At 39.6% G+C, this 72089-nt stretch overlaps 3 protein-coding genes across 5 annotated transcripts; 2 read left to right on the forward strand and 1 right to left on the reverse strand.

Annotated features, from left to right (window-relative positions):
* Positions 1-7835: 7835 nt before the first annotated feature.
* LOC148850742 (transcription factor bHLH93-like) lies at positions 7836-9990 on the reverse strand. Of its 2 annotated transcripts, none has more exons than XM_088942646.1 (4): positions 9083-9990; positions 8679-8846; positions 8414-8581; positions 7836-8223 (listed from the first exon to the last, which is right to left on the reverse strand). In XM_088942646.1, the coding sequence occupies exons 1-4, from the start codon at positions 9686-9688 to the stop codon at positions 8137-8139; spliced, it is 1029 nt and encodes a 342-aa protein (XP_088798772.1). In that variant the 5' UTR covers positions 9689-9990; the 3' UTR covers positions 7836-8136. The 2 variants fall into 2 exon arrangements, with proteins under 2 accessions (XP_088798772.1, XP_088798773.1); XM_088942647.1 differs by having other exon boundaries at positions 7836-8252.
* Positions 9991-46809: 36819 nt separating this feature from the next.
* Positions 46810-56436, forward strand: LOC148850743 (phosphoglycerate mutase-like protein 1). 2 transcript variants are annotated; one of them, XM_088942958.1, is made up of 10 exons: positions 46810-47401; positions 49247-49308; positions 49454-49561; positions 49742-49821; positions 51015-51177; positions 54038-54112; positions 54259-54347; positions 55260-55379; positions 55843-55887; positions 55968-56436. In XM_088942958.1, the coding sequence occupies exons 1-10, from the start codon at positions 47236-47238 to the stop codon at positions 56089-56091; spliced, it is 1032 nt and encodes a 343-aa protein (XP_088799084.1). In that variant the 5' UTR covers positions 46810-47235; the 3' UTR covers positions 56092-56436. The 2 variants fall into 2 exon arrangements, with proteins under 2 accessions (XP_088799084.1, XP_088799083.1); XM_088942957.1 differs by lacking the exons at positions 55260-55379; positions 55843-55887; positions 55968-56436 and having other exon boundaries at positions 47106-47488; positions 54038-54348.
* An 8225-nt stretch (positions 56437-64661) lies between these two features.
* Positions 64662-68025, forward strand: LOC148850744 (Glycosyl hydrolase family protein). The gene is made up of 6 exons (XM_088942959.1): positions 64662-65759; positions 65860-66026; positions 66116-66213; positions 66301-66651; positions 66741-67157; positions 67279-68025. Exons 1-6 carry the CDS (start codon positions 64998-65000, stop codon positions 67872-67874), a joined length of 2391 nt encoding a protein of 796 aa, XP_088799085.1. The 5' UTR covers positions 64662-64997; the 3' UTR covers positions 67875-68025.
* The last annotated feature ends 4064 nt before the right edge of the window (positions 68026-72089 follow it).

Genomic DNA, 72089 nt, shown 5'->3' on the forward strand with positions numbered 1-72089 from the left:
ATCCCGTTCACAAGGAGGACGAGAAAGATAAACGATTAGTACCCTATACTTTAGGAAGGAGAGGGAGGACGTAGTTGAAGATGAAACAAATGAACCCCCATACTTTGGGCCTAGTGCCCCATTGGTTCCTAAGCTTTAAAAAGCTACAATTCAGTATCCAAACTTTCAAAATATGACAATTCAGTACTTGCTGTTAAGTATCTTTTAACCAATTGTTAAGTGACATTTGAAAAGATACAAATACCCTTCAAGTGTCATGTAATTTTCTTTATCAGCCATCCAATCATTGATAAGAAGTTAACGTCTCAAATCCTTGCCTCTTTTATTCAAAAAAGTTAGGATCATTAGAATGCCCACTCAAACGTGACCTCAATTTTCTTGAATGGGAAAGGCAAAGATTTAAGATTATTAATTTTTGTTCAACGGTTAGATGGTTAATAAAGAAAATTAAATAACAATTGAAGGGCATTTGTAATTTTTTCAAATGTTACTTAACAGTTGATTAACAACTAGTTAATGGCATGTACTGGATTGTCACATTCTCAAAGTTTCATTTTAAAATTCCGGAATCAAACTGACAGTGGGCCCAAAGTGCAGGGCACTAATTGGGAATTTTCCCGTGGAGAGCAAGGGGGTTCATTTGTTTCATTTTGTTAACATGTGGAGCTACTAAGGCTTTTTAATCAAGATCCTATGCTTGTTAACTTACTATTATTCTTGGGGACATGTCAAGTGTTCGTAAAAATGACTCCATGAACAAGTGTAATCCACAACACGCCTGTGCAAGTCATGGAACAACGTGAGGTGGAATACACAACAGGTATTTGACAAAATGTCATTAAGGACACAGAAGGAACAAAAAGATATGATGGAAATAGGTCAAACAAATGAAAAAATAAAGCAATGATATAGAAAGTGGTATTTTTCTTGGCCAATGGAAAATCAATGGAGTCGGACCCAAGAGATTGGAATCCATGACAATGTGAACCTTCTTTTTAGTAGAGGCCATCACTATAGAGTTGAGGGTACTCCTAATAATGTAGGCAGGATGACTTCTGCTCCTATAGCCACCCTGTAAAGAAAGGTGATCCTTTAGGTGAAAAACTGATTAATACTACTATACTCACAGAGACAAAATGGCTTTGGGTGATAGTGGAAAGTAAGAAGAAGAAAAAGAATGCTAAATCCAAGAAGATCCAGGAGGAATCTTACTCAGGAAATGTTTGCAGATCTTTTAGAATAAACAAAGGCTGTCACCCCATTATTCTTAAATTAATTTTATTCTTTTGTTTTATTTTGTATTGAGCTTCCACTCTTATTTCTTTATTTCATGGGTAATGTCTCGTGCCCCCCCACCTTTACATATCAATAAATTCTTCTTTTTCTTAAAAAAACAATTGAGTTTGAGCTATTTCAGCATATTAAAGGGAAAATTAAAAATACCCACGATAAGCTTCTCCGATCCATTTCATGAACACAATCATTCTTAAAAGCGAGTAAGGAGCTAGCAAACGACATGAACACACCCCTTTCACTTAGCATCTGTTTGGCATCGTTGTCGTTGCTCCAGAAAATGATGGTACATCAGTGCCACATCGAAAAAAAGTGGTGCTCCAGGAAATAAGAATTTGTTTGGAACCGTTTTTTTATAAAAAACAGTGCTCCAATCCATGCCTTAGAAATTGAGAAGGCATGGCTTGGAGTAACGTCGAATTTGACATTTTTTAGAGCTGCATCTTGTTGCTGCCGATAGAGATGTGAGGTGGCAATGATGTGACACTGGATAATGGGTACCAGTGCTGAAAATGTTTCCTGGAGCATTGGTATGAAACAAAAAAAATTGTTGCCCCAATAACATCCTACCTGACAGCAACGATTTCAAATAAAAAAGACACCATTTTCTCGGAAAATGGGACTTCAAACCGACACATCAACAGCACCATTTTCTGAAATAGCATGATGCAAGCATATACAAAGCATCCTTGTAAGGGAGATGTTGAAATTATGACATTCCCTTTTTATGAATGTGTGTTACAGTAGACACCATTGTTCACTCTTCAGTGATTGTCTGGATGAAGTGAATAAAATGAATCGATCACCTGAGTAATTTGTTAAATCTTCATTCCAATAAAGTTTAAAGCCTTGTTTTAAGTTACAGTATTAATTCCATCTGGGACAATTAAAGGAAGTGTGTCTGCAATCTGCATATTTATTTATTTGAAACATGAAAGGAGGTTTTTACAGCAGAAGTAAGAGTACGGGGGTTAAATATTTGTCAGAGAACACGGTGAGGTTTAAGTATTTCTTTTTTTTTTTTTTATCCCCGTTTGAAATCCTCTGAAGCTGCAGGATTGGCGCCTTCACTTCCGCAAACTTCCAGATTTCCATGTGTCGTTTTTATATATGCAGACAAATGACTGAATCCCTGACCTTGCGGAATTGGGGTGGTGCTACTTCTCTCCAGCAATTCCATGCATCTCCACCTCAATCCAAACATTGCCCCAGAGAATTCTTAATTTCATGTTTATTCTTTGGTCCACGGTGAATACTGAATAGTCAGCAAATTGAAACAACCCTGTTTCTATTCTCTTTAAATCTCTGATTTTTGCTGCCTCCTGATCAGAGATTCAATTGCATTCTTTTCAAAGCGACGTACCCATGAATCAGAATCTCTGCCTGACAGCAAATTCACCTAATTTCCTTTTACAATGACTTCTCTTCACTAATCAAACCCTCCGTTTTCACTTTTCATGTTCTCACCACTCACCATGTCTTTACTCTTTACTGTGGGGCGGGGATAACACAGTAATGCAGATCATTGTTTACTAGTATTCCTCCAGATTATTCTTTTTAGGATATTTCTCTTTTTGGGATTTTCTTTTCTTTCTTCTGGGTATTTGAATACTACTCTTCGTTGTACACTTACTTTTTACATGTTTTAGAATGGATGGTCATCACGTAATGGGATTCTCTGAATCATTTGCAATGCTTAATTAAGCAATTAATGGCTTTGTGTGCTCTGCTCACGGGTACTGATGAAAACCAGTAGCCACGCACATCATCTTCAACGTCAAGTGGGACAGTCTTGAGATTGAGAAATTAAGGCTCAACTTTCTGCATGCCGTGGATGACAAGATCTAGAACCAGTCACGGCGTCATGGGGATTGTTGTAGAATACAGAATAGGCCGGTATATGATATTCCATTGAACCAGGGACAGGGGATACATTCACATGCATGTAGCTAGCTTTGATTCAGGCAATTTTATGGCCGACACCCAGAAAGAGAGATCCATCCTTTTGTTGTCACATGTCAGGCCTGAGGGAGAATCTCGCAATCGGAGACCCAGACCCCACCCGGGCCATGACAAGAGCCCATGAGAGCGGCGGAGCTTGACTGCTAACAGAAGAAAACAAATTACATATATTGTTTCCTGAAGAGAAGGGGTTATGAGGATTGTTGGCATTTGAGAATGTTATGAGGCTAGCTCTTGATAGCTAGCTAATAGGGGAGGGTTGAGGACATTGATTTGAGATTGAGACAATCATATAAGATTAAAAGTAATAATACGGATCCATCGAATATACAAAGTGTTTTTAACACTGCACAGAATAATGTATTTGTCTTTATAGCCTCAAAACCGGATCTATGCAAGAAAGAAGAACACAGATGGAGCAAGGACTACATACTAGTTGATACTGGTCGTGCTTTCCTTCTCAACTAAAAAAGTAAACAGTGACGGCTTATCTTCCGAGGCCTTTTGTCTCAAGCTGTGAAAGGGAAACCATATATATACATGGCAGTTCTGTCGGGTGAGAATACGCGCGTACAACCATCACCATGGAAGGGTAGCTTATCCCTATTCCCTTTCAGAGCTTACATACATTTACATGGCGACAATGGAACATCTCTACCGCCTTATGGGACAACAGCAAGAGCTGGTCTCAACTTTCGGGCATCGTCAATGATTTTGGCTAACTAGATCTGCTTCCAATACCTTAATTATTAAACTGCTGCTTTCCTTCAAATTTCTACACGTGAACTCTCACCCTGGCCTCCCCCAGTCACAAAAATATCGGGCGGTAGGGCCTAAGCTTGCTGAAAAGGTTTTGTCTCAAGTCTTTATTTAATGTCCATCGATCGTCATCAACCTTAACCCCATTAATTAGCTTTAGTTTCTCTTGGTAAAAGCGGAATACATAGTCAAAGTCGTCCAATTTATATATATATATATATATTCCCAAGTATAAAAAACTTTCATCTTTTAAGCACATTCTAATGACGGCTCTGTATGGGTGTCTTTCTTTCAGCTTCGTCTTTTATCAAAAGAAGGAAGATATATACCATTCCAAAAGACATCAACATCACGACAGATGTATCAGTGGAGCTACAGAGCCAAAGCCAAAGAACACAGGTTCAATTGCTAACATGCAGTTCGATCGGATGCATACAATCCACAAATGGAAGAAAATAAGTAACCCAGTGAAAAGCACAGACTTTGCTGATCAAGTATATATATCATCCACTTTGTTTGCCTCATTGTAGAGTGAAGACACGAGTAAGGTGGAGAGTCAAACTGCCCCCAAACAAGTATGGTGGTGGTAATCTCCGGTTTCAATACTGATCAAGTATGAATCTGAAACAATGAGGCGATCGAGTTTTAAAAGAGTTTGGAAGAAAATGTTTACGTCGTCAGTTGTCACCCGTGAGCTCTAGAGGATCAGAAAGTAAGAGATTTCTATGGTCCACGTCATGAAAAGCTAGCTGGTTCTTGAATATTATTGAAGAGTCACCTTACTCATGAATAACTCATTATCCATGAAAATGAAACTAGGCATTACAAAATTTGTTTTTTCTTATTTTATAACCATTGTGGTTAGGGCAATTACATTTGGCACTTACCTCGAATTTAGATGAGCTGAAAATGTATGAAGAGCTAGAGATAAAAACCTGCACAAATACACAAACATTGTTGTTACATTATTAATTCCCCCTTCAGTCCTTGCTAGACTCCTAGTTGTCAAAAATGGAAGAACCCCAGTTTCTATCCTGGATCTATTTGGTTCCAAAGAAAATGTGACAAACTAGTAGGAAATTTGGTAAGCTTTTTTGAAGGAAATTGAAATGAGGTGTGTTTGCTTAGCATGAAAAAGGAAAATGGCAAGATTTTCAAGACCGATCAAAAACTTGTATGATGATTTACTTTTAATTACAAGAAAAGGTTGCTGCAATAAGCATGGTAGAACAGTAAGTAGGCGTGGGACCAGAATGTCAGAAACAGTATTTTTCAAAAATTGATTTGCTGTATTTTCTCTCTCCAACAATTCACCTTGTTGAAGAATCAAGAATCTATGATTTTCCCTATCAACCAAACGGAACACAAAGCTAAATTTCTGTTGACTTTGCTTCCTCAGAGACTAGACACTTCACAAGTTCCTTTCAAAGTGACTTGTCCTCAGGAATCAAAGCCTCTATCAGGACCATTCCTGAGAGGCAACAAATTTCACCTAGTTGGTAGTTCCATCTAAAAGTGACATCTCTTCACTAATCAAGACCTGCTTTGTCAGGCCAAGCATTCACTGATAGATCTGCTCTCTCTCTCTCTGAGAATCTTTTTTTCCCATCTCACGACATTCCACAAATGAAATTTTGCTCCAACTTCCTGGCCGACGACTCATTGCACACTGGTTTTTCTTTTTATACCTGATATGATTAGAGGGCTCGCAACTCAATGGCCAGACTCTGGTACGCAGGTTGAACAGTAGCTACTTATGCATCACATCGATGTAAAGGATGGAGCCAAACTCCACTAGCTACTTCACGCTGAGTTTGCAACGGAACGGTGGTGTGAGCAATCCCATGATAAAACCCTAACGTATTCGCCGGGGAAAATAACTTTTGTATTTTATTCAGTTTCAACTTTCAACCTCTCCTTGTCACAAGTTTACTTGTTGGTCCCCTTTCAATTGTAACTCCATCAAATGAGCAAGCAAACACAAAAGCTTGCTTTTGAGAAGCTTCCATTTGTCACAGGCTGGAGAACCTTGTTTGTTTAACTACCCACGACCAACAAAGGCTTACAGAAGAAATTATCGATGGCAAATTTGGATATACTATGGGCAATGGTGATAATTAATTTATCCTTCATTGCATTAATTTGTCTCACTCATGTTTAATTGGGGGGGGCAAAGAAAAAAGATTGAATGAGGTTTGCTCTTTTGAACCAGATTAGGTGGAGCCGGACTACCCAGAACTGGGCCAATCTTTTTGATAGTTCCAAGCTAAAGATTTGTATGGGACAGAATCAGCTTTTTAAGGCCAAATCTGCCATCTTCCTGATAAAAAAAAAAAAAAAAAAAAGAATATCATCTAAGCTTTCAGAGGTGCTTACTAGTTACTACTCGTGAACTCTTTCCCCTCACACTGCCTGGTACATCTACCAGTGGCACCGACTAATTAGACTCTACTGGAATTGGATCAGATTTTGAAGTACTATGAAATTCAAGTAACTAAGAAACTTTTTTCAATGCAGATCCCATGAGGCTTCAGCCTATAGTTCCAAGTTCAATTCCAACTCTATTGATGAGAATAACTTCGATTTTATTAATTTTGTCCTATTGCTCGGTTTCAAGTTTCAAATTTGAATTAATGTAGAAGGCTTATGAAAAGTTTTCATTCTGAAATGTGTCAGTTTGAAACATTTTAACTATTATTATATATTATATAGTTCCTTCTACGGTAAAGCTTTAGTTCATTTTGATCGATATAAACGCTATAAAAAAAAAAAAAAAACAAGGTTTTACATTGCAAGAAGGGGTAAATATATAGCTCAAATATTTGAATTTGGAAATTTTTCACACATTACACATTGAAACAGATGGAGCCTATGTCTTTTATTTTTCATTTTATTTCAACAACTTTGTTTCCCACCACTTTCCAGTTATGAAGGGATCTTGCGTTTGAAAACCCTGTTTTATATCATAAAGTGTGTCAACTTTTTTTTGAGCTTGCTTATTGAACTGTATTTTTAAGCTCAAATAGATTTTCAATTTCCGATGTTACTCTGTTCATCTTACACTTAGTCACAAGGCTGAAAACAATTACATAATAAACTCAACTGAGCATTATTGCAACCAGCCAACCATTCAATGTTATCTATTCATATTTACTTGAATTTGGAACAATGTTTTTGTATGTGTTAGTTGCAGCCAACAGCCTTTATATATGAAACCCCCTTCTTTTTTCTGGCTTGTAGACAAAAGCTCTGCACTGGCGAAATTAATAAGAGATTAGCATCTTTGACTGTGGACTGCTTTCTACTAAAATGTTAATAAAATTTATAAAATGTGATAAATGTTCAGCTTAAAAGCCGCCTCAACCCTCAATGTGATATATATTATTCACAAAATAAATAAATAAGTAAACCAATGTCGTTACTGAAAACAAAAATCTTATTTTCTCTACGAGCTTGTTTGGAAACCATATTAAATGAAAAATAATCGAAAATCCATGTACTAACTAAATCATAAAATGCTGTTCAACAACATACTTGCATATCCATCCATGAACATTTTTATTTTTATTTTATAGGAGACAATCAGCCGAATGAAATCACCGTGGGTCAACCTTCTGTTTTTTTTTTTTTTTTTCCACCAAGAGGCAAGTCAGAACAAATTTAGTTGGTTGGTTACTGAAGAGAGGTTTGAAGCCTTTGAGTGGATGTTGCAGGAGGATAGGTTTAAGCACTATTTCCTTAGGCTAGGCTTCTAGAAGGGCACATTTGTCAGTTCATAAATATGTGTCCCACAGGATTCCAAAACATTCCGACCAAAGCAATCAAACTAAAAACACTTTTTTTTTTTTAGTTGGGTCTCTTGGGTGTGTGGAAGAAAAGCACCCCTTACATAATAAACATCCCCAATGGAAGGAAGCACAAGAAACATAAAAATGGGTGATGAGATGGTCCCCGATGAATAGCAACCACTTATTCGAAAGACAAAAAATTACAGCACCATCTCTTACTTAAAAAAAGGGTAAAAAAATACAGAGATTCAGCAATCCATCAAGCTCTTATGGCTGGCTTCAGTCTTCTCGGAATAGCCATTTTCTTTTCTGCCTTGTTTTGTTTCCTGCATTTCTACAGACACCGCCCTCCATAACCTGCATTTCTGAACAATGCTTGCTTTATGTCTTCGGAACTAACTACTGGTCTCTGCTCCATTTCCTATAACCATGCCAAGGGATCATGTAACTCTAATCGGTGGTAGCCATGAAAGAAAAAAAAAAAAAAAAAAAAGAAGAGCAAAAGAATAATATAACTTCCATTAAGTAGACTAAAGACTAAGACAGGACTACAAGGCCAAAAAAACGAAAAAGAAGAAGAAAAGAAGGAAACTGTGTTGATCGAATCGTACCTCCGAGCAAGAAGCTTGCATTGCAAAATCATTGAAGCAACTTATAACACACTGTTGGATCTCAAGGCCTAGTGCTTCCAGTGTGGTAACGGTTGATAGCAGCAATCCCGGTTTTCCGGCACAGCAAATCTCGATCCGGGTATCTAGGTTCCTTCTTTCCACATCAAACTGCAAAAGAAAATTTTGACTCGGTAATTCGCTTAAAATCAGATTAATTAGGAGTTTTTTCATCTGAGGATCTCATCTCATTCGCAGAAAACCATACCTTGGGTGTGTTTCTTACGAGGATTTCGTTTGGTTTTAGCTCCTTGAAAATGCTCATCAGGTTCAACTGATTGGAACCCACTTCGATCTCATCCTGCAAGTTCTTGATTCTCTCTAGCAGCTCCTTCATGTAGTCTATGGTGTCTCCAAGTATAGACGTTCTGTCCATCTAGCAATCATAAATGCCCATTTCGATCAGAACCATGCATCAGTGCTATGTCTTGAGGCACAACAAGTTTGTCCATGAAAAAAAAAAAAAAAACTAAGCAGGAGATCGATGGTAAGAAACAATGGTCCAATCAATCTAGATGGGAGAAAAACGGAAACCCCCAAAAGTAAATCTGGAGAGAAAAAAAAAACCAAAAAACCGAAATCAAGGAATGAAGTTCAATGGTGATAACAAACCTTGCTGATCTTAGGAACCACCGACCGGAGCATCGAAAGACGATCGTTTAAACGCTTCCTTCTCCTTCTCTCGGCCATTAGATTTTTGGATGGCTGACCCTCCACCTTCTTTGATCGGTTCTTCCTCTCTAAACACAGGCCCATGTTGAAAACAGGAAGCTCGGGAGCTTGGACGGGCTCAACCTTGCAGGTAGTCGGCCCCTCCTCGAAATTGCGAGGCTCATCGCCGAGCAGACCCGGTTCATCATCCTCCATGAGCGAGGATGGGTACTCTTCTTGAGACGGGAACGATGGGGTATCGTTTTGCTTCTTGTACGAAGACGAATCATCCATCTCAGGTATCCAAAATCCATCTCCATATGGGCAATAAACATCATTCAAGGAACCATCGAAACCAGTACCAGTAGAGGTAGACATGGCGGTCGCGAGTCCTTCGAACGATGAATTTGGCCCAACAACCAAACCTGGGTTGTCTTCAAAACAATCAAAGCTCCACCCATTACTGAACAACTCATTCATGCCTCCTCCTACAGCAGGGAAGGTCTCCCAACTCTCTCTTCTTAGAGCTAATAGCTCCTCTAAGAAACCATGATCATTAAGTTCCATCTCTCGCCCTCCCCCCTAACACACTGCTGTGTTAATTACCAGTCGCTCTCTCAAAAGAAAAAAAAAAAAAAAGTAGCTCAAAGCAGGATGCCAATCCAAAGAGAAACCTTGACAAGATGAAGTTGCACCAAGCGGGAAGGAATACATATATATATATATATATAAACACATATAACAAGACGAGGCTTGCTAATAAACAAATGAATTATGGTATGTAATATGTAATATGGTATGTGATGTGCATTTGCACCTAGAGCCTAAGATTGAAATGGAATCTACTTTTTCTTCTACTCTCTTCTCTCTCTCTATTGTTTTCTTGTCTCTCTCTTCCTTACCCTCAGTCTCTCTCTAAGGTGATTTCGTGTCTTTTTCACCGAAATCTGCAATCCAACAGACTTAATATTTAATTCCCATCTTCTGAAAACTTTGACCCACATATCTGTCTGAACCGAAAAGGATGGACTTAGCATCATAGACCCTGTCAGGTTCTTTGTATAATACAATCTCTGAAATATATTAATTGGTGATGAACAGAAAACTACAGAAACCAACGCGCATCTCTCTCTCTCTCTCAGGCATGAGCCATGGTGAAGTGCTGAGTTGGGTCCCATTCTCAATGCCTCTCAAACTTTAGCTGAGCTCACAATTTCAAATGGGTAGCGGGTAGGTGGGTCGCAATTGTTTCCTGAACATTTTCTATTTGATTAGGAAACAATAATTTGTGTAGTTTGTTTCTAACTGCGTCCATTCTCAATGCTTTTTTATTTTTCTTTTCTGTCTCCTGTATTTTTTTCTTATACTTCTCAGATTAGTAGTTGATGGCATCTCTCCATCTTAATTCTTAGCAAGTTAACGAATACTCTTTACGCACGTATACATTAAAATACTAATCCAATACTATTAATTTAACGGGCAATTTTGGCATTTTGACCGTATTGATAAAGGGCACTGTCAACAATTTTGTCTGGGACTTGCTTGTTTTTACTCAGATACATTAATTGTCGCTTCTTTTACTGTAATGGTGGCAATTCTCCAGTCGACCCGCCAACCCGTCCGGATCTTTTTTTGACAAGGTATCTCATAAATCTAATCATCTGACTGTGTAAAAATAAAAAATAAAAAAGTAAAGAAAGAAAAAGCATGAATAAGTTGTCCCAAGCAGACCCAGTATGACATTTTCCTGAAAGTCGTCTGTTCGAAAAAAGAAAGAATCCATCGGGTTCGGGTTCACTGTTTATGATATTTAGGCCCACCAACTTACTTTTTCGATGTAAGCTGGGATTGAGGAGGTTGAGATATTGGGTGAGTACCGTCCTATCGAGCTACATGGTCGACCCGGATGTTTTTGTTAATATGTATGAGTGGTATATTTTGTTGTATTGAGGACACGAAATGATTATCGTGGGAATATTCATGATAATTGTACCAGTAAACACTGCTAATGCTCACACTGCCAGTACACTAGGTACTGTTTGTTGTCTTTATTTTCCTCATTCTTGTCATTTCTTCTATCACATTTGATTATTAATGTATATTAATAGTCATTAATCAGCAGCATTAATTGGTAATCACCAATTTAGGTCTGTGATGAGAATGGACAATTTGGAGGGATGGGGCCTTTGATGCACGTACATCTGATCTACCAGCAGGGGAGATCAGGCCCATAATTATTACGATGATGGTTGATGGGGGGGCCTTGGTTGTGGAATAAGATGGTAACAACGTGGGCCTAGATGATCCAACCTCAATCACCAATACGAACAAGATGACATGCCACAAATTTTGTCTTTGACAGAGTTAATGATACAACACAAATTTGTAATTTGTATTTGCACAGGTTTGATCTTTTCATCTTTGTACTAGTACCAATTGCCAACTCATCATTACAAACTCATCCACCCTTTTGCACTTGTTCCTCCTGTTTGATACACTTTTGGTGTCTTTGTCATCTTAAATTCTTAATCCCCCAGCGCTTTCACACAGACATAACCATGCACACTGTTGATGTGAACCAGTCCATGCTTGCTCGAGAAAACCTAGTTGGCTAGACTCCCCAACTACATACAGATGGTATGGGTTGAACCAAGTCTAGTCTAGTCTATTAGTACATTAATTACATCAACCCAGCTCAGGCCAGCACATTTATGGTCTGTTGCCATCAGGGCCTGCTGGTGCATACCATAGATATATGTATAGATTGAGGATAGAAGAGAGACATATATATATATATATATATATATATATAGCCGAATAGGAATTGGTAGCTCGAGGGAGTCGAGGAGTAGAGACTACAGAAATAAATAAATAGACTAGCTAATAGCGGAAGAATTTTATTGTTGTTTATTTTCTAATGAAGTACTGCTTTCTGCTTCCTCATTCTTATTACCAAATAAACAAAGAAACTGAAATACAGTTGTGTCGTCTAGAAATGAAAATTCAAAATTAAATCTTATTGGCTGCTCAATTATTAGAGGCAATTTGTGTTTAAAAAATTAAGGGAAATACGAGAATAAACCAGTGCAGCATCTCAATAGTGCCATCTGCTCCTCATGTTGGTTGCACCCATTAAAGGCCAAAACAGTCTTTTTCTTTTTTTTTTTTATTCTCACTCAGATTTCCTAAGAAGAAATCATATAAGTTATAAACCCACCATCTCTTGAAAACATGGTTTTCTCGATGCTATTAATAAGAGGCAATTTGATTGAACCCAACCAAGATGGTCCGAGCCACATGGTACAAGGGAATTGATGAATGAACTAAGAATTTAATAAATTTCTTAAAAAGAAAAGGGTAAATTATAAAGTTCTCCCATATTATGGAGTCAGTGATAAAGACCCCTCTATTTTAATTTGCAACAAAGAGCCTCCTACGACTTTTATGTTGGAATAAATATTCCGTTGGCCGTTAAATCAGATCATGGAAAGTGTTAAATTATTAAAATGCCCTTTTGAATTTTATCTATTTCCTTTTTCTTCTTCAGGCGTGAATTCTAGAAATTCTTTATCTCATTTTGTACTTCCACGTAACGTAACAGTGCTGCAATTTGAGCCCACTATAATTCCGTTGATAAAATTGTTATCAAGGGACCTGAAAACGTCAGTGAGATCAATGGGTGGAACGTCTTTCTCCGACTTAACTCCATTGCTAACTCTGTGAAAATAAATGAAAACCAAATTAGTTAACAGAGGTAATTTGAGCATTTAAAAAAATGTAAACATCTAGCTGAGAATCTTTTTCGAGGTTAGGTGACGGCACGCTAACGGAGTGGTTTTTTGTCTAACGGCTAAAATTTAGGAAATCTTTATTGCAAATCAAAGTATAGGGTGTTTGTCACTGACCAGTGACCCCATAATAAAAGGAGGGTCTCTGTAATTTATCCAAAAGAAAATTCACAAAACACGTGGGCTTACGCCTGGAAAGCATACGAGTAGGTTGATAGGATAGGCTGGTAGCTGTAAGCAATTTTATCCAGAAGGGAAAATAATAGGAATGAAGAAAGATAAATATTCCGGTATAGATTCTTCACACCGAAGTTGGGTGGGCCCGAATTTTAACAATTCTTTGCTAAAACAGAGTATGTTTTTTGCAGTTGAATTCTGGGTAGACGTGCTTCTCCGTCCTCCCGACCTGCTGCGCTGCAATATCATGGGAATAGTGTATGTATATCGATGGGATGGAGACTGATGAGTGGGCCCAATGGCCCACCTTCTCATTCAATGAAGAGGATCCGAGTGCGACTCAATTTATGAGTAACATTAGGCTCTCTCTCGGGTGTAAAAGAACACGGACACTGTAAGTAGAAGATGATCTATCGATCTTGACACCTGGCAAACTGATTTGACAGTTCTGTGTACTCCTTATGCCATGCTAACTCCAACAGTCCAATTGGCAAGTGTCAGCCCATCTTCTGCCACATAATACAAGAGTCAGTTACATTATCCACAGTTGTTTGTTTAGCACTTCTTCCTCCCCCAAGGAAGAATATCACTTGGGCAGTCGGCAGAGACAAAGAGTATATATGGAAATGATATCAACAGAACACATCTCTCTCTATCTCTCTCACCAGTCTCTACTGTCCGGCTGCTATTTTTTTATTTTATTTTATTTTTTTATTTTTGAAAGCTAGCTGATAATATACACGAAATGATCTGAGTCTAAAATGTCATCATCTTCCAGTAGAGTATATATGCACAGTAAGATGATGCACACATGAGCTGAATCCATCATATGTCATATTGTCATCCTTTGTATATATGTATGTGGCAGTAAAAAGCCCTAAACCTACAGTACTGTATACTCCAGACTCCCACGTATCTCCAAGATGTCGTCGGCAGACTGTAGCAGCTCAATTCGACTATTCTCAACATAAAAGTTGGAGTAGGTTGGATATTCCTTTTCAACGATGGATGGAAAAAAAAAAAAAAAAAAAAGGAAAGAAGGAAGAGCACCCCCAATGTTAGAGTCTTGAGACTTGACTCTTCATAACTAACGTAAAGTGATGATTATTATCAAGCTGAGAGGCAGGAGCGTAGATCCATAGAGTGGGGAATGAAGGAAGAATTTCACAGTTCACATGACACATACAAAATCGAGGGTTACGCATCTCGAGGACAACAATGTGATTACAGAAACGACCAACCCGGCCAAAGCGACATGTGAGTCGTGACTATCTCACCCAGGCACACATTAACCATTCTATGTGTCCAACGGTCCAACCGTGAAAAGCCGCCTCTAAGACAAGCGACCGTATCATATATCATATATACAAATCAGCCCTCATAGTCTTGTATATGTTAAAAATAAAATCAATCACGGAATTCTTTGGGAATGTATTAAACATTATATTATGAGATGCTTAGAAAAATGTATTAACATAATATTTTATTCAAGTTACGAGATCAGTTGGTTCTAGTTCTCACAATATTAATTACATGCATTTTGCAAACCCAATTGCTTCAGCTTCTGAGTTGACTGGAAATGAGCGTGGTTTGCCAGGTGGCATACTTAGATCGATGGACTAATAATTGCTCGGGGAATTAAGCAGCTAGGTAGACATTTGCCACTATCAGCCCTCCACGTGGCAAAAGTTACAAAAGATTAATACGTTAAAGTGTCACAAGTGGTGACACTGTTAAAGAGTCGGTGGCCCTCTAACACTAACAGCATATGACATGTTCCGGTACGGAGAAGACCATATATATCTACGGATGTGGGAAGTGAGCGGGACTATACCCCGAAGAAGATTGTCAGTTCTCAGGGTCAGGGTCAGGCAGGGGAAGAGTTCATCACGACTCACGAGTGGGAAGAGTGAAGACAGTTCTACTCACAAGACCATCAGAATTTGATTGATCTATTCCGATTCCATAGATCACAATTACATACTTACACATTTAAAGGGCGTTTGAGTGTTTCATTTTCATGTTTGGTTTTGGCCACTGCCACTGGATCGTACGTTCCGGTTGCACCACCAAAATCCAAACCCTGCTTCCGGGTTTTCACTTCCACGTGGTTCAGAACAAATGCTGTCTTATAGCGATGGTACTGGTACATAAACGACCGCACAGAAACCCTTTCCCATGTAATTTTATATAAAATATTTTGATTTAAGAAGTAAAAATCGTGAGTCGTGACAAGACCACGAGATAAGTAAGAAGAGCAGAAGAGGGTTGGGTTTGGGGTTGTTTGCGGGGAGAGGAAAACCCAAAATAAAAAACCATGGTCGTTTCCTCAAACTCCCAACAAGAGCGGTTTTCGTACGTTGAGCCTGTTAGCCTGGCCTCCTGCATCTCTCTCTCTCTCTCTTTCACTCTATGACTCATACCATACATCTGGACTGCCCACAATATCGGAGACGGGGATGAGTAATCCCTTGAAAAAACTGCTTTTTGAAAAACTTTGTCTGGTATTGAAAGCTTTTCACCCCCACAATCTCTTTCTCGGGTTAACTAGAAAAAGGGGTTAAAGAGGTACTGTGAAAATCAGGCAGGCTTTACACAGAACGTACGTACAGCTGCAACTCCTTTATTATAGTTTTTTAAAAATTTTCTTGGTTTTTCGTTTTCAAAGTTTTACAGAAAAAACTGCGAAAAGACTAGAGACCGGGGGAAGAAAAAACTGCAATCTCCGTAAACATCGGTAACCTTTGGCCGGGAAGATAGGAAAATTTATAATAATAATAATAATAATAAAAGGGCGTGGTAACGTCTCTCATGAGTCAAATCAGCACAAGAAAACGAGGGAAACTCAAAGGCCGGCCGATACATACATAAAAAGCCGTGATCTTCAACGACCTCTTGGCTCTTGCTGGTAGGAGTGAGTCACCCACTCACCACTCACCACTCACCAAATTAATTACCGCCCCTTTTCTCACTTGTCTCTTTCTTTTACTTGCGATTAATCCAATTCCAAGCCCCAACCAAATCCATCGTCAATGATCGAATGAACAGATTTCTCTCTCAACTCTAGATTGAAGACTGAACACCGAAGACTCGAAGAGGATGGCTTTCTCAGATTTCGCGTTGGGGGGAGGCTATATGCAACTCTTGAATTCTTCGCCCTACAGACATGCACATGTTTGGGCATTATATGACAAATTTGCACAAGATTATTATTAGTAGTTCTTTTTTTGTTTTTTTTTTATGGGTATCAAATCATATATTGTGGGAAGAAATGGTAGAAGTTGCGTAAAGCCGTGGTTGGTTCACTAGTTACTACCAGTCTACCATTTATGGGGTTAAAGCTTCTAAAAGGATTGCATTGATCATGATCATGCATGTAGATGTAGGGAGGGGCTTTTGGCTTTTGGATATGGCGCTCATATCAGACCAAAATAATAACAAATAATGTGGTGATGAGGTTGTTTTTAGTAGCTGTGGACGGACTCGCTTTTGTCTTCTTTCTTTACACAGTCATTGCCCGCGCTGCATCCCCTCGCCATTTGGGGGCGAATTGCGATTTGCGATTTGCGAATGGCGATGCATCATCATCATCATCATGCATGGACAGCCAATCTCTGGCATCCTATTTTCATGGTTTTCATGATGGATTAGAAATGGGCTTGTAGCTTCTGTTTGAATATAATGTCATGTAATGTCAAAGTGTATACTGACTAGGTGTGAGTGTCTGAATAGGAGTAGCCAATTTGCAACTGCTTGTATACGTGGTAATGTGTCAGGTGTGGGTCATATACATACGGCCACTAGACTACCAACGACAACAGAAACAACGAACTAAGTTGGTTTTCTGATTCCAATGTTGGTTGGTTGGGGTGCACGAGAGAGAGAGAGAGAGAGAGAGGAACCGAGTTCTGACTGGTGAGGAGAGAAATAATTATAAGAACTAAGAAATGATTCAGAAACAAGTTTTGAATCCTTATCAGCTGATCTGTAATGGTTTAACTTGGGCACATACTTGTTAATCTAACTTGTCCACATAACTGGCATTGCCACATTAATTGAATGCATTATTCACTTCCATTTTTTATACTCAAAATCTGTATTTTAATAAGGCTGCGTGGGGGTGACGACATGAACGACGGAACAAGCCAATCATAATAATAATAATAATAATAATAATAATAATAATAATAATAATAATAACCTTTACTTATGCCGTAAGGTTAATTGCTAGGTGGGGGCTCGAATTGTCTATAATAATAATAATAATAATGAGGATTGAGGAGGAGGATGATATTATCAGCAAGAAATTGAGGCAAAGTAGTTTCAGAGTTTAGTTACTGATTACGTTTACGTGGGGGAACCCGTATCAACAATGAGATAAGCAAAATTTGATGAATAGTGTAGCATATATTTTGTTATTTAAGCCCCCACCCGCTTCCCTTCCCTGCCGCTATAAGGCTTCCACGACACTTGACTGTGTTTTCTTCGTCTTTTTAGCGATATCTACTTCTACCTAGGGATATATATTTACACCGACTCTCTTTCAACTTTTCTTTCAATTCGTTATTCTCATGTTACACCAATTGTTTATATTTAGGGTCTATTCGTTTACCATTTTGAAAATTATCAAATATCTTTTTTGGTCTCATATATTAAAGTTTTTGTTTGTTATTTTACAGGTATCATTGCAAAATAAAAAGTTAAATAATTATATTTTAAGAGATAAAAGATAAGAGGAAACAAAAATTATTTTTATTTATAAATTAAAAAGATTGTTCAAAAAAGGTAAGAGTTAAGAGAAAATGAATAGACCCTTAATCTCACTGACTACGATACCTGAAGGAGCTCAATCGGTTCAGTTAATTTTACTTATTATATATATATATTCAGATCAATTAATATGTGTCTAGATTCTTTAAAAAAATACTAATATCTCTACAAGGGTTTTTCTGTTATGGGGATGAAAAATTGGATGGACCGGTTTAAAATTTCGTCCATCCCACACTGGTGATATAGATGAATCCACACCACCAAAATAGAGGAGTTTTATTTATTTTGGCCACAACTGTGGAGGAATTGTTCTATATAATTTGGACAATGTGTATGGTAGTTGGAATTCAAGTTTGATTTTGCATATCGCATATATAAGAAAAGAAATAATTTAACAACCAATCAGTAGAGTAAGTTGGAGCTCAAGTTCGATTTTTAATTAAACGGTGAAATTGATGAAAAAAAAATCTAAAGTGTTGATATCGGCTACTCTGGTCCGGTCTGAAGTCTGAACCGAACCGACCAGTTGATGTGTTTCATAGATTGCAAGGAAGACGACGAGGAATCTGGAATAAATCTCCTCCTATCTATCCTATTTCCTAAACTGCTCGGGGTGTGGGCCGGATATGGGTGTGGGTCCATGCAGCCTGTGCCTCATGAATTATTGATCAAACAGTGGTAGATGCTAATCATCAATCAAAGGTTGTCTTCAAAATCGACCACCTTCGCCATGGGATTGGGGCCGATTGGGACCACAAGGAACAAATCGTCAAATCATGACCACCATTTTTACTGTCCTCCCATCAATAATATTTTCTGAATTATTGCACACGCAGCAGCACTTACTCAAAAAATGCTGGGTTTGATTTGACTGTTTAACTTAGCTCCACCCATCAGCCCATCAGCCCATGACGCTGGTCTGACCCACCTAGAAGCTAAGGTGCTCTGCAGTCTAGATCGCAAGCCAATTCTTATATATACCAAATGGGGCCCACCAAGAACATTTGCATTCGATCATTCCTCCTAAATATACTGTATCTGAATGCATTATTATATATACATAATTCAGTATTCAAGTATATGCATTCATAAATATATTTAAAAAATAAATAAACACAAAAACCCTAAGCTAAGCTAGGCCCAAAGAAACGATTACAGATTTACAGATTACTTGGTTGCGGGGCCACCGGAATAAGTTGAGTAATTGAGATCATGATCAAATTATTTAGATTGTTGACTTAGGAGATTTAACTTTAACGAGGAACACCCGGAGCGTCTCGGTCTCGCCGACTCGCCCATCCATGGCTATGTCAGACTTGGAAAGGTTTTTTCTTTAGTTGATTATTAGGCTAGTAAAAAAATAAAAAGTAAATAGTTGCTGGTTTAGAAGAAATCGTGCAGATAATATAAAATATTGTATTAGAATGTCATTTTTAACTTTTTGAGAAGGAAGGTTTACTTGAGGATCACAACTGAAGGGATTTGTTTTTAGCCTAAAAATCAAAACTAAATTAGTCCAAAGGTGGTGGTCCTTAAAAGTTGCAGTAGAAAATTTGGCCAAATCTTACAACAACTTCGTGTAGTAGATAGAAAATTCTTCACAATCTTTGACAATCTTTCCAATTTCATTGTAATGATTCTTTCCAAACCCGAAACGATCCATTCAAAACTCACAACCAGTCCCAATAATATCTTTTCCAATGTTTTATCAGTCATGAAGCTAAATTAATCTTCTGTGTGCATGTGCGGTGCGGTATTGGGTTTGAACTTTGAACGAAGCTTTAGATACCTACCCGACTACCCGATTCAAATAAAGCTGAATCTTAAGCTTCTCGGAAGCACAAAAGATTATAGAAATATGAAATGGATTCTTCTAGTGAACAAAGAAACATCTATTGAGGATCTCCTCGTAGATTTTAAGCAGTATAAAAGAAGGGAAGCACATCCCAAACCTGATTGTTGTTTGGTAGCTACATAACATAAAATTGAACGAACTCTTTAAAAAAAAAGTTGGGTTGGATCTTTTCAAAGATTGTAACTGGTGGGTATAACATAGACCATGATAAATTATTTGGGTAGCTAACTACCACTGTACTCTCTGAAGAATCAATTCATTTATTATAATTTGTCTCCAAAGTTTTTGCTACAAAAAATCCAGCTTCCTAAAATTCAAGGACTACATATCACATTGTTATTAGCAAGATCACAACTGGCTCATATATATTATATCATGTGGAACAACCACATTCCCATTATCTTCCTCAATAACAGGAAAGGATATATATATATATATATATTTATATATTATTAGTTTCTTATTTCTTCTTTGGCCATGTGAATGCATATTGGGTTTCAGTCAAATTAGTTTGTGTAACTATTATTAGTCACCAATATATAAATCATATTGAGATTTAGGATCAATTTAAAAAGTGTTTTCCGAGCTTTTGATATATCCTGCAATCCATACTTAGTCTGTGGATAGAGACTAAATCACTATTGATTTGAGATATAGCGCATCAAGCAAATGGGTTTATACCATAGTAACATTTGAAATAGTGTTGAAATATTCTACTTTGACAACAAACCCAACCCCAAGGTACCAACCTAACTCCATATTGGATGTCAATTTCCAAACCTAACCCATCTTCAACCTCATCCCTTTTATTGGGGTTGGGTTCATATAGGCCTACCTCTAGTTTCACCCTTTCATGTCTGTAAGATATGGTCTAGCTGTCTGGAATAATTCGGGCATCATTATCTAAATGATAGGAGGGTCTAAGATAAAGTGGAAATTGAACTTTGTGGAAATCATTGCAAAGCTAGAATTGTTTTTTTTTTTTTTAATGAAATCCCAGATCTAATATCAACAGGACACTTCGAACACAGCTTCCAACATGATCTATAGCCATACATCTCGAACATGTTTTGAGATGGCAATCATGTTGGAAGATAGATATGCATGGAGTAATCCTTTTGCTCAGTAGTACCTAATTCACAACTAAAGCTACTGATCAACTACATTGAAATGAAAAAATAAAAAATAAAAAGAACAAAAAAATTGTCAATAATTACATTATTCAGTCTATTAAAATCTCAATTAAGGTTGAATTGTTTAATTTTGGGTTAATTTACATTTACTGTTTTTGCTTCTTTTGTTTATTTTCCTAGAACTTGAGGGAGGTTTTGTAAACATAGACCCTAACTCTATGCTCAAAGGTGTATTATTTTTTATTGTTTGTGTCTGCTCCCATGCTTTGGGTTAAAGCAAAGGAATCTATTTTGACAATTATGTATTAAATCCTGATGTTCAGAGAGGTGCAGTTTTCCTTGAAGATGAGAGATAATATGAACATTAATACACTCTGGGTAAAGCTAGCTGTGAGCACTATTCATTGCCTTAGGTAATACGGGACTCGATGCATCATAGACTAGTTTGTAATGTGATGCCTGATGCAGACCGTTGGGACACAAAAAGACTTGTCCATATCTTATGCTTAAGATATTTTTATGAATTTCGTTGTTTTAAAGGAAAAAAGATGTGGTGATCAAGATTCTTTCTTTTAGGGTCTATGATCCTAAATCCAGAGTTGGTTGTCATTAGGACGACAAAGCCATGAATGTTTGTGTGGTGAAGCAATTCCCTTGATTGATTGGTGAGTGGTGACCTCACAAAAACATCGATCCGTGCAACCAAACCAATCTCCAATTTATGTTTCAAAGCTATATATTTGGTTTAATTTTGCCTTCAATTCTCATTCTGAATTGCACCATTTTTTGCTCCAACTTGTCTTAGAGAAATGGGCATTATACCACCATAGCAAACAGACATGGAGACACACATATCGCAATTAGTGAAGTGCAAAAGGGGTTCAACACTTCAACTCGGTAAGCCTAATGCAAGCCCAAACCCTGAGAAGTACTGATTACTGAATGGTCATCCTATATCCCAAATTCCTAACCCAATCAAATGATGTGATTCCCTGTATTGGCTATTAGCACTCTTGTCGTGCTACGCCACCAACTACATGGGCCATCTCTTGAAAATGTTGAATAGCCCAATAAGCCAATGACCAGATAGATTCTATTCTTGTAAATGGTGTCTGTCTCATTTTTTCCTAAGAAAGGTAGGTTTTTCTGCCTCAGTTTGGCCCCAAATTCTCATTACTGTACTTCCTTTTCTGTTCCCACCAAACCAGAAACCTACTCTGATCAATTCCTCCGAGAGCAACATTAGATGCCTAAATTTTGAAGACTCCCGTCTCCCCTGTGATGAGCTAAAAGGTCTTATAGCTACAAAATAACGATTCCAAATTCCAAATATCAGAAGTTACCAAAACGAAAAAACAAAAATCCACATACCAGAGACCTAGGCATCCACGTAATACGGGAACACCATACAAATTTGCAAATAAGGTGGCCCAGCCCAATAGATTTCAACTGCGGCCCAATTAGGATGGATTCGGCCCATCACCTTTTCTTTTTCTTTTTTTTTTTTGATAAAACGGGATAATAATAGAGGGGTTACACAGCTCTGGGGTAGCACGTCCATTCAAAACAGAAACTTCATGAGCTTTGTTAGCTAACCAATCTGCAGCTATATTTGCTTTTCTGAAAACATGCTGATACTAATTTTTTCCTTCCAAGCTATATCTTATGGTCCTGCCGTCTTCAATGATATGCTTTAATCTCCATGGTGGTTTGGTTTTGTCGTTGAGGCAGTCAATGGCGAGCTTTGAATCACCTTCAATAACAATGTACCTACTTCTGAAATTGCTTGTTATATTGTGGGCCTCCCAAGCAGCCTAAGCTTCATCTAAATTCACAGTGGCAAATCTGATTTTGTAGGCTTTTAGGTCAAGAATATTTCCCAAGTGAACCTTTGCAATACAACCTATAGAGCAGCCACCACTTACACATGAGGTATCAAAATTTATCTTAATAGCATTTAAACATAGACTCTTCCATTTTACCGGACCAACTCTTTTCCTTTTTCTTCTTTTCCTTAGGAGCTGATTTAATCTCCCAAAAAGAGCCCAGATCTCTATCAAGAATGATAGCAGGAGGTAAGATTTTATTTTTGAAAGTTTTCTCATTTCTATTTTTCCAAATATGTCAAAGTAAAATTACAAAATTTTCCTTAATATCTGAATTTTGATAGATATTTAGATCATTATATTTCAACTTTTTCCACACCTACTGAACTGAGAAAATTAATTCACTTGTGAACTTGAATGCTTCTGTAAGTTATTGGAGTCTAATTTTCAAGTACAGTTCTTTATTTTACCAAGCCTTGGGCTAAAGAAACCAGCGGAGTTCCCTGTTATACTTTCTTTGAAGTAAGCCTAAACTAGGTTTGCCAATGCACAACTACACTCATCTATTTTTATTTTATTAATTTTGGAGGACCTAAGGTTTGCTGAATTGAGGATGTTAAGTTGGATGGGTGGTAAAATCAGAGAGGATGGCATGGTTTTCAAAGCGTTGTGGATCCGGACAGCCAGACCATTCTATTTCACCCTTAATCCCTTTTTTGACAAAAAACTGTTGATTTGGTGAGCGATCCACTGACTCGCTGATTTGAGCAATAGAACCGTCAACCCATCTGACACATGCCACAGTTTTTTGTGAACTGAACAGTTGAACCACTGACCCAAAAATCAGTGACCGAAGCGGTTCCAGCTCCAGGTCAGTTTTTAGAACATTCGAGGATAGTGAAAAAATGTGATCTGAAGTGGTTGGTATAAAAATGATTCAAAGGGTCATAATCTGACAAAATAAAATCATGGTTACAAGCTAGGGTATAGAGCTGATGTAGATTGAAGGATTGAATAGGTGGTTAATCTAGAGGGTTCTCTACTTGATAAATGGTTTGGATTTGGCCATGTCTTACCTCCACATGGCAACATAACCAGTCGCATAGGAAAGTTCCTTAAACCCAACTAGTTAAATTCTTTTGTATCTACATTCCACCAATCTGTCCATACATCAATAAATATACGTGTCCGCTCATACAAACGAAAAACAAATAAATAAATTGAAAGGCTAGGGGTGAATGAGCTTCAGGCAGCCTTGCTCACTAACGCTATGTTTAGGTTTTTTTGCCTTTTTCTTCCTTTTCCTATTCTTTCCCTCAAACTAAACACAGCCTAAAGACCTCCTCTTTCCACTGTTCCCCAATTTCATGCCACACAGTCACAACTACACATGCACATGCTTTATGCTTTTCACAAACTTATTTCAAGGAACCCGATAACATTTTTCATGCTGCAAATCTGAAGAAGTGTCTAAAGGGGTTCTTAACAATATGGTTGGCGTTGTTTTGAAAACAAAAAACAATTGCCATATCAGCAAATTATATTGTTTTTGTTGATGTTGCAGTTTTTTTGTTTTCAAAATAAAACCAACCATGGTCCATGTTGTTGAACACCCCCTAAAGCAGTGGTAGAGAGAGAGAGAGAGAGTAGTCAGGTTGATATGTTTGGCTCGTTTTCTATATTCATATCTGATTCATTGATTCTGTAGCTCCAACCGCTTTGGGTCATGACAGAGGCGGATCGCGATGATGGGCTTGGGCCAAACGGACAAGCCTAAACTTATGTAGCCCATCCATTTAACGAGTTATAGTAGTTAGATTGCTGGGGCAAGTGCTTGAATTAAAAGGAGTGCAAAATTAGGACATAACGCATCACATTACATGCCAAACGGGCTCTAGTTCTAGAGTATGTCTGCCTTAAAGTTAGGGTTCGACAGGAACGTGGACTAGTAGTATCCAAATCATTGATTCGTCTAACACTTGTTCGTCGGTCATAGCTAGTTGAAGACCGAAGTTAGTAAAGGCTCTCGTCTCGTCCACCCAATATGAGCCATTTTTTTGGTAAAATATGAACCATGGGTTTGAGGGCAATACTTGCCTATTTGGTTGCAACCATACCACTTTTCAATTTTCAGATTTAAACCTTAAAACCTTGCATTTGAACCCTAAGCCCTAAAGTTAGTGTATAGAATCAATTTCGTCAGACCCTTGTCCTCCAACTGGATGGGAGGCTTAGGAGCCATGGGTTCGGGGGATGGGCTACCCCCGTTGTGTAGCCCATAAAAAAACAAAAAAAAAAAAAAAAAAATAGCCAACACCCTATAGAGTGCATCAATAACATTGGTATTAAGGAAGCTAGTCACATTGCACATCCATTGTGAAGAAAAAGGAAATGAGCTAAATTATGAGGGTTTTAAATGAAAGGAGATTGAGTCAACAAGGGGCACCCTAGTGAAAATAAAGGACATGACTGGCAAATAAAAACCTTTTTTGTTGTTATCATGTTATCGTTATGGAATGGTCTGTTGGTTGTGTTCTTTATCGAAGAAGTATAGACAATATAGGAATCTCCGACGTGGCAACAAGTTTGTATTTTTTTTCTATAAATAAATACTTGGCAACAAGATTAGGTAAACAAAAAGGGGCCTACGTGTTTTCTTCCCCGCCCTGCATTTAAGCGCCAAAATTTCAGCTCCAAGAAGCAAGAACTCTTTGCCACCCGTCTTGTTTGGTATTGTTTTCTTAGAAAACAGTGTCATATAGGCATCATGTCAGAGAAAACGGAAATGGAAGCAACACCCTCACCCTCTTGTTTGGTATTGTTTTCTTAGAAAAAACGTTGCTCCAAATCACAATTTAGAAATCGGAAAAATGTAATTTGGAGCAATACCAAATTTGATGTTTTCTCGGAAAATGGTGCATTGATGCCAATGATGCAATGATATGGCATCAACGTAGCATTATCTTGCACATTGGATAATAAAATCAATGTTGAAAATGTTGTTGTTAACATTGGTACCAAACAAAACCAATGTTGTTTTCTCAAGCGATGTTTGGCATCGATGCCATTGTTCCAGAAAACGATGACACATCAGTGCCATGTTAGAAAAATCAATGCTCCAAAAAACGGTTACATGTTTGGAACTGTTTTTCCATAAAAAACATTGCCCCAAACCATGCCTTGGAAAACGAGAAGGCATGGTCTGGCCCGTCTGAGGAAAAGCCAAATTCGATGTTTTCTCAACTTGGAGATTGTTACTACCAATGGTAACATGATGTGACTAACGTGGCATCCAACGTGTATTATACTTAAATTGATATGGTGCATTGCAATGCATCATAGCTTCTCTCCTCTTTTAACGAACCCTAAAACATTTTTTTCTTTTGTGTTTTTTTAGTTGTTGGAGGTCTGCATTGTCTTCCTTTCCTAGTCACCAGAGATCTACCTGCGTAACCAGTCACTAGAGAATCAATCTCATCAACAGAGATCTAGAGTTCTACCTTCTGTTCAGTCGCTGGAGGTCTAGAGTGAAATAAGTGTTTTTTTTTTCCACCATTGAATTTAAGATAATATATACATAATAGAAGCATTGGATAATAGATACCAATGCTGAAAACAGATATGGAGCACTGGTAACCAAACAGAAGGTGGTGGTGGTGTTGCCCCAGGAAACATCATACCTGACAGCAACGTTTCCAAACAAAAATAAAGACACCATTTTCTCAAAAAACAATGCTTCTAACCCACACATTCAGGCAGCATTGATGCCAAATACATACTGAAAAAATGCCTCTATAACACCACCGGTTCCAAACAAAAAATAAAACATGATACTTACAACTCTACATACTCAGCACCATTTTTCTTAAAAAATAGTGTATTGTTCTCAGCACCAATGACAAACACCTAGTTTGTGTTTCTTTTTGAGAATTACTAAATAAATATTGTAAGCGGCTAATTTTGTTCGGACAATTAAGCGTCAAGACAAGGTGGAGATATATGGCTCCCATAGACTGGGGGAGTAAACACGTGGGCGATTTGGATAGCTCCTGATTTTATGATCGGTTAATATTAGGCCACACAGCTTCTCCAACTCCAACCAAATAAAATAGGTGGGCTGTCTTGAAAATAAAAGCCCAATTAACTGCATTAGTTTGGCTGCATGTTCCATCATCATCAATTCATCACTATCATAGCTAAGGAATAAAGTAGTAATACATGCACGCATTAGACCTGTTTATAATACCCAAAAATATCGCGGTCCGATTCGATATTTGTGGATTTTAATATATAAATTTTATATATTATATTATATATAAATGTGATATATATATATATATAAATTTATTATATATAAAAATTAAAAAGTAATCAAGTTTTTTTTATATTTTAAAAATTAAAACAAAGTTGGATTATATTCAGATCGATGCAAGGTTTTAATGATTGGATCATATTCGGATATTGCTGAAACTGATCCAAATTCAATCCGATTACAGTACTAATATATATATTTTGAGGGAGATTACAACCCTAATGGCTAATTGGCATCCCCTTTTACTGCCATTTTTAAATTAAAAGTTTTTATAATTTTGGGTGGCTGACATCTGTTGAAGATAGCTCCAAAATACAATGTGGAGTATAGGCTGGTGTGGATGGAGCTGGAGTAGTGAAAGCATTGCCATCTGACAAGTGCCGATGTAGCTAATTGTAGTCCAGATCACCTCACTAAAATCCCTTTCAAACTTCAACCTCCTCCCAATATGATCTGACACTGTATATCTCGTATATGGCTGCCATTTTCATGGTGAGATGTGGTGTTGGATTATGTTGGAAGGGTATTCGAACGAAACGTGTTGTGTTGTCACATAACAGGTGATCTGAACGACTGAACCCAGTAAAATGGAAGCTTTACATGCACATTTGTGCGTGCAGTGAGAACATCTCCCCTACTTGTCATGGGGAGCCAATGCACTGTTTGAATGTACTGTGCGGCATTTTTTGTTGGGCGTAGATATGATTTCATTAAATTAAATAGTCCTCTAGTTGACAAAATAAACGAATTTGATTGGTCACATCATCTCTCCATACCCATGTGGCATATCTAATAATAGATCCCCAATCTCCTGTCCACCATAATTCTGCCCATGCCTACCCACAATACATTATCCTATGAATTGGGAACATCTTCCCCTGCATATGCAGAGGATGAAATGTTCTCCATATATGGTTGAGATAAATATGGGCAGAATTCTCGTGGAATCGAGATCCAGACTCCTAATAATAAACCAACCTTATTTACTATATAAAAAATATGGTATTATTAGGAGTCTTGAAGATTTAATTTCTTCCCCTGCATATGCACTTGATCAATCTATGTTCGGTCCATTACTTGAAGATTTAATTTCTTAACTATCACTTCGTTGTCCAAGAAAACTTGCACCAATTGGCATTGTAACTCTATAGTAGCTTCTAAACTGTCTTGCATCGTGCTTGTCACCAGGTTGTTTGATGACAAAGTTGTTGCCTGCGTTGTTTGTGCATTGATCATAAGATCATTCGGTGAATAAAAGATAATGGTTTTTTTGCTGTTGGGCATAGAGATTACATATTTAATTTATCGCAATAGAGGGTGAGACTTGAATCAACAATTATGTCATTTGCTTTGTCCAACAGGCAGGATCTACATTCTTATTTAAGTGAAACTTTTTATTGCGTGCCTTATATAAGAGTACTTGAAATTTGGAGAGAAATCATAATATGAGTTGTAAGGGTGTTCATTATACGGCTCAAATCGTAAAACCAAACTGATTTTGTAGTTTGGTTGGTCTAAATTTATAATGGTTTGGTTCGGTTTTATGAATTTAAAAATACGGTTTAAGGTTTACGGTTTACGGTTTAATTTATTAAATTTTATGAACTAAATCAAACCGTAAACCGTATTAATATAAATATATAATATAATACATATAAATATATCAAATAATTAAATTTTAATTTTTTCTTTTTAATTTCTCTCTCCTCTTTGATATATGAGTTGTAAGGGTGTCATTTGCTTTGTCCACAGTGGCAGTTTTACTTTTGCGAACACCAATGACCGAACACAACTTTATTTTGTTTTGTTTTACTTCGCCGCTGCCGCTAATTGTTGTTGTCAATCAGACATTCGCCGTCTGTCTTTGTGACTGCGGTAAGCTCTCTTTCTCCCTCCCACTCCCTCTCTCTCCCATATTCTCATACAACGAAACTCTTAACTATTCTTGCCAACTCACCGTCGGATAAATTTTAACTGTATTATATTGAAGTAGCCTATGAGTGATTCATTTTGAAATGACCAAAACACTATCTTTTGGATATGTATTCTCTATGCTTAAGAGTTGTGACTTTAAGTAAACATTTTCATGTTATACCACTTTAAACATTCTGCGCCTACGTCTCTCACTAGGCGGAGGCGTGCCTGTCACTTTGGGGACGTGTCACTCGCCCGAGTAAGAAGTACGTCACAACGGCCACCTGCGCAGCCCTGGCAGGTAACGGCTGTGGCAGGGGGGCCAGTGGCGGTTATGCCCAATCTCACAAAGAGCGCCCCTATAAAAGCCCTCAGGGCAAAGGAGAAACTTCTTCTTGAGACCTCCAATCTCTCGAGTATAGGAAAAAAGCGCAACCTCCACTCTTAGCCTTCGTTTTTCCCTTTACTTCCCATACACACTACTAACTTAAGCATCGGAGTATTCCCACCGGGTAAATCCCTGGGAATCTTCCCTTTCATCTTCTCAGGTGTCGTTCGTTGCCAGCAAGGAGCCAGTCAGCAGTCAGTTAGGAGTGCCCGGATCGCGCTACATCATTTGGCGCCGTCTGTGAGAAATGCTTCAAAAGGCCTTTCTCTCTAAACTCTTTCAGTTCCTTCTTCTTCCTTGAAACAATCCAACATTCATGGCTTCCCCTAGCAACGTTGGACGAAGCAAGGAAATGGATAACTCCAGGGAACAACCCCAGCTTCCTACTGTCTGTATCGGACAGTTCACTGTCCCCCTCTTAGCGGACGGAATTCCCAACTTGAACGTGCCTCTCACAATGGCACCTGTCATCGCCCCACTCCCTACTACAGTCAGAACGATGTTCACCGAACCTTCGGTTGTGCCCCTAGTGGCCAGCCCGAACCAGCTAGAGGACTTGATGCAATGCATGATAGCCATGCAGGCCCAAATGCAATAGTTCCAACAACTTCAGCTCTATCAACAGCACGTGCTGCACCAGGTCTCCCAGTACCAGTATCACCAGCAGTTCCCCCAACTGCCCCAACCTCAGCTTCAACAGCCTCAGCACCTGGCCTCGCAGCAAGCCAAGTCTCGCTGCCAGAGCGAACACTCTGGCCGAGGAGAGGCCCCCCAAAATCTCCCAAAAAACCAAGCCTCCCCCCACGATAGACGAAAGAGACCGGCTACCCCGATCTCGCCGCGGGAGGACAGGTTGGGAGGACCCCAACTCGGCAGGTCAACGTCACCTCGACAATCGAAGTTTGGAACCCTGATTCTTGAGAACCGGTTCGAGATCCTAGAAACAGACTCCAAGCAGGCCCCTTCTGTTCGTAGCCATCACCAACAGACTAGGCTACCCCTGGTGCAAACCATTCTGGATAGTGCGGAGGTGAGCAACATGAACGCCGAGCCCGTCAAGAAGTAGAGGCGCCGATGCCGAGCTCACCGATCTGTCACCCACAATTTGCCCGAGCTCATGGGCAAAGAAGAGGTAGGCTCGGCCAAAGCCAAAGCTCCCCTCCTCTCAGTTCTGTCCCCCCTATCTTCCGAACTCCTGGCGGTCCCGATGCCCAAGGATTTCAAGCTCCCCTCTCTCGACAAGTGTGATGGATCGTTGGACCCGAGTGATCATGTAGATGCCTTTCAATCATAGATGCAATTGGCGCGAGCCAGTGAGTCGTGCATGTGCGTGGCCTTCTCCACTACGTTTAGGGGAGCGGCCCGCACATGGTACCGGAACTTGGCACCCGGGTCGATAAGAAGTTGGGCGCAGTTCGCACAAGCCTTCACGTCCCACTTTGTCACCAGCAAGCAATGTCCGCAAACTGAAGAAAGCATCTTCAACGTAGCACAAAGGGAGGGAGAGTCCACCAGGAGCTATATCAAGCGGTTCAACGATGCTTGTATGTAGATACCGCGCCTGGATCCCGCCATACGCCTTGCAGCAACCAAGAAGGGCATGAAGCACAAAGAGTTCAAGTGGCACATGGTCGTCAACCAACCCGCGACCATAACTAAGTTTCTAAAACTTGCGGATAAGTTCATAACCACCGAAGAGGAGATCAACCAGAAGGGTGAGGGCACACCCAAAAAAAGAAAGAGAGAAGGAGAACCTTTCAGTCAAGAGGACACCCGAAGAAAAAAGGAAACAGCTCGGGGTGCAAAGCCGGGTCAGCCGTTCCGAGCTCCTGCTCCGGACCGAGCTGATTACACTCCATTGAATGCGTAGCGGGCCAAAATTCTGATGGCAATCAAGGATGCCCCGTATGTGAAGTGACCACCCCGTCTGAGGGGGAATCCCAATGATATGAATAAGAATCTGTATTGCAGCTTTCACAAAGACCACATTCACAGTACCGAGAGTTGTAAAACCTCCGCGACGAGATAGAGGAGCTCATCTGTCGCGGATATTTGAGAAACTTTGTACAAAATAATAATAATAATAATAATAATAATAATAATAATAGAACAGGTCGGCAAGGGGAGAACAGTAAAGACGCTCCCGAGTCCAGCAGCAGGCCAGTCGAACAATCGCAGAGGCAGCTTCCAAAGGAGAGGCCAGTTCGGGGGACCATCCACATGATAGTGGGAGGTTCAATCGTTGTGGGTTGCACTTCAGCGACAGCTCGGACGTCGGTTCGTGAGGTCACCCGGGAGGAGCATAACCCCCCCAAAGCAGCCAAGAACAGAAGAGTCGATTTTCCTCACAAAAGACGATGCGCAAGGGGTCCATTACCCCCACGACGACACGCTCGTGATAAAGCTAAGAATCAACGACTTCGAGGTCAGGCGCGTACTTGTCGACTCAGGCAGCTCGGCCAACATAATTTTCAAAGCTGCGTTTGACCCGCTCCAGTTGCAGAGAAGCGACTTGAAGCCCTCAGACACTCCTTCGGTAGGCTTCAGCGGAGAAGAAGTCCGGCCCCTTGGGAAAGTAACAATACCTGTAGAGGTCGGCACGTGGCCTTGTGTGGTTAGATTCGAGCACAACTTCTTGGTGGTAGTGACCCCCTCGCCCTACAATGCCATAGTAGGTCGGCCGATCACCCATGTCCTACGGGCAGTGGTCTCCACTTACCATTTGGCTATGAAGTTCCCAACAGACTTCGGGGTGGGAGTAGCGCGGGGCGACCAGCTTAAGTCCCGCAAGTGCTACGTTGCCGCCCTAAAGGGGAAAACCAAGGTAGTCGATGACTTTGAACTAGAGCGACCCACGGAGCAAGGAGAACAGCGAGCCGTGCCCACGAAAGAAACGGTCGCAGTCCCGACCTTGACAGCAGACCTAGCTCGGTTGCTGTAGATCGGCGCTTCCGTCCAGGAGCCCTTACGATCCGAACTGGTAAGTTTTTTACTTCAAAACTTAGATATTTTTGCATGGTCCGCGGTAGAAATGCCTGATATAGACCCAAGACTCATAACTCACAAGCTGAACATTGATCCTGTAGTTAGGCCCGTTAGATAGAAGAAATGCAACCTAGCCCCGAAATGGTGGAAAGCGGTCGACGAAGAAGTCGAGAAGCTCCTCGTAGCAGACTTCATAAGAAAAGTCCAATACCCGAGCTGGGTAGACAACCCCGTCTTGGTAAAGAAGGCCAACGGCAAGTGGCGCATGTGCGTCGACTACACCGACCTAAACCCGGCTTGCCCGAAAGACTACTTCTCGCTCCCCCGAATCGACTGTCTGGTGGACGCAACCTCAGGGCATGAGTTGCTAAGTTTCTTGGACTCCTATTCGGGATATAACCAGATCAAGATGGACCCGACAGATGAAGAAAAGACTGCCTTCATGAATTAATACAAGACTTGCGTTCTGTTTTTGAAATTTTGCATAAGTTTAATATGAGATTGAATCCAAACAAGTGTGTATTCGGTGTAACCTTGAGTAAGTTCGTAGGATACATCGTTAACCAACATGGCATTGAAGCCAAATCGGATAAGATTAAGGCCATTTTGGACATGAAACCACCCCGAAAGCTGAAGGAAGTTTAGAGGTTGAATGGGCGCATAGCCGCCCTAAGCCATTTCATGTCTAAATCGACAGATCGTTGTCTGTCGTTCTTTAAGACAATAAAGAGCAAAGAGTTTGAATGGACCCAAGATTGCCAGCTCGCGTTCGACGAGCACAAAGAATACCTTACTAGCGTGTCGACCTTAACCCGGCCCGATGAGGGCGATGTTTTAGAACTCTACCTCTCGGCGAGCGACGAGGTGGTCAGTTCGGTACTAATAAAGGAAGTAGATCGGGTCCAACGACCCATCTATTATGTTAGTAAAGTATTGCAGGGAGCAGAAACGAGATACCCGGAGATGGAAAAGCTAGCATACGCATTGATAATTGCAGCTCGGAAGCTCCGCTTGTACTTCCAAGCTCATACTGTTATCATCCTTACCGACAAACCTCTGAGGCAAGTATTGCTTAAGCCCGAGGTCTCCGGTCGGTTGACGAAGTGGGCCATTGAGTTCAGCGAGTACGACCTCCAGTACAAGCCATGAATTGCCATTAAGGCCCAAGCCTTAGCAGATTTCATAGTCAAATGCACATTCAGCTCTAAAGTTCCCAGTCAGGTTGAGCGCGAGGCTCCCACCTCAGGTGTGCCTGAAGCTCCCGGATTGGTCGAGTCCAAACCTCGTGAAGTAGTAGCCAGTGTGGCACCTCTCCTAGCTCGGCCAACCGCGAGCTGGGATGAGGAGCCCTGGATCCTTCACGTAGATGGCTCCTCGAACCAACAGGGCAGCGGTGCCGGAATAGTTCTGCACGGCCCAAGCGGCATGAAACTGGAGTACACGCTACGCTTCGAGTTCGAGGCATCTAACAATGAAGCTGAATTCGAGACGTTGATAGCCAGACTAGCCTTAGCCAAAGAAGTGAAAGTCAAGCACATCGTTATCTATAGCGACTCCCAGCTCGTGGTCAACCAGGTCACGGACGAATATGAAGCTCGCGAGCAGACCATGGTCGCCTACTTAGCCAAAGTTAGAGAGGCCTTGCTCAACTTCCAGTCACACTTCATCAGACGGATCCCGAGGCCAGAGAACGCCAAGGCCAATGCCCTATCCAAGTTAGCCACCGCTAGCGACATCACCATGAGAAACATGTACATAGAAGACCTATCTCGGCCTAGTATTCTCGGGGGGCAGAGGAGGTCACTCCTATCATTCGAGCAGAGCCAAGCTAGATTGACCCACTCATGAGCTTCTTGTTACACGGGACCCTCCCTGCAGATAAATACGTGATGATAGACGAGCGGTTATACAGAAGATCCTACACGCACCCCTACCTGCGTTGCTTGCGACCTACCGAAGTCGAGCTCGTACTCCGCGACACTCATGAGGGTCTGTGCGGCGGACACTTGGGGGGCAGGGCCCTTGCCCAGAAAGCGCTTCGGCAAGGGCATTATTGGCCTACAATGAAGGCAGACACCATTGAACTCATTAGAAAATGTGACAAATGTCAAAGACATGCCAATATTTACCACCAACCCGCTGTCGACCTCAAGTATCTCCCAGCCCATGGCCCTTTGCGCAGTGGGGCATCGATCTACTCGAGCCATTCCCGCTAGCAACGGGTGGAAGAAAGTTCTTAGTAGTGGTGGTGGACTATTTTACCAAGTGGGTAGAAGCCAAGCCCCTCGTGACGATCACAACCCGAAATGTCCAAAACTTCTTTCGGAAGAACATCGTATGTCGCTTCAGACTACCTCGGGTATTGATTTCCGATAATGGCAAACAGTTCGAGGACATTGAATTTCAAGATTGGTGCCGAGACATGGGAATCCAACAAAACTTTACTTCAGTCACACACCCTCAAGCAAACGGTCAGGCAGAAGTCACGAATAGAGCCATCCTCCGCGGACTAAAGGCACAGCTGGACCGAGCTAAACGATTGTGGGCAGATGAACTACCCAGTGTCCTATGGGCCTACCGAACCACGGAGAAGACCGCCATGGGAGAAACACCCTTCAATCTCACCTATGGCACTGAAGCAATGATTCCCAAAGAGATCAAAGTACCTACGTTGTGCCTGGAAGCATATAGTGATCAAACAAACGAAAATGAGCTATATACCAACCTCGACCTACTCGACGAAGTAAGGGACCTCGTGTACACTAGGACCGCAACCTACCAACAGAGAGTAGCTCGGTACTATAACGCCAGGGTCAAGAAGCGAAACCTCTATGTTGGCGACCTGGCCCTTCGTAAAGTTATGGTGCCTGAGCCCAATGCTGGCAAGCTCGGGTCCAACTGGGAAGGTCCTTACCGAGTGAAACGGGTGCTCGGGGAAGGAACATATGAGCTCAAGACCCTCAAAGGGAAACAAGTACCTCGAGCATGGAATATTGTCAACCTGAGGCAATATTATCTGTAAAAATCAAGCGAACTACGGGTCCCTTCCAAAGCCTAAGGGCCAGAAGACCGAGCTAACATGACCTCGGCACAAGAAGACCCCAACTGCCACTTCGACCTGGGAGAAATCCAGGAGCGGACTACGGGTCCCTTCCAAAGCCTAAGGGCCAGAAGACTAAGCTAACATGACCTCGGCACTAGAAGACCCCAACTACCACTTCGGCCTGGGAGAAATCCAGGAGCGGACTACGGGTCCCTCCCAAAGCCTAAGGGCCAGAATACCGGGCTAATATGACCTCGGCACAATAGGACCCAACCGCCTCTATGGCATGGGCAAACTCCGCGAGCGGGCCACAAGCCACTCCTTCAGCCCAAGGGCCAAAACACCGAGCTAACAAAGATCTCGGCGTGAAGAAAGACACTTCAGTGGCGAAGGCAAGGTATGAAATATCAAAAGCATAAGCAGCTCGAGTTTAAACCCTGCGAAGCATAGCTAATTCCGATACGTTGGTTGAACTGAGGAATAGCCAACCAATGCTTAGCTCGGACATACGTTGTAATCACTCTGTGGTATACCACAGGGGCCTTAAACATGACAAATCGGGATAACGCCTACCGAAGAGCCCTACTTCAAGTATGTAACTTTAACAGCTCAAATGATGAGATTGCTTTAGTAAAAATAAAGGGAGTTCATCATACTCAGAAGAAGGAAGAAACTTTCATTGTCAAAAAAAAAAACAACAATAAAGAAAATAACAAGTGCAGTAACCGAGCTAAACAGCTCGGGAAAGGTTTGATCATCATAGGGCACAACCGCCCAACTGATAACTTGTGAAAGACCGGGTTTACGGCACCCGGAAGCTGCAGAAGCCTTGAGAAATGCCACCTCAAGGATCCGCCTCCTCATCCTCTGGAGAATCAGGCTGCTCTTCATCCGCTTGGTCCGCTGTCTCAGGAGACAGACCCTTCATAGTAATGCCGACGTGGTTGAGCCCGGAGAACTTCTTTCGAACCAGCCACTAGCAGAGCTTAAACCCTGAGTGGCACGAACCCGAACCATACTTCGCCTGGAGATCATGAAATTCCTGGGAGTCTTTAAGATTCCAGACCGCTTTCTCTCGCTCAGCCTCCACCATTTGATCAAAGTTTCGGGTCCGATTCAGAAGATTGGACTCCAAGTCTCGCACCTGCTGCCTGAGAATCTCCCTCTCCCCCGCCATCATCGACGATTCATCCCTATAGCGTGTGCTCTCTTCAGTAAGCCGAGCGATTTGAGCCTCCTGGTCATGGACGAACAGCTCCTGAGACTCGCTCCCCTTGCGGGTGTGATGGAGCTTGCCCGGATCCGGTCGAGCTCGACCTGGAGCTTCTGGTTGGCAGCACGCTGGTCGAGGGCATCGACGCGATGGATGTGCGTTTGGAGAGCCATGGCATGGAAGAAGATAGGGCCCGAGGGAGCCTCCTATTTATAGCCCCCGTCCTTTCAAACTGACGCCCCGGATCAAAGCAGATGCAACGGTCCACAAACATCTTGACCGCACGCCTTCTGAAAACCGGAGGCGGTTGGTGGCACATCTTCCACAATTATGGTATTCACAGCCGCACGATGTTCGGAATTGAAGGCCACCTCAGCACGTTTTTAGAATCTGAAAAGTCAGGGAAGTCAAAAGATCTCTTGATTCCTGCAAATGCATTTAATGGGGGTAGTCAATCAAGTTTGAATTTTGGTCAAATCAGTCCATCGCGCTTCATAAACTCCCCGCACTAAGGTGATACTCTTAGCCGGAGGAGTGGGGGGGCAATTGATGAAGGATGATTTAACCCGATCTATGAAACGGCGACACGTGGACACTGACCCGACGTAAGTATAGCTTAGCATTGCGGCCCAGTACAGCTAAGTAACAGGCCCATAAAGCAGCTCGCCACATCATATTGCGCAAAAAGAGGAGCTTGCCACGACGCAAGCTCTGGGTTCCCCGAGCTACCCCAAAGGGATATTCCGAGGCAACTTCAGCTCGCAAGCTAAGAAAGCTAGCTCGCCCGAGCTCCCAAGCAGACAAGTCATCCCGAGGACTAATTCTACTAAAGGTACTCCTGAAGTATTTCAAGGTCACTACAAAGTAGCTCGCGAGTGGGCCGCACGAGCATTCCACAGGAAGCTTCTATCTGACAGACCGTACCAATTAGACTGCGCCATATCCCTTACTGACGGCATAGTCCTTGTCCTTTCGATAGTTTGCACCCACGTCTGTCAGTAGGCGGATGCGTGCCTGTCACTTTGGGGACGTGTCACTCGTCTGGGTAAGGAGTATGTCACAACGGCCACCTGTGCAGCCCTGGCAGGTAACGGCTGTGGCAGGGGGCCCAGTTGTGACGGTCTGACACAGGCTTAGCCTTGTCTATGCTTGGCAGGCTTACGTTGGGGACATGCCCGTCATTTTTGCCTATAAGATTTTTGGGAGAACTGATGTCATCAACAAGCAGACCACCAGAAGCTTAATGTACTCTTTGAGGAGGGGTGGTCGACCTCCTTGGGTGCCTAACCTTGGCACTCCTAGACCTTCATACCCTTGCGGGGCGGCCCTGGTTAATAGCTAGCATGGCTACCAGGGTTCCTCATGGGCGCACACTTGCTCATGGGGACAGTGTTGGACCGACACTGCGCTGCTGATACTCAAGGGAGGCTTGGCATGCGGGCTTGGCTCAAGCACGTCCCTTCACCACGACAGTCCCTTGCCCAAGCTGAGTAAGCTACCCCGTTGCCCTTGGCGCACATGTGCGTTTCGGCCCAAGCGGTTGCCTATCATCATGGCACACAAGTACCTGTCATCATCGGCATACAGGAGACCCATCACATCGGTGTCAAGTCACCTCATCGGCGCATGGTCGCCTTGCATTATGGTTGTCCCCCTTTAGCACATAAGCAACACCTCCCATGGACCAGTCTGAGCCAGGAGAGTGCCCCGGCCATTGGACTTGAGGTCATGATCCAGTGCTACTGACTTTGGTGGAGCCATCCCATCGGGCAACTCCTAGCCTCTATGCGTTATAAAGGCTTGTTCTGGCCTGCCTTGGCCAGGATGCCACACGGGTTCTTACGCTATGGAACTACCCCGTGACAGTTGGTATCAGAGCAGGAGCTCCTACACACACTCTGTACCTTATCTTCGTCCCTACATCAACAACATGAAGAGCAACTGTGGCATTGTCGATGACACACCACATGGGCGGCCTCAAGCCCACGACACTGATGAAGCTCCACTTGACGAACCTACCAAGTCACAAGCCCAAAGGGTCGTACAACCAAAGCTAGCAAGCACGACAAATCAGTCGACCAACTAGCTACCGTGGACATGCGCCTCCTACATTGTGAGGTGACAGTGGGAGAAACCTGAGATCGGGTTGATGAACTCCACCTCAACCCAGAGACAGTTGAGAATGCAGTGGTGGAACTAGTAGGACGTTTCAATGGCACCTTCATAGACATGAACACCACCATTCAGAATTCGGGAGCTGGGCCTTCCCAAAGCAGCCTATAGGGCTTGCTAGACAGATTTCAAGCGCAATTAGATGAGATGAGAGATGAGATGACTCTCCTAAAGAGGGCAGTGGACAACGCACCTAGCACTCCCTCCACCCTAGCTTCCATGAACATCAAGATCCGAGAGCCAACACCTTACTCGGGTGCTCGGGATGCTAGGGAGCTTGACAACTTCTTGTTGTCACGGGGCTAATTGATGAGGCCCCGTGCGGCGCTCGATGGGGTCAAGAAAGCCTACAAATGCATGCAACAACGCACAAAAGGCAATAAGAAAGCACACAAATTAGACAAAAGGCAACTTGTATTGCATTAATCTGTGGTAAGCGCAAGCACACAGTACAGTGTCGAGGGGATCTTGTGCTTAACCTTTACATGCTTATGAGCTCACTCGACTACCTACCTCCCCTCAAAGATTACGTTAAGCTTTTGGGGGAGTGACATTAAGAAACATCAAAAAGGTGAAAAAACATACTACAATATTACAATAGTGCCATTGGCAATCTCCCATACAAAAGTACATGCATAGCCCACCCATGACACACACTTGGACACTGGAGTGGTTGTTATAGGCACGATGGATGGCACTTGATGGCGCGGCAGAGAGAACACTTGTTATTGTCTCCCCCACTCAATTCAGTCTTCGTCCTCGAAGACTAGCTTTTACTTGAGGCTCTGATCTGCTGTTGATGAAGGAAGGCTCTTCAGCTGCTCCACGAAGTTTATCTTTTCCAAGGCCCAGGCATGATGATGGGTGGAAGTCTTCAATGTGTTCTGGATGGCAGGAAAACCTATGGCTAGTCTCTACGGTAAGTCCTTGCCTGGCTGCTTCAAGGTAGGATTTTGGTTGCTCTAGCTTGGTGTTTGGAAGGTTTGTGGCCAGGGCTAGGTCAAAATGATATTTTGGATTGTTAGGGTGTTGGTTCCCATTTATTTTTCCCCAAGGTTGACTCACAACGCTACTACTGGATTTAGCATTGGGGATGATGTAAAGGTGGTCCCTAAATGGCTTGGGTGGCACTCACTCTCTCCGTTGGTTGTGGTAGTAGATGTGGGCTAGGTTTGACACGACCTTGGGTTTTCTGTTGGGCCCATCAGTTGCAGGTGCTTGCGGCTTCTGCTACGAAGTCGGCTTCCGTTGATGTGGTTGGTGTTGAAGCTGATGCTAATGCCGATGTTGGTGTTGACTTGGGCGCTGGCATTGGCGTTGGCGCTGGAAATGGAACCGTCTTGGGGGTGACTTCTTCCTGGTGATGACATCCCAACCAGTTCCAGTATCGATGTGAGGTACTTGACAGGGGTTCTTCCTTGTTGGCGTGGCGCTATCTTCATGGTTGCTGGTTTCTTGGTACAACTGTAAGGCTGAAAGCTGTTTCCCAAGTATCTGCACGGCTGATGAGACAGGAACCATGCAAGGGGAGTGTTCGTCCAGAATAAGCAAGCTGTTGATGTGTGGCATAAGTGCTGCTTCCGCCTGCTTGAGGAACTCCACTCCAAGAACAACCTGAAAATCATCCAAGGGAACCACAGATAGATTGATGGGTCCTTTCCATGGTCCAACTCGGAGTTCTACTCCACGGGCCGTGCCCTCTACTGCTTTGGCCCCGGAGTTGATAGCCTTGACCCGTCCTATTTGTTTGGTGATGGTCAAGCCGAGTCGCTTGGCCTCTGCAAGCGAAATGAAGTTGTGGGTGGCCCCAGTGTCCACCAAGGCTTGGGTCAGCCTCCCGCCGAGGGTGATATCTACATAACTCAGCCCCTTGTGGGCTGCTTGGATGTGGCCTCTTTCTTGACCATGGCGTTGATGAGTTGGAGGGCGCCTACTCTTGGCGCCACGGTGGGTTTCTCCTCATCGCTCTCTTCACTATCACTGAGTTTGGCGATGAGGGCAGTTATTTTCTTTCGGGTTGGACAGTCACTCGTCCAATGCTTCCCGTTGCAAAGGTAATAAGGCACAGGAGGAGGTCTCCTAGTGGCTTGGTGGCCCTGATGGCATGGGCCTCCTTGTGGCTTCTTCCCTTGTTGGTAATTGTAGGGCTTGTCCGCAAGCACTGGTTTCCCTTTTGTAGAGGTTGATTGTTCATCACCCCCACTCAAAGTCGTGGTACATGGGCTGGATGGTCTTTGCACATCTTCCTTAGGTGTTCTCAGATCAACAAGCTACTCAACTACGGCCATGGCGGTGGCAAGGTCCTCAACCCCACGTCGCTGGAGCTCGAGCTCGGCGCATGGCTTGAGACCATCCATAAAATTGAACAGAAGATCCTTGTCTGACATGTCAGTGATCTCCAGCGTCAAGGCCGAAAACTCCTTGACATAGTCATGTAGTGATTCTTGATGTCTGAGATTCTTCATTCTCCGGCACGCCAGGTACTCAACATTTTTCTAGGTAGAACTATCGCTTGATCTCACGCTTGAATCCAACCCAGGTGTCGATAGTGTGGGTTCCACGTTCAATGTCTTGGCAACACCTACGCCACCATAACATTGCGATATCAGTTAAATACATAGCAGCTGTATGTACCTGAGTTTGGTTGTCAATGATGCCAGTGGCGGAGAAATATTGCTCCAATTGCCACAATGTAACAAGTGTTCTCTCTGCTACGCCATCAAGTGCCATCCATCGTGCCTATAACAACCACTCCAGTGTCCAAGTGTGTGTCATGGGTGGGCTATGCATGTACTTTTGTATGGGAGATTGCCAATGGCACTATTGTAATATTGTAGTATGCTTTTTCACCTTTTTGATGTTTCTTAATGTCACTCCCCCAAAAGCTTAACATACTCTTTGAGGGGAGGTAGGTAGTCGAGTGAGCTCATAAGCGTGTAAAGGTTAAGCACGAGATCCCCTCGACACTGTACTTTGTGCTTGTACTTACCACAGATTAATGCAATATAAATTGCCTTTTGTCTAATTTGTGTGCTTTCTTGTTGTCTTTTGTGTGTTGTTGCATGCATTTGTAGGCTTTCTCGAACCCATCGAGCACCGCACGGGACCTCATCGATTAGCCCCGTGACAGTTGGTATCAGAGCAAGTTGGCCAATTGCAGCCGCAGTTGGTTTTCAGCAGATTAGCCCAGAGCCAGTTGAAGCGGTCATTTCGACAAGCAGCATTTTGTGGGGTGCGGTCCCTAGGCACTTCCACCCTGGATCGAGCAGAATTCAGATCAGGCCTGGAAAGAGGCCATTTCAGTGTTCGTGTCCCCATTCCAATGACACTAAAACAGCTTCCCTTGCGGGGGCAGACGCATTGGTTGTTGTCTTCATGTGGGGGCAGACGCGTGAGCCTTGATAGGGATGTGGGTACACTGTTTGAGCAGATTGCTTATCTGGCCTAGCAAGAGGCCATTCATTGGTCGCGTTCCCATTCCAATGACCCTAAAACAACTTCCCTTGCGGGTGCAGACGCATTGGTTGTTGTCCTCATGCGGGGGCAGACGCGTGGGCCTTGTTAGGAATGTGGTTACCCTGGTCGTTGGAGCATGGCGGCCCTACACTGGCAAAGTATCAGGTGGACATGCTCAGTTTTCAGGTTGAACACTTGCAGCAGTAGAAGCTCATCACAAGGCGAGTGCATGTTCGGCAACTCATGGGTAAAAGTTGCCACACTCGCATAGATTGCGGTCAGGTCTCCTTGAGGCAGCAGCAGTGGGGCCCCCTCGGAGTGAAGATGTAGCCCGAGTCGGCGAGGCGAAGTGTAGTTTCGAGGGCCAAGAGAGCATAAGCCATGGCTAGGTTTGAGTAACCCACACAGGGCGAGGTGAAGTCTGTAGGCCAACATGGTGAAAGGGTACCCAAGTCATCACCAACATGAGGAGTAGACCTATCAGCGTGTTCGGTAGCATCACTGAAAAGCTACCAAGAAGACAGTTGAAACTTGAGGTAAGATGATACATGGGGCGGACCTCCGCGAAGCACCACACACATTTCTTCGAGGGCCCTTCTTTCACAATTCAACGGCATAGCCATTGCGCAGTTTGAGTAACCTCAACATTGAAGGGGTGAAGTCCAGGCAGGCCGGCATGGTGAAATGGTTCCGTCCCCATAAATGGATACCAACATAGGCGAGACCCGTTGACCAGGTGAGCCAGGAACTGGTGGAGAAGTGGATGGCGCGAGACATAGACGTGCATTCACGTGAAGACCATTGTCGAGGTCGACAATGGATTGAGTGGGGGAGCCTGTGACGGTCTGACACAAGCTTAGCCTTGCTTACGCTTGGCAGGATTACGTTAGGGACATGCCCATCATTTTCGCCTGTAAGATTTTTGGGAGAACTGATGTCATCTTCAGGTAGACCACCAGAAGCTTAATGTACTCTTTGAGGAGGGGTGGTCGACCTCCTTGGGTGCCTAACCTTGGCACTCCTAGACCTTCATCCCCTTGTGGGGCAGCCCTGGTTAACGGCTAGCATGACTACCAGGGTTCCTCTTGGACGCACACTTGCTCATGGGGACAGTGTTGGACCGGCACTGCGCTGCCGATACTCAAGGGAGGCTTGGCATGCGGGCTTGGCTCAAGCACGCCCCTTCACCAAGCCAGTCCCTTGCCTAAGCTGAGTGAGCTACCCCATTGCCCTTGGCGCACGGGTGTCTTTCGGCCCAAGCGGTTGCCTATCATCATGGCACACAGGTGCCTGTCATCATTAGCATACAGGAGACCCATCACATCGGTGCCAAGTTACCTCATCGGCGCATGGTCGCCTTGCATTATGGTTGTCCCCCTTTAGCACATAAGCGGCGCCTCCCATGGACCGGTCTGAGCCAGGAGAGTGCCCCGGCCATTGGACTTGAGGTCATGATCCAGTGCTACTGACTTTGGTGGAGCCATCCCATCGGGCAACTCCTAGCCTCTATGCGTTATAAAGGCTTGTTCTGGCATGCCTTGGCCAGGACACCGCACGGGTTCTTACGCTGTAGAACTTACCCCGTGACACAGTGGCGGTTATGCCCGATCTCACAAAGAGCACCCTTATAAAAGCCCTCAGGGCAAAGGAGAAACTTCTTCTTGAGACCTCCAATCTCTTGAGTATAGGAAAAAAGCACGACCTCCACTCTTAGCCTTCGTTTTTCCCTTTACTTTCCATACACAGTACTAACTTAAGCATCAGAGTATTTCCATCGGGTAAATCCCCGAGAATCTTCCCTTTCATTTTCTCAGGTGCTGTTTATTACCAGCAAGGAGCCAATCAGCAGTCAGTTAGGAGTGTCCGGATCGTGCTACATCAATGGTGTTATTTAGTTATTCTCCTATTAATATTGTCGTATTGATATTTATGTTATTTTTGTTTTGTTAATCAATTTTTTTTTTCTAAACTAGTTTTGTAGTCCAAGTGAAGCATAAAGTGGTGTAAAGTCTCTAAACCATATTAGAAACCGTATCAAACTATAATAAAATGATTTGGTTTGATTTAATTTTTATGTTGTTAATTTGATACGAAAAATTCTTCAAACCGGACGCAAACACCCTTACTGAATTATGCATTAAGAGAAGAGATTGTCCAAATTGCTAAAACCATTCCAAAAGTGATGAACACACCCACATGGAGGTTATCTACTTATCTTATCGATCGGGCCAGTTGGGTTCCCCGTAAACATGACACACCTTCGTTCTACCACATGGAGGTTGCCAGCAATTTTATTATCTACAATATTACTCCACATGCACAGAAGCGTGGCGTTTACTGGTAACCATCCATCAGCTAAAGTGGCTCTTTGGATTACCTTTGTAATGTTTAAAAAACTATGTAACGGAGTTCTCCCAAACAAGAAGAAAGAAGAATAAACCATATAGCGCTGTTTCCTTGCGTGTGCACTTGTTCACATCACAAATACTACCATGCATGTCTACGAAGCAATGTGGCAAAGGCCCCCTTGGCGTGTGCACTGTGTAGTGCCTATCAGGAGTAGGAAATTGAAAACAAAAATATGATACAATTTTGTAGTTATTTAAAAAACAAATTAAAATCAATCATGTTGTCCAACACCCCCTTAATTAAATCTCTTGATAAATAATAAAGAATGCATGTTTCTTTACATAAAAAACAACTTTTAGGAGGTGTTCAACAATTTAGGTTGTGTTTGGTTTGTAGTTGAAATTAGATTTAGAATGAGAATGGAAATCTTCCAGAATTGATATCAAAATGGTTTGTTCATTGAAATCAAAATCAGAATTGACTAAAAACAAATTCTTGTTCTCAAAGGATAAATGGGAATTAGATTCTAATTCGCCCAACCGAATGGTTGGATGATTCTAATTCTGACTCTAGGTCCTTCCGGGCTACGGCAACTTAAAAAGTATAGCACCACAATCCAGCTCGAACAAACCCAGATCCAAAACTATCTTAGAGTTTGTTTGGTTTGAGGGAATAGGACCCTGGAATCGAAATTGGGATGGGTCAAACAGTTTTCGGATGTTTGGTCGATAGGAATGGGAATGAGTAGGTGGAATGTAATTCCTCATATGGGGAAATGACCATTCCCTCCCTCTCCCCCGGAATGCCATTCCCATTCCGCTATTTAGGTTTTTTTGTACTAATGGCAAACGCTTATTTCAGAGTTTTTTTTTTTGGAAAAAATTCTGATCTCTTTGCATTTAGCACCGAGATAGATACATAAATGCATTCTCTCTCTCTCTCTTCTTTCCCTCCTCTGCCTCTCTCCTAGGATTCTGATTTGATCTGGAGAACTTCCACATTCCCATAGTTCAGGTTTGGTCGAGTCAACTCAAGCTCGAAGAATCTTGGGCTATAGGTAAAAGGATTTGAATTTTGCTATGCTTTATTTTTCCCAAACTTCTTTGTCTTTGTTATGGAAGCATTGGATTTTTCTTTTTTTTCCGATACAATTTTTGAGGTTTAGGGATCTCCAATTCCATAGTCGGCATCGAGTTTTCATGGTACAATCCCATTAAAACTGGGATTTAGCTTCTCCTCATATAGGATTTTGTTCTATAGATTTCGTCATTGTAATTGAGACTGAACCGAACTGGTTTTTTTAGGCTTACACTAACTCCATTTTAAAACTGGTGCACATCGGCTTGGACATAGTAGTCACCTCAAAAGGCACAATGTTGTCATCTCTTCATCAAATACAACAGTAGTAGCTTCTGGCGAATCCTTACCCAATTTCACCACCTTCTACGAGCAGTTACCAAAGATCTATCTCTCTTCAGCCGAACTGGCCTTCTCATATTTCTGTCTCTTATGGTAGTTCTGGGTTTTCTTTTCCCGTGGATGAATATGATTGAAAGTTTTATTTCAGCCGATGAATTGAAAATTTTGGCTGATTCCGATTCTAACTTCTAGTTGAATTAAATAACAATAATGGGAATCCGATTCCAATTCCTGAGATATTTGGAATAGATGATTCTAATTTCGATTCCTTAGGATTTGGATTCCAGTCTTGTCTGTGAACCAAACGCACTCTTAATTTTTTTGAAGCTCCACATTAGTTAATATTCAAGCGGTACAGTGGGCCACCATAGCCCCTAATCCATATATGGTCCCTACTACGCACGGCGTACCTATCTTCACTTTTTCTTTTTCGCACACACTCAACACAACTAAATGGTACTGCTCTATTCCCTCATGGCTTACTGGGCAAGAATGCAGCTGGCTTTGGAGGGTGCCTTACCAACAGCGAACATAAAAGATGGCAGAAACCTGAGGGCTGATACCATCAACTTTCCACGGTTGTTTGGTGAGAGAACTGAATTGGAATGATCTCCCAATAAAAGAAAGAAAGCAGCCTGACCTGAGCTGAGATCCCCTCCACCTCCACCACTTGGGCGGCTCGCGGTTTAGATTAAATCCGCGCGCCCCGTTTGGGTGGAGTAAAAAACGAAGAACCTTTGCTTCGCAACTTGCCTCCTGCTTTTACGCAGCGCCAGATCGTGGTATAGGCATATCCAGGATGATACGCGGGCGATCCCTTATTCCTGTCTGCCAATTTTGACAAATTCAACGAACTAATTAATGCACCACGTCAATGCGCTATCACGCATGATTCCATCCATGACCCCCCATCAGGATTGGAAGAGGCCCCACCAGGCCACCACCAACTGTTTCCAAGTGGCAATATGCACCGTCTGATCACAGTCCAACCCAAGAAACATGCGGCGTGCTGCTTGGTCCCTGCTCCAGTTTTTTTTTTTCCTTTTCCCATTTATGAGGATTATCAATAATCAATATGCGTCGGTTAAATTATATAATTAAAAATAAATAAATAAAATGAAGTAGAAGAAGAAAAAAGATAAAAAAAAGGAGATTCGGACCACATCTTGCTCACGGCGTTCGAGGTCCAAAGTCCAAACGCGGATTCTGGACCATTCATTCACAGAGAGTGGGGAAGGAGAGAGACAACCGACCCAAACAAACCAAAAACTGGCAAAGCATATTATTAAGGAGGCCGGGTACAACAACAGCAGCATGACTCATCGTATTTCGTCTTCTTCACCGTTTCTCTTCCATCATCAATCCACTGTTACGTCTATAAAAGCAAGGCCAAGGCCAGTTTCAATTGCTTCTTCGTGTGCTCATCCGTCAACTCGTTTCGCTCTCGTTTGCTCCTCTTCTTCGTCCTCCTCTCTTTCAGGTATTAATATTGTACTTGACACGGAATTTATAGGAAGAGGTTGCTTGTTTTTAATCATGGTGAATTGCAACAACGTGCCTCTTATAGGTTAGCCCTAGCTCTGTTTCTTCATCCATTTTCTCTTGCTTGCCTTCATCTTTTGCATTCCTTTTCGTCGTTTCCCTTTATCTACTCTTTTCCTAGATCTACGTCTTCCGTTTCCTTTTTTTTTTTTTTTTTTCTGATAATGCGGGGATCTTTTTTTGTTCCGATTACTCACAATTTTGCATTTATGTTCATAATTTCTATGCCTGATTGCGAGGATACTCGAATTTTAGATTTGTTTGCATATTATTGAGGAAATCGTTATGTGCTTCCGTATTTTCAAATGAACCGTGTTTCTTTTGCCATGGCCTAAGTCTGGATCTCGTTAGGAAATAATCCTGTATCCACGTCCGGTTATTTGTTGTCATTTTATTACTTTGCGACTGACTTAGTTTTGGAAGAAAGTAGGTCTTCTACTGTCCGTTGGATTTATCGGTTTATTGGTATAGTGGGCTTCATATACGAGGGAGCATGGATTAGAGTAGTAGACAGAATGTTCAAGTAGCTGAGCTTAAAATGTCTTCTGTTGGGGAGTTTTGTCTTCTACCGTCAACGTAATTGCACATTCAGCAAATCTGTAATGAACGTAATTTTGCAATCTATCGTGCTTGGAAACCAAAAGAAAAAATAGAAGATGTTCTAGGCTACGAATTTAGAACTCTACAAAATTGTAGCCACTTCAAGGCTTTGCCTTTATTTTACACTCAGTGATTACTAACTAGGCATATACAATAGGAGGTCACATAGTATATATTGTCTGTAGATGACATAATTTTTTTATTTACGAGTCCGGAGAGGGATTTGTGGAAAGCTAGCAGCATGGTAATGTAGAATTTAAAGGATAGTTATAAGAGTGTCAATGCATTATGGAGTGAAATGTTGAGGAGTTAAAACACGTTCATAACGTGAGTATAACAGAGATGAGGATGTTGATATGGTTGAATAGTAAGACTTCGAGGATTATTAGACATGGCATGAATGTGTGTACTAGGAATAGTTTGTGGGGGCAACAAGTGGCTACACAATAAAGGAAATTAGTGTGTTGATTTGGCAATATGATGTGATGAAATAAACTTTTTATATGATGTATAAACCTATAAGAATGAGTGATTTGGTACAATTGAAGGTTCTAAATGGAACATGTGGAAAAAAGCATGATGAAGATTTGGTAGCTCTGATAATTTATAGAAAATGTGGTCTCAGACAGAGTGCTATGGGGAGAGGTTAGGTCATGGCAAGGGTGCTGTGCCCTTGACCCAATAGTGGAGGCATTCCTTCATTTTGTGGAGGCACAGGTTCAGACCTGCAGAAGGGTAGGCTCTCCATCTTATGAAAGGTCCGGATTTTCTCCTCACAGAGCGCCCCTCACACTGACCTCACAGCACTTGCATCCGCACATTGGGAATATATCCAGTACTCATATATTGTCATTCATGGGGTTCCCAATGCACGACTTCTACGTGCAGTGAGGCACACTCTGTGAGGAGCAAATCTGAGTTCTGTCGTGAATGCCAATGGGCCCATGCAGGCATCCCTGCTACAACTGACCCATTAACTCTGCTAATTGGGTCTTCCATGATAAGCCATATAAGGTATAACTACATCATGCCTGAATCTTCTTAGGGGTACATGTTGAACCCGGTTTCTATATTTCTTGTCCTCAAAAGTTGAATAAAAGTTGAGGAAGTGATGTATTTGTATTACAACTCTGAAGCTTTATTTTATTTGAAATTTGAAATTGTTGATTGCTTCATTTTGCAGATATGGATAACACTGCAAGTACAAGTTTGTTCCCATTACACCGATGTAAAATTTTGCACCTGGTTTGTATCACTTCTCTTTCTATGTTTAACATGATTTGCAGATTTGAATATGCTGAATCTGATATGAAGCATGTTCAGGATTTCCTTCTTTCCTCATCCTTTTTACTTCCAAAGGCATTGGGCTCTTATAAAACCATACATCCAGGTGAGGCATGCACAAGGGATTCACAATGTAGAAGGAGAAAAGAACCATAAAGCATACTTATCTCCAGAACTTTTTGATGCACACCTTACCCCTCTTGGTTGGCAGCAGGTACTAACTCTTCATCTCTAGGAACCTATCCATCGCCAATTTATAGCCTTATGCACTCTTTCCATTTAAAATTTCTTGCATACTATTACCTTGAAAATGATGTTTTTGGCGGTCTTAGATCACTGTCATTTATCTTCTGAAACTAAAATGCTTAAAGAAGATTTTGTAATTCTGTTACAGGTTGATAATTTACATAAGCATGTTCATGCATCTGGACTTATCAAGAGGATTGATTTAGTAATTACATCTCCTTTGCTAAGGTATAAGTTTTCCAGTATTTGAAATCATTTTTAGTAGGCTCTCATGATGTTATATTTTATTAAGGATATGCCCTTCCGTCTCATGTTACAGTCTTGGAAAGTGGCAAATATGGCTGGCTAATTCTATATTTAGTGAAAAATATTTTCTTGATTAGCATGGATAGAATGCAGCATCTGACATTAGAGTTTTGTGTTCCTTCTTGGTTTGATTCCTTTTAACAAATTAGGGTTTCTTCTCTTTCTTTCTTCTTTGATTTACCTGTGCTAATTTCAGTATTCTTTGAATTACTTTATAGAGCTATATAACAAAGGACAGGGCAGCTATATCAGTGTGAAATAGCAAATTATTATTAATATTTTTCTTGTTCTTGTTGTTGTTGTAAAATAGGGGAATCCAATCTCAAAATTAATTACAACAAGGAGTTCTGAAAACATCCCTTTGATATCATTTATTGTTTATGATGGAGAACCTCTCCTATGCCAACAAATGCAATTTGGTCAGTGAATCTGTCTTTTGAAGTGCTCTTGCTCTCAAAAATAAATCCATACTAGTATCAATCTATTACTTCAAATGCAAATGCCAACAGAAATGGAAAGGGATAAAAAAGTTATTAATAATTTTAGTTGTCAAGCTGTGTATCTGACAATTACTAAGCTCTCACACCTGAACATAACATGCTTAGATACCTATATCCACATGATGTGACACTTATTCTTATTCTGGATTCTTGATATGGTTGTGAAGTTTTCTTGTGTCTATGTATGATCAGGTACCAACATTTTCTGTATTAGTTTTGTGAACTAGATATATAGTAGCATAATGCAATGAATCTTACAGTATAGTCAGTACTTGGTAGTAATTATTTTATGAATATTAGAAGTTTCAATAAATTTTAGCTTGTCAATTGTCATAAACTCTAATAGCAAGTTGGTTTCTTGAGAAACAAGAAGTAAACTAAAGATCATAATATGGGATTGAATACTTGTATTTTTATCCTTGTTTGTGCCTGGTCATCTTATCTTTCAATTATGAGGATTCCTTTTGAAATCTGTTACTTGGAAGTCGATGGATGTATACTGTTCATCTATTGTAGTGTTGTTGTTGTTGTGTGCTTTTGGCAACTAAAGTACTATTTCAAGTATTTGTTGTTATTAAGCTAACCTACTATAGGTTACTATTATTTGAATTGCAGGACAATGCAAACAGCAGTAGGAGTGTTCGGTGGTGGGGGCTATGTGGATGGAGTTGATGCTCCTCCACTTATGGTGGCAAATGCTGGAAATAGTGATCGTTCTGCTATTTCAAGTTTGAATTGCCCTCCTTTTTTAGCATTGGAGCTTTGTCGAGAACATCTGGTATGTAGATCAAACATGGATTTTATATTCAGATTGCTTAAATCTAGAAGCCAGTAAGCATACGATAGGGGACTTAATTAAAGTTAATTTTTGTTCTATTGATTTCAAAACTTGAGTTGCAAACTAGGCATTACTTAATTTCGACTTTTCAAACTAGGCATTAAAGGTTCTTCCTTAGGGAAAAGATTTCCATTGGTGCTGCATCCTTGAAAATTGTCAGGGATCCCCCATGGTATTCCTATTGGCTAGGATGCCTCCTTTTATGTCTATTGTCTACCCTTGCAGACTTTGAAGCTGCTAGTTAATTTGCATTTATTTTGTATATATTTTCTGTCTTAATCATTCTGTGCTATTTCAGAGAACATTGTTGTGTCTGATTTTGTCTTGTTGGATTAGAGTTCATTCTTATTTAACTTTTATTTTCATTTTTTAATGTTTTACATTACAATTTTATGATTTTTTTCATCTTCACTTAGCCTAATGCAGCATACCCATAGTATCATTATTGATTAACTGTTTAATACCTTCATCTTTGCATATTGATGATTCATATGATTGCAAATACAATGTTCAAAAATGTGATTTTGTTCTTCTAAAGGCAATTATTCCCAGTGATTTAAAAGGTCCACCTAGGCGTGCGCCTGATGCTCCAAGAACCCCCAATTTGGTAATGTTGTTCATTCATTCATCCTAATAAAATGTCTTCTTAAAAATCAATTAAAACTATAAAATCATTATTTTTTGTGTGAAAACTAAGAATTTAAGACCTAACGTGGACTTGTTTGGGCTTGCCTCGAGGGGCGTGGCAAAAAGGCGGCTCGTAGAATCAGGAATGTAATATGTTTTACATTACATTAGGTACTTGAAGTAATGCAATTGAGTGAAAAAAGAGATTAGAGGTTTTACATGCTTGAAAATGTTTTATATGTTTGATTTTATTTTAAATTCTCATTTGAATATGCTTTACATCTTATGTTTATGTATTTTAATTTTAGATAATAGGTTTTATAAAACATTATTTTTAAATTTAAGTTCATATTTTTATTAATATTATGTTTAATATATTTTTTTATTTTTTTGGCATTGTTTTTGAATTTTCTGATTATTTATTTATTTTTTAGCTTTTTTTTTGTATTTTTGTGCCGTGCTTCAAAAAGGCACCACCTCGCCTTGTGCCTTGCGCCTTGTGCCTCAGGCGCAAATTGACCCCTGTGCCTTTTTTGCGCCTTGCGCTTTTAAAACACTGATTATTCCTCAATTTCAGAGTTTGAAGAACAAGAGTAACATTGTGTTTTTACCCTCTCGTGATACTTATTTAGTCACTGTTTAGGATGTCAAGCTACAACTAATAACAAACTCCACAGTTCACATACTTCAATAGACCTTTCAGAATTTCCTTGAAATCCTATGATACTTTCTTTGGTACACGTGAACTTAGTTTTGGACCAAAAAGGGGCCCTGCATTGTCTTATTTTGATGGAACAATATCAACCCCTCAGGCTTGCTGCATGTATGAACTGTGAGAAGGAACCATTACTGGATGCTCTCCCCAGCAATCTGGGGTCCTGGGAGGGATAGACTTGGCACTGTCCTCTAAATTGACTGAACTAAAAGACAACACACACACACCAAAGAAAAAAGAAGTCAATGGCTGATTTCACTTGGTGAAAGCTTGCTACTATATAAGGAGGGGTATGGGCCTAGTGTGGACTGTTATGGGAGTGGTAATCAGTTTAAAAGGCATGCATATGATCACCTGGCTTCTTTCTATCTTCTAATGGTTTAATCTTGTATTTGAGATTAAATAGGTAATTCGGTATAGTGTAAGTTGTACCTATGATTTTTAAGTCTATGTAGGACTTGAATGAGACAATAAGCTTGTTGAAATGTTTTCTTTCTTGCAAAACTTAGATTTCATATTCTTATATATCAGTAAACCTTACCTAGTGCCCTTTGGTCCACATTCTAATGCAATCTAGATTTGCACCATCCCTTAATGTGGCAGAAATAAGGCTAGTCCTCAACCATATTAGCCTATCTAAAGAGTATCTGGTCTCATTTCGGGTACAATAACATATCCAACATATCTATAAATAAGTAAATATATATTTATATATATAATATCTATCTATAAATAAGTATATATATTTATATATTTAAGTTTTTAGTTTGTCTAATTTTTATTTTTTTTACAAGCTTGTAAAAAACAGAAATAATTTTACAATTTACTATACAATTCATAATTTGATTTGATTCAATTCAACTTTCTCTATGATTTATAATACAATTACAATTTTCAGAACATTGATCCAGGTATCATAATTTCCACCAGGTGGTTAGATATAGTAGCTTTGGTGACTAACTTGGTTTGGGGGGTATCTATTTGGGTGTGCATCCAGACTATCATAACACCCAGGTGCCAGGATTCTGAATGATTCTGCTGCCACCTAGAGTATCCAGATTTATGCTGCATATTAACTTTAGTACTAGTCTAAGTCTCATTTAAGCTGCTCATTACACTCGTGGGTTATTGACACAAGCACAAGAAAGGAGGTAGGGGAAAACTGTGCAATCACCACAAACTTTTGATTTTCCTCAAGCATTTAAAACATAGCCTCCTTTATTGCCCTTTAATAAATTTCAATAAAACCATTTTTTATTGGTTGTTCAACAAAACCTTTTGACACTCATAAGCTATAGCACAGCACCTTACTGATAAAAAAAGTTGTAAGAATATGATTTATGGGGACTTTCTCAATTTCATATTGTATTTTTTGGTAAGCTTCTCAATTGAATATTGTTGTTACCCAAAGTTTTGAATCTTTTCTCTTGTTTTCTCTAATGTTTACATTGACCACAGGGAGTTCACCCATGTGATAAGAGGAGGAGAATTAGCGAGTATCAACCTCTTTTTCCTGCAATTGATTTTTCACTGGCAAGTATTTTTCTGATAGCTTTGATTATAACCTTCATACTAGTACTGATTATCAATATATCAGTGATATTCTTTTTTATTGCTTGAGTTGTAGTTAAATTTGTATCCAAGTGTTTATAATAAACAATGTTTGAAATTCCTTACAGATAGAAAATGACGAGGATGTTTTGTGGGAGGCCGATATTAGAGAGCCAAATGAAGATGTTGCAGCTAGGGGAATGAAGTTTATGAGCTGGTAACTGCTGTTTTATCACCTTAATGTGGAATCAACAATGATAAAATTAAAACAGTATGTATGTGGAAACTAGAAATGTGTCAAATGTTGTAGAACAACAAAAATGGTAAGGGTAATATGGAAATCAGATTATGCCCTGAAGTGGCAAATGCAACCACTGTGTACACTGGACCTCAATTTCCTATTTGCTTTACCTTAAGCATTACAAGTCTCACCAATGGTAACTAAACCCAAGAAATACGAGTGAGGCTGGGGATGTATGGTGTTTCCTGATATTAGTACTGTTTTTACCAGAGACTGGCATCTTAGATCAATCTTAATTCTGAAGCAAATTTGTATGATATAGCATCATGATCAGAAGCTGTTACCCAGACAATACGGTATCAGATGTGAAATTTAAACTAAATATTTGAGTTATCTGACATGATATGGCACCCTTGTACTAGTATTTGGCATCAAACGATATAAGTCCCTTATCACCAGTGTTGCATGGATTCTTTCTAAATGGGCCTGTCCATGTTGGACATACGTCTGAGTCTTGACACTCAGATTCTTGATGACACTTGTACTTTACATCAGACTCTTGGACACATCGGATTCCAACTTCCACATGTGTCCATGCAACATTTCTGACCATTCACATCCTACTTTCTTTTTAACCTTGAGTCTCCCTTTAATTGCTTTTGCCTTTTCAAATATCTATTGAATTAATGTATGTACCTATGATTTTCCAATTATATAATTAGTATATACCATGAATTAGAAAAGCCAATTTCTACCAAAAAAAAAAAAATAGAAAAGCTAATAAATAGTTTGTGAGAAGTATTTAGACAGACCTGTTGCTGGAGCTCTAATTTAGGTATCTTTCAGTACTCACCCTTATGATTCCTTTTTTTGGGGGGTTTTATGCAGGCTGTGGACAAGAAAAGAGAAAGAGATTGCAGTAGTTACCCATAGTGGGTTCTTGTATCATACTCTAAGTAGATATGGAAATGACTGTCATCCATTGGTGAAGAAAGAGATTTCCAAACAGTTAAGTGTTGGGTTGAAATTTGTTTTAGTTGATTGAGAATTGACTTCTTCTGATACTTGCTAAAATGCTGTCTCACCCTTCCTACTGGTTCCGTCTCTTTTTTATTTTTTCCTTTTGTTCTCCTCTCCCTTCTTTTTACATTCTTAAATAAATTTGTTTTCGGTAGTACTTCTATCCTGTTTCGTTTTCTGAGGGAAGATAGTGGCATATCCATGTGGACTGGATTATGGTGCCATGCTCATGAAAAGTGTGTTTCTTCTTAAAAGAAGAAATCTTGTCCTCTATAGATGTGTCCTTAAGCGTGTTTCATTAATTCATTACAATGAAGAAATGAATCTGGTGAACTTTGCTTAACCTTTACAACCACTTTTGAGGCTGGAATTACTTAATGAACAGTTGATACCAACACAATCGCGTGCCTGCCTTTAACTGATTAATGGCCTTTATCGTCTTCCCTTGCAGTTTTGCCAACTGTGAGCTGCGTTCAATGGTGATTGTTGACAAAAGGTGAGGAATTCTGCAGGAGCTCTTCCAGTGCATTGTTTGTTTATTCAAGATGCTTATTTTGAATTTTCTATGATCTACAGCATGATTGGTTCAGATTGCCCCACTACCAATTATCCAGGAAAGATCCCTTGTGGGCCTGATATTTCTAGTGAAGCTGCAGATGAGAATCATTCAGGAAATGGAGTACCCAACTCGTCAAATTAGGCAATGGGCTAATTGGAATCTTGAGTTCATGCCCCTGAAATTTCTTTCTAGAGAAGTGGCTTATTGAGGCGCCCAATTCATTTACTATACATATCCTCTTGTGGTTAGCTAAGCAATTCCGAGATTCTTTTACTAGAGAAAAAAAAAAGTCGAGTTGTGTTGGTCAAGGTGAAAGTGGTATGTAGGCAATAATTCATTTTTAGGGTGAAAACAATTAAGACACATTTGACATTCCCACACCATCATGTATGCTTTTTATATGATGGCACTGCAGAAAATACATGTCTCGTGTATCAAAACACGTTATTGTCATGGGAATACCTGAAGCCTCGTTTTTTTTCTTAATCTGTCATGGTTTTCGACTTTTCGGACTGTCATTGACTTGAATGGTTGGATCGTTCGGCCTGAAAACTGTCCAGACAAATGGTTCCACAAGCAGTTGAATCGTCAATCTTTTTATTTTTTTAAATTGCAATAGATCGTCTGTTTGGATTGGATGGTTGAACTGTTGACCCGGAAACTAGTGGATAAATCAGTAACTGCTGATCCGAAAACTAGTGGATAATTCAGTTTTTGGTTCCGGGTTAGTTTTTAAAACATCGGTTGGGTTTAATGGGATTTTCTTCATTTTCTGCGATCCAGGTTCCTAGATTGCAACCGTTCAGAAAAAAATGAACACTCGTCGACGTCGTTGACAGTTAAATAAAGAGGCGTGTTTGCCAGGTAAGGGTTTCAATTTTCAAACGTGGAAAAAGAGTGTACTTAGTGCCATGTTTTAATGGAAGTGGGTCTGTTAGTTGGTTTGGTTCGTTTAGTCTTCACTACCGAGTGACAAAAGTTTCCTTTTGCATAAATTCAACTCAACCAAGCCTTGTCTCCATTTACATGGATTTATATTTCCCGCTCCACCATTTTTGTCCAGCATCATATCCGGAAAAACATTTATAAGGATTTATATAAGTTCTAAATTTAAAAAACAAAATTTTAAATAGCCAATTCATTCTAACCTGACCAGATTCATTAAGAGTGCTACCCCTGTTCTTTGAAGGTTGTATTTAAATTTCTTCGGCGTTTTTATGTCACTCGTCATAGAAGTTCCAAAAGTATTATATTTTCAGTATCTGTCCTTGTTTTGATTTAAAGGAAAAACATAATTGTTTTCTGAAAACAAGAAAAGCATAATTTTAATTTCTCATTTCAATGAAGAGAGAATTATATATAACACATCACTGAAATATCTAAATCAGCAATATTACAATTCTGTGATGCCAGTGGATTGTGTTTTTTGTGAGTCTGCCTCAAACCAAACTGATCCAAGCCCCCTGACCAAGAATGACCAGAACCAAAGTTAGGGCGAAGGTGGGTTCACCATTTAACCTAACTCATTGACGTACCCAATTGAGATGAGCTTGGCCTCATTTTGGGGGTGGGGGTTGAAATTGTTTAAGCTGAAGCTAAAGAAAACAATTGTCAATTGCCAATAACGCCATGTAGTCTGGGTGGTCAGTTTATATTCACTAGGCACAACTTTAAACCTTGGAGCAACCAGCTCTTAGAGTTGTATAGCTAAATTTTGAATGAGCCTGAATGCAATGTAAAATCTTTAACTTGAGTATCTGAACTTCACCCCTGTATAAGCCACTAGGCTCAACCTCCATTCTTGCTACCCTAACCCCATTAACCTGCTAGCCTGTGTAAAGAACCTCTTTCCCATGGGGACCAAAGCCACATCGCTGTTCTTTTCAATTTTTTTTTCCTCAAAAGCATTAGAACCATTTTGCCACTTAGCATTTTTTAAGCACTCCGATAGTCCCATCTGCTACAAAGAAGATGTATGCAACGGGCTACATTTGACATTAGAAGCTTAGAAACTTGAACGTAAAGGGTTGGACTTAGTTTTAAGTCAGAAGTTTCAAAAGGGCCCTAGCTCAGGCCCGGGAACATTTGTAGGAGAAGGGGACCTGCTGGATAGTTAACCATCTGAAATTGGGAAGTCAAAGCAATAGTTTTGCTTCAGGAAATTTAAGAGTATTTATGTTTCTGTCCTCTTCTTAGGGAAAGGACTGGGCCAGTGGGCCCTGGGGGAGAGTATGAAAGAAAAGAAGTGAGAGCTGGATACTCACTGTTTTTGGTCACTAGACTCACTGCTTGTCAATAATGGTTATGTTATGGGCTTTTAACGTTATGTTGCTCCCTTGTTTCAATTGGATCATCCCCGTGATGGTCACTGTCACGCTAGTATTTTTGGTTAAGAATTTATATGGTATTTAATTCAAGTAACTAAGTAGAAGGTGTCAGGATTTTCAGGCGTCTGTTCTCTCCTTTTTTTTCCTCCTTTTTCTTTTATTTCCAAAGTCATCGTTATTGATGCTACAATCTAAAAATGGTATTAGGGTTTCTTTGATTTCTTTTCACCATCGCCGTTGAAACTTTGCAAAGTGTTATAATGGATATAACTTTTTTTCATTCTTCCTTTTTCTTTTTTACCCAACAAAATGACTGCTTTTGGGGTTAAAATCCACATTCTCACACTTGTCAGCCCAAGATTTCACATACTTTAACGGTATACATGAAATGTAAATTATCCAGATAATTTGTGAACATCTTGGGAAATTATCATTTTTTTTTCGAGTTCGGAAAATGACAGAAGAATTACATAAATTTGTTTTAAAGATAAAATCTTAGAACTCGGGTTTTTTTTTTTTTATCATATTGTTAAAATGAATTGTAGTGGTAGACAATTTAATAGAACTTGATAGGGGATTAGCGTACAATATGGAAATTAATATTTGTGATACATCAAATATTGATAATTTGATATCAACCAATCACATTAAAGATGTTACATGCTCTACTTTTTCGTTGATTCACATTTAACATAAATACTTTAACAAATGTTAAAAATGCCATTGTGAGGTTTCACTTTATTTTGTTCACCTTTTTTTTCCAGAATTAACAGGAGTCAATGAGGAAGTTAAGAAAGTGTACACAAGATGTTACTAAGCCATTTAATAGAATCGGTAAGTGTGAACATGCTTTGCAACGTGATCATTTTTTTTTTATGATAATTTAAATAATAAGTTTCCAAAATTTTATACAACTTTAAACTTTTTATATTTTTATGCCTATAAATGTTATTCTTAACCGTCACATTTATTTTTGTTTAATATTAAGACATATGATATTAAAGATGTGGCCAAATGTTTTTTTATATTTTTATACTTTTTTGTATTTTAATTTTTAATTATTATAATTATTTAAGTATAACATTTAGAGTTGACACATTTGACCCAAAAGGTCGAATTATTGATTCAGCACCAAGTATGAAAACAACTCCATTTTGGGTTGGTTTTAAATTTGTATTTCATTTCTATCATCAACAAAAATAATTATTCTTTGCCACACTTATTTTTCTTTAATATGATTAATTAATATAGGAATGAAAGAGTGGGAGTTAATAACTTAAATATAAGACTTATATGTGAGAGAATTGAATGAGGAGTGTAGTATTTCAAATTACATTTTGTGCCCTCAAATATGGACCAAATTTAAAAAGTAGGGTATTTAATCAATAATAGGATTCAATGAATGCTAATGGGAATTAATACCTTGAATATAAGGTCTAATGGTAGGAATTTGAATAAAGAGAAAAGTAGTTATTTAAATTACATTTCTATCCTTACAATTGGAGAGGGACCAAATTAAAAAATTGGGGTATTTTAATAAAACAAAAGTTCCACATTATCATTAACAGTTTCAATGGTAGAATAGATTTAAGAGGATTTAATAAGAGCTAATAAAGGTAATATATAGGAATTAAGAGGACTTAATAGGAGAATTTAATCAGAAATTTTAAAATATAAATATGGGTAAGATACACTAAAGGGGTGTGCCACAAAATCGTTGGTTTTGTCTGCAAAATCAGAAAATTTGTATTGTTTTTGTTGATATGGCAGTTACTTTTATTTTCAGAAACAAAACCAACCATGTTATCAAGCACCCCTAAATTAATAGATATTCATTAGCAATTTAGTAGGACTTAAATGGGGTCCTTAAAGCAATAAGAAAAATCTAGTGGATCCCATAGGATATTTCAGCAGAAACGTATAGGGTTTTTATCTTAAACTCCCCCTCAATACTATTGGATTCTCTTTAACCCCCATATGAAAGGGGTGGTCTCCCCTTTCTCCAAATGGTAGTAAATTAATTACTGATCAATGTTGTAATTATAAATATTAATTTTAAGATTAGTGATTATAATTAACAATTACTGTTATTATAAATATTTTTAATAAATAGATATTAACTTTAATTTTACTTTAAATTAAAATTATAAATACTGTTATTAATAAATTTAGTAATTATTGTTATACTAAAAATAATTAAAAATGTTATTAAAAGTATTGTTATTGATTATTTAATAAAATATTATAATTACTAACTATTTCTGATAAATACTGTTGATTTAATTTAATTTTGGTAATTATTAATTTAATGAGTATTGTAAATAAATTCTATTCATAAATTTAATAATTACTGTTATATTAAAAATAACTAAATAATATTATTAGAACTATCATTACTGATTATTTAATAAAATATTATAATTACTTACTATTATTGATAAATATTATTAATGATTAAATATTTAATAAATAATGTTAACAAAAATTAGAAAAAATAATGTTTGTCTTTTTGCTTATTGAATTTCTTTGGTTTAAATTTTTGGGTTTAGTTTTTTTTTATCTTTTACATTTTTTTTTTTGAAATTAGTTCAGAAGGGCCGGTTTAAGGCCTGGTTACCCTCTGAACTAGTGGCTGACCTGATACAACCCCTGTAGGGGCATATTGGGAAGCCATTGGCGTGATACGTATCAACCGATACGGGCCAACACGTGTTGATACTTTGAACCTTGAATTGTTTTGGTTTACATTTATAGATTTTATGCTTTGAAGATCGTTACATAATGTAAGTTAAAAATATTTCTATTTGAATTTTTTGAAATGTATTAATTGTTATACCTAAAATTGTCAAATAATGTAGCAATAATAATTGTCAAATAATTATAAAAATTATCAAATATAAATTAAAAGAAATTACAATTATTAGACATAAATTACTGATATTTATAATAAATTACTAAAAATAAATAAAAAAAAATTATCACAAATTAGTAGACTTTAGGATGATAATTACTAAAAATTATCAAATAATATAATCCTAAATACATTAAAATAATTTGCCAAAAAATCATAAATTAGTAGAAATGTCCAAAAATAGCCACTAAGTTCCATAAAATTGATAAATTACTACAATTTACCAATAAACTATTATATAATAAATATAATACATTAGTATATATTTACCAAGAAATTAGTATATAATAGAAATTACCAGAAATTAGTAGAAATTATATAATAGAATTAATTTCCACTAATTGACCAATAAACTATCATATAATATGTATAAAAAATAAGTATATATTGACTAAGAACTCTCATAAATTAGTATAATAGAAATTACCAGAAATTTGTAGAACTTAGCCAAAAACAACCACTAATTCCATAAAATATGATAAAATAGATGAAATTAGTATAACTTTGTTAAAATAACCATTAAATTCTAAAAATTAGTAAAACTTAGGATGATAATTACTTCAAACTATCAAATAATGTGAATCTAAATAAATTACAATAATTTGTCAAAAATTGCATTTCGTTTTCCCGTGCATCGCACGGGTCCCCGCTATATAGTTTTCTATTAAAGTACAAATTGCTTCTACAAGATTACAATAACACGCCCTTCTGTTATCTTTGGTCCTTAAACCAAAACACATTAGTGAATCATTGATGTGATGGAAAAATAAGGGGAAAATGCATAACATACTACATAGGGGAAATCAATGAATCATGGATGTTTTCATCATAAAAATTAGTTAATTGGTTGATTAATTTTGTTACGTGAACCTCCTTTTTGTCACTAAGGGAGATCGAACAAAGCTACTTATAAAAAAAAAAAACAAAAGCTAGCTAGGTATCTTATAACTAAAATTATCAAAAAGTCAGGATAAATTTAAAACAAAGAATCCTAGAAAAGTGAAGAAAACCCCAGACATTTCATGAATAATATGAATTAAAAAATGAGAATGATTTACTTTTATTATATTTTACTAGTTTGAGTGGCACTAAAGATGCAACTTGGGTTGGGTTAGCCTAAATCAAACCTGGGTTGATGTTTGAGTAAGGGTTGGGCCTTGGGATATTTATAAATACAAATATTACATAAATATGTATATATGCGTATGCAACTAAACATCCAAAATATATGTATCGTCACTTAAATTCTAAAAACACCATAGCTTTGTCCTTGTTTATAATAAAAATTAATGGACCTTAATCTGTCAATCTTCCATTTTAAAAGTAAGAACGCCTAAAAAAAAAAAAAGTAAAAAATCAGGTCAACCCGAAGTCATCAAGTTGGATTAGGGTTAAGATTAGGAATTCAATAACTTTGGATTATAGTTAGACCTCAATCCAATCTACTCGGCCCAACTTTCACTCTTAAAATATTGGGATGATCATCTGGATGTGAGGCTGAAAGGCAACAACCGGCATTATTTCATAAAGAAAAAGACAAATTAGCGAAAAAATAATAAAGATAAGGGCTTTTTGCAGGAAAAATGACCAAAGTTTGGTCATTTGACAAAACCAGATACATTTTGAAAAAAAAAAATGGCAACAAAAGTGAGCCGGAGATGATTTTATTTTTCTGCCCTTGACTAAAATATTACCCCATGCGACGACCCATTTTCTTTCTTGTTCTTTACTCTCATATAACTTACAAAAAGAAGCAGAATTTCAAATTGAAGTTTAATTTCTTAATTCCGAATAACATTTTGAAGGACAGACAACAACAGCATCAATGAGTAGAGAAGATGAAGCTGTATTAGTAAAAAGGAAGAATAAAGATAGAGTGAACAATAAGATGTTCAGTCAATATTAATTTCTTGAAACAGTTAGGAACCAAAAGGAAAATTGGGACTCTTGCAATTCTGAATGGAAACACATTAATAGATGTTTCTCCCTTGAGAACTGGTAAAGTTTCAGATACTCAACAAATGAATGAATCCCTGAAAAGGAAGCAGTAGATTACCCTGCTCGCTCTTTTGGTTTGCTTGTTAATTCTCCAACAATCCAAAGATTATTCTTCATAAGTTGTGGATGAAGCGTTTTGTATGAACATGGACATAGACTCAAAGTTTCTTGTAGATGCTAATGTTCTATCAAGAAGAAAATCACATTTTACTTTCAGAAGTCGGCTTCGAGCAAAAAGAAGACGTGGAGACCCGTGATTCTGAACTTGAAGAAAATAATCGCCATTAGTTTATGCTACAAAAGGTGGCAGTTTTGCTCATGACAATTGATGAAATGCGGAACAAACCCTAGAAATCGGTGCTCTTTCAACGGTTAAATCATCAATATCCAAGATTCTACCCCGATGGTGTTGTATGGAGAATCTTGTATGAACTTTACAATTGGAGATACATGGTAACAGATTTTGCATTGGGAAAATTTGAAGAATCTCGAATTGCAATTGGAGATACATGGTCTGTTCAATCAATATTTTGTACTTGTAACTTCTTTTGCAATTTGTTTGAAAAGGTTACTATTTTGCCAATTAGCTAAACTTTTTTAATTTTCTTGCAAAAAAAAGTCCAAATAATATTTATAGATATGCATGATTTGGTCCAATCCGATCCAGTGTAATGTGAGTCCATTATAAATGGGCTAGGTCCAATCCAATCCAATGAATGTTTTGAACCAATTTGGATCGATGCAATTCAATGTTTGGACCATCCAATCTATTCAAATTCATTTTGATTTAAATTGGTCTTCAATCCAAATCTGATCCATTCATACATATTTTTAACTTATATCACTGGACCAAATATTGGCTTAGTCCCACCTAATCCAATATAAATTTGTTAGGAAGGGAGGACCTGGTCCAATCCAATCTAATAAATACTTTAGACCCAATTGGTCCAATCCAATATATCATGTTAATCCATCCAAATTGATTTTATATTAGACTGGACGGCATGAATCCGAAACCGATTTGACACCCTTACGTGACATGAGAACTGCCAGAGATATTTTTTTAATAAAAAACCGACCTATGACCTTTCACACTTTTCACTAGTTTTAAGAGGCCATAGAACCACTATCAAACAAACAGAAACAAACAAATTTTTGACTAAAATAAAATGGTTAAAAACCATAGAGGGTGTTTTAGTAATAAACAAACTAGATGACAGGTTTTGACTAAAATAGAATTTTTTCTCAACATTTTATTATTTTTTAACAAATTACATGTTAAGCACATTCAATTTTAACCAATCTATTTATCCTATCACGAATGTCAAAAGTCAAAACTAAACTACCATTCAAACTTTTCTGTTGGTGCACTTTTGCCACTTACACAATTCACTAACTGTAGTATTAAATATTACCAATAACAACATTAACAAGCACCGGTCTTTAAAGAATATATATATATATATATATATAACAAGTTCACAACCTCCAGGCTCCAGCCGGCAAATACAACAGCGGAATTGAAGGAAGCTCTGTCTCTCTGATTTAAAGAGAGGAAAGGAAGGTGGAGCCGTAGAGGTTCACTCTTGTTCCTCTCTACTCTAGTCTATTTTTTTCCACCTAAGAAAATATCGAAACCGAATAAATTAATCTACTCCGGCCTCCGACACCTCGCCATCTCAATCATGCCTACCTTTACCAGTTTAAATATCCTACCAACATCTATTCTTCAGATTTTGTGCTGTGGAGCTTCCAGTCTGCTCATCCACTCTTCCTAATTATTAACTAAATCGACAGATTCAAGTCCCCATATGTATTCTATTGAATGGAGACTGCTCTTCATCCTTCTCGAAATCCTCACAAATCTACTTCCTCTACTTCCCATCTCTGCGTCAATCACAGGACATCATCCAAATCCTCAATTCCCATGTCAGCTCCGACAGCACCAATCTTACCCCTTCTGCAACACCTCTCTTCCCATCTCGGCAAGAGCTCAATCTCTCGTTTCACTCCTTACCCCTTCTGAAAAGATCCAACAACTCAGCAATAACGCCAGCCAAATAGAGAGACTAGGTATTCCTGCCTATGAGTGGTGGTCCGAATCTCTCCACGGGATTGCCACCAACGGACCCGGTGTCTCCTTCAATGGGTCGATCCCCTCTGCCACTAGCTTCCCGCAAGTGCTTGTCATGGCAGCATCTTTCAATAGAAGTCTCTGGTTTACAGTAGCATCCGCGATTGCTGTGGAAGCGAGAGCTATGTACAATGTTGGCCAAGCTGGGTTGACCTTCTGGGCACCCAATATCAACATATTCAGGGACCCCAGATGGGGAAGGGGTCAAGAGACGCCCGGCGAAGACCCCATGGTCGCTGCCGCTTACGCCATTGAATATGTAAAGGGTTTCCAGGGGGAGAATAAACAGGATAGGTTTGGAGAGAAGAGGGTGTTGAAGGGCTCTGATGATGAAGATGGTGATAGTGGTAAATTGTTGCTTTCTGCTTGTTGTAAGCACTTGACTGCTTACGATCTGGAAAAGTGGGAGAACTTCACCAGATATACCTTCAATGCTGTGGTAAGGTCTTCGGTAGATGTAGCACTTCAATTCATGCATGTTGTGTGATTGATAATCAAGTTGCTCTGGGTCTAATTCACCCTTTGTTATATCATATCAGATTTCGCAGCAAGACTTGGAGGAGACATATCAGCCACCATTTAGGAGCTGTGTCGAGGAAGGTAGAGCCAGCTGTTTGATGTGTTCTTACAACGCAGTAAATGGGGTCCCCTCTTGCGCAAGTAAGGCCCTTTTGCAGAAAGCTCGATCGGACTGGGGATTCAAAGGGTGGGTAGCTCCTCAAATTCCTTTGCAATTTGGAACCTAATATACTGTTATGTTGTTATATGCAACTCCCCAATGGCGTGAATTTGCAGATATATTACCTCGGATTGTGATGCCGTCGCCACAATCTTTGAATTTCAGCAGTATGCGAATAGCCCCGAAGATGCCGTTGCAGATGCTCTGAAAGCAGGTTTTAACTGTCTGATGGATAATTCTTGCATCCTGTATGCCTATACAAGTTAATGGGCAATGACTTTTTGGGTTTTTCTATGAGCAGGAGTCGATATTAACTGCGGAACTTACATGCTTCGAAATACGCAATCCGCACTGGAACAAGGAAAGATCCGAGAAGAGGACATTGATCGGGCTCTTTTCAATCTGTTTTCAGTTCAATTGCGTCTTGGGCTTTTCAATGGGGACCTCTTGAAGGGACACTTGGGAAAGTTGGGACCTCAAGATGTATGCAGTCCAGAACACAGGAAATTGGCGCTGGAAGCAGCAAAGCAGGGAGTTGTACTCTTGAAGAATGACAGGAAATTCCTGCCACTTAAAAAGAACCGTTTTGCATCTTTAGCTGTTATTGGTCCGACTGCAAATGATTCCATTAACCTCGGGGGCGGGTATTCAGGTTTGGTTTTGCAGAGAATGGCAATTAGTTAATTGGGTAATATATGGGGAATATGTTTTTCTTATGTGCTTTCTTTTATCTCTGTATAGGCGTTCCCTGCAATCCAACAAGCTTTGTTGAGGGATTTAAAGCATACACACAGAAGGTATCCTATGCTGCCGGTTGCCTTGACATACCATGCGATTCTGATAGTGGGTTTACTGCAGCCATTCATCTTGCCAGAAAAGCTGATGTTGCCATTGTGGTTGCTGGGCTGGATTCATCTCAAGAAACTGAAGACCTGGACCGGGTGAGCCTTCTTTTGCCTGGCAAACAGATGGATTTAATATCAGCCATTGCCCAAGCAAGTAAGAGACCGGTGGTTCTGATCCTTGTGGGTGGAGGGCCGATTGATGTTTCCTTTGCCAAAAATGACCCACGGATTGCAAGCATTCTTTGGGTTGGATACCCTGGTGAGACTGGTGGGCAAGCACTTGCAGAAGTTATCTTCGGGAAATTCAATCCAGGTTAGTAATCCAAACTGGAATAGCTGCAAGATTCATTCTCTCTCTCTCTCTCTCTCTCTCTCTCTCTCTCTCTCTCTCTCTCTCTCGCTCGAATTTTGATGTAGTACTTTTAAGGAAACAGGTGGGAAGCTGCCTATGACTTGGTATCCTGAGTCACTTACCAATGTGCCAATGAATGATATGAGAATGCGACCTGATCCTTCAAGTGGTTACCCTGGACGTACTTATCGATTTTACACCGGCAATACAGTATATGAATTTGGACATGGCTTGAGCTATGCCAACTATACGTGCAACTTCTTATCAGTGCCAACGAAATTAAGTTTGTTGGCCTCTTCTGTTGTGGTGGGTTCTAACAACATGCCACACGAGAGAGCAGATGGGCTTGATTCTATTCGGATTGATGAGGTGGCAACATGCGATGCATTAAAATTTTATGCACACATCTCCGTAATCAACAATGGGGATATGGATGGATGCCACGTTGTGATGTTGTTCTCAAGAGTAGCTGCAACTTTTACAGGGGCTCCACAGAAACAGCTGATTGGATTCGACCGTGTGCATACCGTAACCCACAGAGCTACTGAAACCAGCATCCTGGTGGACCCATGCAAACATCTTAGTGTTGTGAATGAACAGGGAACAAGAGTTTTGCCCTTGGGTGCTCATACTCTAATGTTGGAAAGATTAGAGCATTCAGTTTCAATTGAAATTTAATAAAGATCATATAATACTTCAATGAAAGTTGCAGCCTGCAGTATCTCTGATTCAAGGAAAAAAGCATGAATTTTGTATGTGAACAATGTATTTATTGTGGAACTGTGAGGTTGCTTGTTAAATTTCAAAATCATTATTATTCATTTTCAAATTTATGGGCTTCTCAACATTGGTTTTGTAAAGGGAACAACACAAAACATATTCACAAATTTGATTCAGCGGTTGGACCATGTGGGTTCAAGGGTAGTACCACTAAGACTATGATGTTAACCACCATACCAAAGTAAGGCAGGGTAATATAGCTAAAACTGGACTTCACGAGCTAAGCTTTGAAAACCCAACCAAGATTGGTAGTAGGGAAATTGCAATTGCAGCTAAAATGATGAAATTAGTTTTGATAGGTTTTCTGCTGCTTTCTTTCTTGTTGAATCAATTTGCTTCTTCCATGCACATAGGTAATCAGATCCTGATGTTGAATATCTAGGATGTACAGCATCCCCAAAAGATCTTGTTGTCAATGATGTAGCTTCTCTTTCTGCTTCAAGATTGATAAGGTATCCATTGGAGTTTCCATGGACAATAACTCCTTACAATGCTGCTCTTTTAGAGCCCAAAAAAGCTGCATTAATCCTGTTTCTTTCTTTTGGCTAACTTGTATGACCTGTTTTGACTCACAAGGGATGTACCATAATTTGCTGTCAGCTGCACAAATCCTGTAGTGCAACAATTCATCAATGAACCAACAACAAAGACTTATCTCAGCATTTGCAGTCAGTTGCAAAAACCCTGTTGTGCCATCTTACAGTATGAAGGGTCAGATGTTGCAGTTGGATGACAATGCAAAACATCATTTTTGCAGCAAGGCTAACTAAGAGCTTAAGACAAGGGTCCAGGATTCGGGTTAAATGGATTTGGCATATTTTATGATTGCTTCCAGCCTGTGCAACCTCCTCCTTCATCCATGATCGTGGCAAGCAATGAAAAGATAGTTTCGCAGCTCTTTAGTGGACACCCTAGCAATCTTCAGGAAAGCACAACTTACTTCAATAAATGCAATAAAAAATTTGGGGGATGGACTTCTTAGTTGATATCTCATTGCTAGCTCCATTACTACCATTACCAGCTGAATGGGTAACATCTCTCTCCACCTCATCACAGATTATATCTAATCTGCTCTGTAAACTCATGTTTATATTACTGCTAAACAAAGAAATGAAACTGCATTACTTTGAAACATTTTCAACTCAACCAATATATATATGCGCTATAAAATAGAGCTCTGTGTATTACAAAAATAAGAGAGACTCAAGAACTGACATCTTTATTGGCACACACAATAAAAATCGGTAATAAGTTTACATGGAATTTGAAGATTATACACAAAACTACATGATTTAAGAGTTACATGAGATGGAAACACACTCCACCCTTTCATAAATGAATTGTTTTGCACACAAAGTTATATCATGTATTCGAACTGCAAAGCAACAAACAAGATCATATTTTGACCCAGATGTGAGATTTCTCCTTCATCTTTCAATAAATCCTAGAAAAAACTGTTCCTGCCACTCCCACCTCTCTTTCTTCCCCTAATGCTTTTCCATGTTTCTCTCACTGTCATGGAAGGGACCTCTTCGAATTCTCTCTGCCTTATAAAGTCGGGGATATGATAGTGAACTGAATGGAATATGCTATATAAGATATAGGGGCAAGCATTTACTTAATACAGTGTACTAAACGGTTTCCTGAAGTGATCACCTAGATCTCATCAATAAACAGCATTTCTATTTCAGCCTTGTGTTTAGCTGAAGCCTGAAACAACTAATGCCTACCATTGATCAGATAAAAGGACCCTTGGACAAGTCATATTTTCAGTGACACATCCAACCAGCTCTATTTCCCATTCTAATTTGTGAATATGATGTTTCTCAATCAATGTTATATTTCAATATCTAATTCAAAAGTTTTAAAAGGATGTTTCTTTTTTGCCATGTCAAAAAGAAGAATTGTCATTAAATTTCTTACATGAATACAGAATGATGTGCTGAAACTCATTGAGTCCTTCATAGAGGGAGAAGGTGTTCCAATTGGGTCAATCTCTTGGTTAGACATCATTTCTATCTCATCCAATGGAGAAATGATGTACCATATTCAGATCACCCACCAGATAAGAAACCCTTTGCGTTGGAAACTTCATCCTAGTGGACAACTAATTCTATTACTTACATCATATTGGACTTTGTCCAAGTAGTGCTAACCACTGACCATTTCAAATTAATTAAAATTTTGAAAGCTGCACAGAAGAAACTGTCTTTTGCCCATTGAAAGTGTTTCTTTTGCTAAAAGGTGTGCTAACAAATAGTAGGGAAGTGGAGAACATGAGAAATCCTTTTCAGCATTTCCAATGAGGTAGTTGTTAAAGGTCCAAACTTACAATGTATAAAGAATTCAGACATCAATTATATGCTCGTTGGTGCCAACGCTGACTCAGTAACGCAATTCTCTCAAAACCATTCCCTCATTTCCAGGCTGAAATTCCTTTATGGACGTTGTTTTTTTTTTTTTTTGTTCCATTTTCAACTAAAATTGCAAATCATTTTCCATTGCAGTACACAAGTATTAATGTGTAAAGCATAAATCTGATTGTGACCCTCAGGCATGTCTGTCCATAATTGTACATGAGCTAAATGCCTTCTTCTCCTTTTGGATTAAGCAACATCAAGAATTATACTAACATAGGGAAAGGGAATATAAAAGATAATAGTTAAAAGAGCAGTCACAAATACCACAATTAGAGTACAGATATGCTACAAATAACACAATAGTAAGTATAGCTAACATGTTTATTGGTGTACTAGCCTGTGTTACACATCTTTTACAGGTTCTACTGACTGTCCGACTTGTATGATCTTGTTGGATTTCAAAATTTCAGTTCCTTTAACGCTACATTGAATACACGTTTCAAGTATGACTTAACACAGCCAGTAATCTTAAGAATCTCAGCCTCTGAAACCAATCCTTTACCTGTCATGCACTAAGAGAACTACTCCAAGATTTCTTATGCAACTCCTAAAATTATTCAATAACTGTTTGGTGAACCTAGATTGAGAGCATAATATATATTGAACAATGAACATTTGAAGAGTAACACCCAGGATTATAGAACTTAAATACCCGGCTATATCTTGCGAAATTGTTTCTTCTGGACTCAAGTATGCAAAAGAACATACTAATCCAGTAAAGACAAGAACACTAGGAAAGCCCTTATGCCTGCTTGCTTTACATGAATCCTGAAGTGCTAATATTGGGTGGATTGGTAAAATTTTCAGAGTTATAATATGGTTGGGAAGAAGATTTCCAACATACCTTCAGCATGCGCATCATTAGTGAATGGTAAAACAAGTTTAACTTCATGTAAACCATTTGAAGTGCATGAACGATCTTCACCCACCTAAAATGTGCACATAAAAGATTGACAAATATCTTTTTTTTTTTCCTTTTTGAAGTAAACATCATTATACAAATGGAATTTAGAAGCCATATGAAAATTTTATCCATTACACCTGTCCACAAAAAAGAAAGATGCTCTTGGTAGGAAGTTTGCCTCCCAAATCTGCCTGATGAGTAAGTGTTGTGTACTGCCTCTAGATGGTCCGACTAAAATAATTTGATTGACATTTCACAAGGGTAAGATTTCCATAACTAGAGAATTAATGCATTATCTGTTTAGTCTGAAATAAACAGTTTCATTCTTTGGTATTTTTACAAGGGCCATGAATAAATTAATTATATAGAAATACATTTAAGGGAAACTATAGACAATGAACCTGAAATGAAATCATAAATAAGTCATAATGTTAGAAGTTGACCTTGTAATAGAGTGAAAGCAAATGGAAGTCACTAAATGCAAGCAAAATGAAACGGAAGGATTATTGACTTCTCCAAAATAGACAATATTTCCTTTACAATGCATATGATTTCCTTGTACAGTTAACTAAAAGCAGTTGCAGGCACTGTTTCTGTGAGCAATATAAATTGCTGTCAAAATGCGGACCAAAAATGACTTTTTTTGACAACTAGAAATGACAAAATGTAACGTTTGAAGCTTTAACTTGCCCAAATATGAATCCCAACCAAATTCATGCCACCCAATAGCATTCTACAGACCTGAATGCTAATAATCTCAGGATCATAAAATGAAGCATCATTTAATTA

This window comes from Nelumbo lutea, chromosome 5 (genome assembly GCF_056320005.1).
Source record: "Nelumbo lutea isolate HS-2025 chromosome 5, American lotus-T2T, whole genome shotgun sequence".
Classification (NCBI taxonomy): domain Eukaryota; kingdom Viridiplantae; phylum Streptophyta; class Magnoliopsida; order Proteales; family Nelumbonaceae; genus Nelumbo; species Nelumbo lutea.

What these genes read in the sequence shown, in the direction of transcription:
- LOC148850742 (XM_088942646.1), bottom strand. Translation starts at nt 9,688, where the DNA reads ATGGAACTTAATGATCATGGTTTCTTAGAGGAGCTATTAGCTCTAAGA. An exon ending in TCGTAAGAAACACACCCAAG is followed by an intron (nt 8,582 to 8,678) that starts GTATGGTTTTCT and finishes TTTCTTTTGCAG; the next exon opens with TTTGATGTGGAAAGAAGGAA. An exon ending in TGCAAGCTTCTTGCTCGGAG is followed by an intron (nt 8,224 to 8,413) that starts GTACGATTCGAT and finishes GCATGGTTATAG; the next exon opens with GAAATGGAGCAGAGACCAGT.
- LOC148850743 (XM_088942958.1), top strand. Translation starts at nt 47,236, where the DNA reads ATGACTCATCGTATTTCGTCTTCTTCACCGTTTCTCTTCCATCATCAA. An exon ending in AGCTTTGTCGAGAACATCTG is followed by an intron (nt 51,178 to 54,037) that starts GTATGTAGATCA and finishes CATTGACCACAG; the next exon opens with GGAGTTCACCCATGTGATAA. An exon ending in AAGAAAGAGATTTCCAAACA is followed by an intron (nt 55,380 to 55,842) that starts GTTAAGTGTTGG and finishes CTTCCCTTGCAG; the next exon opens with TTTTGCCAACTGTGAGCTGC.
- LOC148850744 (XM_088942959.1), top strand. Translation starts at nt 64,998, where the DNA reads ATGTATTCTATTGAATGGAGACTGCTCTTCATCCTTCTCGAAATCCTC. An exon ending in GATATACCTTCAATGCTGTG is followed by an intron (nt 65,760 to 65,859) that starts GTAAGGTCTTCG and finishes ATATCATATCAG; the next exon opens with ATTTCGCAGCAAGACTTGGA. An exon ending in CTTCGGGAAATTCAATCCAG is followed by an intron (nt 67,158 to 67,278) that starts GTTAGTAATCCA and finishes TTAAGGAAACAG; the next exon opens with GTGGGAAGCTGCCTATGACT.